The 63,536-nt window shown below is 42.9% G+C and overlaps 1 protein-coding gene across 1 annotated transcript; it reads right to left on the bottom strand.

Moving 5' to 3' along the window:
* Positions 1–4,002: 4,002 nt before the first annotated feature.
* On the bottom strand, positions 4,003–48,161 carry MEP1B (meprin A subunit beta). The gene is made up of 15 exons (XM_056138277.1): positions 48,102–48,161; positions 45,203–45,221; positions 44,109–44,153; positions 43,979–44,022; positions 37,257–37,335; positions 26,839–26,956; positions 25,192–25,370; positions 21,573–21,791; positions 20,436–20,588; positions 17,763–17,978; positions 14,963–15,406; positions 13,343–13,519; positions 7,923–8,052; positions 7,010–7,178; positions 4,003–4,101 (listed from the first exon to the last, which is right to left on the bottom strand). Exons 1-15 carry the CDS (start codon positions 48,159–48,161, stop codon positions 4,087–4,089), a joined length of 2,067 nt encoding a protein of 688 aa, XP_055994252.1. The 3' UTR covers positions 4,003–4,086.
* Positions 48,162–63,536: the final 15,375 nt, after the last annotated feature.

Below are 63,536 nucleotides of genomic sequence, written 5' to 3'. Positions count from 1 at the left end.
GAGAATATGCAACTTTTTTTTTTTTTTTGCTTTTTTGGGTCACACCTGGCAATACACAGGGATTACTCCTGGCTCAGCACTCAGGAATTACCCCTGGCGGTGCTCAGGGGACCATATGGGTTGCTGGAAATCGAACCCGGGTTGGCTGTGTGCAAGGCAAATGCTCTACCTGCTGTACTATTGCTCCAGCCCCAAGAGAATATGCAATTTTAATTAAAAAAGTAAATCACCCAAAGTTCTTTATCATATGGTTTCGTTAAAATAAGTGATTAAATTATAGAACCAGAGAGCAAATTTATTGTTGCTAAGAGCTAAGGAAAAGAACAAAAAGAAAATTAATATGGCTATATGAAGGCTACCTGAGGAATTCTCATGGTGATGAAAGTACTTTCTGAATTTTCTAAGGGCTGAGAATGGAACCAAATTTACACACTTGGGGGGCATGTACTCTGCCACTGAGTTTAATCTCCATTTCCTTTTCTGCATTTTGACTTTTATAGTGTCAAAATCGTGTTTGCAAAATTGTATTTTATATTTGCAAGATGCTAGCACTGTTGCAATGGGTGTGGAAGGATGACACACCAGGAAAACTAGAAAATAAAATTGGTCCTTTAAAATCTCACCCACCAGAGGGGTAGCCAGGAAGATAGGCAATAGGAGGTGTGGGACCGGGAGAGAGCAGGAGATGAAAGGGAGGCCCCAGTCGCGTCAGGCTCTCTCTGCCCCCACACCTCTGCCCAGACAGATGGCAGGACCACAGAGATCTCTCCCCACACACATACAACCATGGCCAGAGAATAGAGAAAGCTGAGGGGACAGGGAGCCCCTGGGGTCCAGTCCTAGAGAGGCCCAGCGAAGGACAAAGGAGTGGCAAGCACCAGCAAAGCAACACAGGTTCCAAGGTTCCAGCTGCAGATTTCATGCACTGCATGCCCTGGACAGAGATGAAGCAGGGTCAAAACCAGGCCACAGCACCCTGGAGGTGAGCAGAGGGCGAGGGATAGAACCAGGATATTGTAATCTGGATCAGATATCAAGGGACCGATGAGTCACTTTATACACGGGTAAAAGGACAATCCTTTTGGACACGGGGAAGTGGCCCAAACCCGTGTAATTAAACCGCACCATGAACTTTAACTTCTTCTGTTTTTGTTTTTGGGTCACACCCAGCATTGTTCAGCAGTTATTCCTGGCTCTGCACTCAGAAATTACTCTTGGAAGTGCTTGGGGGACCATATGGGACACCAGGGATGGAACCAGAGTCAACTGGTGTGCAAGGTAAGCACCTTACCCACTGTGCTATCTTTCTGGTCCCTGAACTTTAACTTCTTAAGCATTCAAGTTTTGTATGCGAATCTTTCAGACAAGACTCAAGAACCCACTAACTCAGAAACAGACCTATTTCTGTGTCAACAAGACTCTCTTGGCCCTCAAATAAAGACATTTAAAAAACTCTGACAGTTGCTTTTGGTAAAGACAATATAGTGCTTTTAGAAAAGCCTAAATTTCCACCTTTCCCCCCTTGGCGACGGTGGCATGGTGGCTGCCATGTTTCAGAGCCTAGTGGACAGCCAGGTATGAGACTGCAGTGATGAGGCACTCGGGACCTCAAGGGATGGGGGGTAGAACCTGCCCTTCTCCCTGCCCTGACAAGGCCCCTAAGTTGCCACCCATGAATGCCTCCTCCCGCTCCTGAACGACCATGATCCCAGAGGCACACAAACCAATCTCAGAACCCAGTGGCTTTTGGCAGTAATCCCTCCAGTCTTATTACTAAAATATCAGAAATAAAAATCACGTGGCTGCGATAGTGGCCATGCAGCATCATATGCTCTTCATAATCAGCAATAGAAAAAAAATTATCTAATGATGTCTTTTTATCAGTTCTGATTGTTGGGGAAAATTCCAAATAATAATGGTGGGTCTTTTGTTGTAATGTTGAATGTGATCAACATAGAGAGAGAGAGTAAAGTGAAAATCTGCCACACAGGCAGGGGGAGGGGTGGGAGGGAGGTACACTGGGGTTCTTGGTGGTGGAAAATGTGAACTGGTGAAGGGATGGGTGTTTGATCATTGTATGAGTGACCGAGACTTAAACTGAAAGGCTTTGTGACTGTTCTCATGGTGATTCAGAAAATAAAAATTTTAAGAAAGTTTCCGTTCATTTCATCACCCCATTTTCTGATGGGGTTGGATGTTTTCTTCTTATGGAATTCAACCAGTGCTTTGTATAGCCTTGATATCTACCCCTTATCAGATGGGTATTGGGTGAGTGTCCTTTCCCATTCTGTAGATTGTCTTTGTATTCTGGTCACTGTATCTTTTGAGGTGCAGAAGATTCTTAATTTAAGATAGTCCCATTTGTTTATCTCTTTTTCCACTTTGTTGGTCAGTGGAGTGTCATCTTTGAAGATACCATTAGCCTCAATATCATGGAGAGTTTTGCTGATCTTGTCTTCAATGTACCTTACGGATTTTGGCCTGATGTTGAGAAGAAATCTGAATGGCTAAAAGGGACAAGAGAAAATGCTCTACAGCACTAATCATCAGGGATATGCATATCAAAACAACAATGAGATATCATCTCACACCACAGAGACTGGCCCACATCCAAAAGAACAAAAGCAACTGGTGTTGGCACTGATGTGGCAAGAAAGGGACTCTCCTTCACTGCTGGTGGTAATGCCGACTGGTTCAGCCCTTTTGGAAAACAGTATGGACGATTCTCAAAAAATTAGAAATTGAGCTTTCATTTGACGCAGCAATACCACTCCTGGGAATATATCCCGGAGAGACAAAAATGTATAATCGAAATGACTTCTGCACTTCTATGGTCATTGCTGCACTATTCACAATAGCCAAAATCTGGAAAAAACCTGAGAGCCTGAGAACAGATGACTGGTTAAAGAAACTTTGGTACATCTACACAATAGAGTACTATGCAGCTGTTAGAAAAGATGAAGTCATGAAATTTCCATATAAGTGGTACTACATGGAAAGTATCATGTTAAGTGAAATGAGTCTGAAAGAGAGGGATAGACATAGAAAGATTGCATTCACCTGGGGAATATAAAGTAACAAAATAGAAGACTAACACCCAAGAATAGTCAAGATAAGTACCAGGAGGTTCACTCCACGGCTTGAAGACCAGCCACACATGCTAGGGAAAAGGCAGCTCAGATAGAGAAGGGGAGCACCAAGTAAGGGGAGTTGGAAGGACCCTCCCAGGTTGGAAGATGCATACTGAAAGTAGACTATAGACCAAACATGATTGTCACTCAATGCCTCTTTTACAAATTAAGCACCCAAAAGGAGAGAGAGAACAAAAGGGAATGTCCTGCCACAAAGGAGGTATGGGGGGGGGGGGGCAGGGGGGGGGGAGGGATACTGGGATTAGTGGTGGTGGAGAATGGGCACTGGTAGAGGGATGGGTACTCGATCATTGTATAACTGAAACCCAAGCACAAAAATGTGTAAGTCTACAACTGTACCTCATGGTGTTTCACTAATAAAAATTTTTTTAAAAAATTAACCATGCATCTATATGTACAATAAATAAATAATTTTTTTAAAAAAGAAAAGCCTAAATTACTTTCTTTTCCTTCAAAACAGAAACCTCTGGAGTTCAGCAGGGTGGAGTAGGGTGGGCACCTGCTCTGCATGTGGAAGGCCTGGGTGGATCCCTGGCATAGCCCAGGCTTAGCCCCTGAGCATCACCAGGCATCCCCCCTCCACCACCTGCAATTTGTTCACTTGTTTTTCACTTTCCTTGACGCACTGCTTCAATTCTGCTCGTGATATGGTTTCATGTGGAAAGCATCTCAACCCTCACCTGCGCGACCCCCTCCCTCCACCAACATCTCAGGGTTCCACCCTCAACCTAAACACCAGATACACAAGAACAAAAACACAAACATCTCGCCAATTAGGCTTTTGCCAAAATACTAATTTATAATCATTTGTATTACTAACAGAGAAGTTATTTATAGGAGAGCAAGGTGTCTGTCATTCATTTCAGGTAAAAATCCATGATGAAAAAAGCTTTTCAAGTTTCATTGCTGGACTTATTGTTGAGTTAACATCACTTCAAAAAGACTCCTCCTAAAAGGAGAAAGAACAATTGATGATTTCACTTCTAAATGTAAAGGCAGTCATTCAAATGAATCACAATGCAAAGATCAGATTCTGAAGTGAGGGGCCCTAAGCGATCTGTCTCTAGGCGTCTGGCTGGCTGTTGGCCACAACCCTGGCCTCCAGGGAGACACACGAGCTGTGGTGCTCACATTGGTCAGACGTTAAAGCATTACGGTAAGCATATGCTTCAGCCTCAGAGAGGTCATTTTGATTGACTCTCTAAGCAGACCGAAAGGTTCTCTTGTCAGTGAATTAACTATAGAAATACAAGGGCTTAAGGGAATAAGTAAATGGACTCCTTGCTTATGAGAATGTGCTTAAATGACCCAGGAACTGAAGAGTTGTGTTGTAACATAATGAGGTGTGTGCGTGTGTGTATGTGTATGTGTATGTGTGTGTCTGTGTATGACTTTTTACTTTATACCCCTACTAAGACCTTAATACACTGATTTTCTTCCTTTCCTCATTTTGCTTTTGTGCCTTAGGAACACATTCGTGGTGCTCAGGGATGAATCCTGGCTCTGTGCTCTAGGCTATTCCCGATGATGTTCCAGGAACCATACATAGAGTGCTGGGATCAAGCCCAGGCTTCCTTCCTGTGAAGCACGTGACCTTTGAGCCATCTCACTGGCCACATTTCTCTTCTTATTGACTAATCATCTATTTTTCTCTTTTCTCTTTGCTTTTTGTTTGTTTGTGGTCTCCCTAGCAGTCTCCAGGGGCCCAGGGGCCACTCCTAGCGATACTCAGCCTGTCTCTGTGGGCTGGACAATTCCTGCCTGGGCTGTTGATACTATGCTGGGGGCCACCAGGACCATCCCCAGTATCCCCTGTGGTTATGGGGGTGGATGGCCAAAGCCTGCCAGGGATCAAACATCTGAGCATCGTCAGGTGTGGCCCCATCTGCTCCAATCATAGCCCTGTTTCTTCCAAATGTAATGCTCTTGCTTTGACTATTTAAAGCTTTTCCCATTCCAGAGACATTCCAAGCAAGTATATATTCTTCTTATCTTCACTCATGATTTCCAAAGACTATTTTGAGCATAATCTCCCCTTCTAAGGCTTCGTGCCATTCTGTCAGTGATAGGTGCTGGAACTCTGCAGAGGCCGAGCCTGGCCTGCACTGAAGGCTCTCAGGCAGGGCCCCTACAGAGAGCTGCCTCGCCCAGCTTCTGACACCCCCGAAAGGAACCAGTTAAATAGCCATTGGTGTGGGGGACAAAGCCCAGGGGAGCTCCGGAGCTCCTGGCCGGTGGGCTGAGGCAGCAGTTATAGCCATACTCCTGTTCACTCTTCCTCTGCCCTGTCCAACTCCCCCAGCCCCAGGGAAACGCTAGTGTTCCTCAGAGCTTGTCCTGGTGATCATGGAGCCTGCAGGGAACCCAGTTGAGGCAGGTAGGCTCAAGAGCCTCTTGCAGATTTAGTGACCTTCTGAGACAAGATGCTAGATATATTGCTAGGATCTTGCATTAGTATTGCACAGGAAGCCAGAATTAGTTGGAATCTTCTTGAGTGGTTTTATTTTATTGGGGGAGGGGTGATCACACCCAGAGGTGCTCAGGGCCATTTCCCAGCTCCAGGCCCTGGGGATGGCTCCCAGCAGGGTATGGCCAGAAATCAGTCCCAGGGCCTACATACAAAACACATGCTTCAGCTTGCTGACTCTCTTGACATGGAACCATTCTTAATAGGAAATCCTCAAACTTAGCCCGTATCCTCTTCCTATGAGCCTGAGTTCAATCACCACCAAAATTTTTCTTTTTTCTTTTTGGGTCACACCTGGCGATGCTCAGAGGTTACTCCTGGCTTTGCACTCAGAAATCACTCCTGGAAGAGCTCAGGGGACCATATGGGATGCTGGGAATAGAACCCGGGTTGGCTGCGTGCAAGGCAAATGCCTTACCCGCTGTGCTATCACTCCAACCCCCACCAAAATATTTTTAAAATAAAAATTCATGAGCCAGGGAGATGACCCCAAGGGCTGAAGCACATGCTTTGCCCGGGGGAGGTTGATGGTTTTTTCCCCAAATTGCATGGTTACCTCAGAACTGCAGGAAATGACTCCTGAATATTGAGACCCCAAGCACCACTCGGTGTGGACCCCAATAAATAAATTAAATAATTAGAATTTAAAAAAAATATTGCAGGTCACCTCTTTACCAGGAAAATTATCTCTTATAGGTGATAGCTGTGTTTTTTTCTGGAGAAATTCACTCCAGAATAACAAGCATAGTCATATAGTTTTGCACACAAATACAAAAGTAAAATTCTCCTCACCCCCACCACAAAGAAGACTTCATTTTTAAGAATCATTGATTCACAATCAAGGTAACAGGAGTTCATAACCTCAAATATGTTTTCTTCTGAATAAAGAGTGAAGAGAAGGCCAAAAAAATGCATATGAAAAATGTTCTAGGTCAAGGATCCAAATTCTGGGACCACATAATCCCATGAACTGCACTGCACCGTAGCACTGTCCTCCTGTTGTTTATAAATTTGCTCGATCCGAACGGGACCAGTAACATCTCCATTGTGAGACTTGTTGTTACTGGGTTTGGCATATCGAATATGTCATGGGTAGCTTGCCAGGCTTTGCCGTACAGGCGAGATACTCTCGGTAGCTTGCCAGGCTCTCCGAGAGGGACAGAGTAATCGAACCAGGGTCAGCAGATTGGCCGCGTGCAAGGCAAACGCCCTACCTGCTGTGCGATATATCGCTCCAGCCCCATGAACACCAAACGAAAAAAGAGCTTCTAATTCCTCTTCATATGATGTTATCCGTGGGACTTTGATAACCAAATACCAGACTCAACTTACATTTTCCGTTTTTATACCCTTATCTTCTGTGCCTGAGTGGTATTTTTGTGGTATATACCTTTTTGTGGTATTTCCTCTTGGTGCAATAGACGCTGACAATGGTGATAATCAGCATGACGGCAAACACAGTGACAGTGGAGGAAACGGTAATGACAATGTTGTCATGAGTTGAACCCCTCTTTTCACACCTTTCTCCCATGTACCACCAGTCATTCCCCGCCGGGCACCTGCAGTCAGAACACAGTTCAGAAATTGGAGTGTGGTATTTGGGGATGCAGGTCACCATTCAGATCATTGACCTAGGATACTATTTCTCCTGCTCAGTGAAGAGGGAGGAAATTAGAGTACACCAGCAAGTAGGCAGAGTCCATGGATAACAGCAGAGGAGTCACCCCCAATCTGCTACTCAAAACATCAAATCCAGGGTGAGGAAGGAAGGTGATAATGTTGCACCCAGAACCCCTGCCCTCCAATTTCCAGCTATCTGCCTTCATCATTTCTTCTTAGAATTTAAGTATAAGGTCAGTCACACTTAACTACACTAAACAGTTGTGGACACTTCATAAGATGATATTTGTGAGAATTGTTTCAGGCAATCAGAGTATCGTGTACTATTCTTTCAGAAATAATGTCAAAGTTCCAAATGGATAGAGAAAAATACATATCCTGTGGATGGTTTTCTTTTCTTTTTTTGGGGGGGGTCACACCTAGCAATGCACAGGGGTTACTCCTGACTCTGCACTCAGGAATTATTCCTTGCAGTGCTCAGGGTGGGAGTCAAATCCGGGTCAGCTGAGTGCAAGGCAAAAGCCCTACCTGCTGTGCTATCACTTCAGCCCCTTGTGGATGCTTTTTGAGGTGAGAATCAACAGGTCCCATTCACATGAGACATTAGTATTTAATTCTACATTGCTGGAATGGTAGCATTTCTAACCAAAGAAGGGAAAGATCTCACCTGAACTGTCCCTTACCTGCATACAGCTTTGTTATCCTGGATAGTACAGACACCATCATTCTGACACCCAAAGTTTTCACAGAGGATATTATCAGGGGTTGGTTTTGGGTTTGGCTGGGGGCTTGTAGAATTGAGGAAGGATATGTCTACAAAAGGAAAAAGAGAGCACATATAAAAACAGTTTTATTTCTTTGTTTTGTTTTGTTTTGTTTTGTTTTGTTTTGTTTTGTTTTGTTTGTAGCCACACCTGCTGATGCTCAGGGGTTACTCCTAGCTCTGCACTCAGGAATTACTTCTGGCAGTGCTCAGAGGACCATATGGGATATCAGAATCAGACCTGGATCCGCCAATGCTAGGCAAGAATCTTACAAGCCGTGCTATTGCTCTGGCCCCCAGTTTTACTTTTAACCAACATTTTATCTGTAGCACTGTAGCACTGTTCTCCCGTTGTTCATCGATTTCCTGGAGCAGGCACCAGTAGTAACGTCTCCATTGTGAGACTTGTTACTGTGTTTGGCATATCGAGTATGTCACGGTTAGCTTACCAGGCTTTGCCCCGCGGGCACGATGCTCTCCGTAGCTTCTCGGGCTCTCCGAGAGGGGCGGAGAAATCGAACCGGGGTCAGTCCTGTCGGTTGCGTGCAAGGCAAGCGCCCTACCCGCTGTGCTTTCGTAAATTTTTAAATTTTTGTTTGTTTTGGGGCCATACCTCGTGGTATTCAAGACTCACTCCTGGCTCTGTGTTCAGGGATCACTCCTGGAGGATTCAGAGGACCATCTGGGATGCTGTAGATTGAACCCAGGTCAGCTGCATGCAAGGCAAGTGCCTTACCAGCTGTTCTATCTTATAGATGCTCAAGTTTCACATTTCTGAGAGATTCAGATAAGGACTAGACAAGGAGAATAGTACCGAAATGGGAGGCAACATAGGACATGCCCTGGGGCCATGGTGTCTTTTCAGTAGAGAAAGTTGTGATGTTTGGTATAAGATGCTGGGTAGCCTGACAATAATGCTCTATTCTTTGCAATGCTTTATTTGGCTTCTGGTTCAACAGAATTGAAGAACATGTGAGTTTTTTCTCTGCTAAATAAAATGTTTTTCTGCTTGACAAGAATTGTTCCTGTGTGGTCAGAGCTATAGTACAGCAGGTAAGGTATTTGCCTTGCATTCAGAAAACCCAGGTTCAGTCCTCAGCATTCCATATGGTTCCCTGAGTACTGCCAGGATTCCTGAGTGCAGAGCCAGGAGTAAGCCCGAGCATGGACGAGTGGGGCCCCAAAACAAACAGACAAAGTTCCTCAATAATTTTGCCAAGAAGTATCACCTTGATTTACTCTAATTGACATTGATCTAAAAAAATTGATTTGTTTTTGTTTTTCGTTTTGTGGCTATACCTGGCAGTGCTCAGGGATTACTCCTGGCTCTGTGCTCAGGGATCACTCATAGTAGTGCATAGAGAACTGACTGGGAATTGAACTGGGGTCAGCTGTAAGCAAAGCAAGCACTTTAGCCTCTGTACTATCTCTCTGGATTATAGGTTTTTAACCATACCACTGGTTTTTTTGTTTGTTTGTTGGGTCACACCTGGCGATGCACAGGTGTTACTCCTGGCTCTGCACTCAGGAATTATCCCTGGCGGTGCTCAGGGGACCATATGGAATGCTGGAAATTGAACCTGGGTTGGCCGTGTGCAAGGCAAACACCCTACCCGCTGTGCTATTACTCCAGCCCCAACCATACTACTTTTTAAATCATAAGCAAAAGTCTGGCTAGAGAGCTAACTCAACGAATTGAGGATATGCTTTGCATGCAGGATACCCAGTTTCCATCCCCAGCTTTCATGGTTTCCTGAGCCCCAAGCCCGGAGTAACCACTGAGTGCCATCGGATGTGACCCCAAAACCAAAAGAGGAAAAAAATGTGATTTATTTACTGAGAAGTGAGTCTTTAATAGTCAGAATGTAAACTGTGACTTAAATGCCCTAAGTACCTCCAAGAGTGGCCCCTGAATACAGAGCCAGGAGGAGCCTTGAAAACTGCCAGACATGACCCCAAACCCAAGAAGAAAATAAATATAAACAGAGTAAAATCCTAGCACATCAGATATTAAAGTCACTAATATTACTGGAAAATGTTTTATTGTATACCATGGTCAAAAATTTTTTTAAACAATATATTAATGTCATTACTGATAAGATGGTGAACTCACGGCTGCCTCTCCCGGAAGGGAGTATAAAATGAGACTCCCATAGCCATGGCACAGGAGTTGGCACCAGGCTGCTTTCACTCGGGGTGTCCCAGAGGAGATCGGGTGAGAGTCCTCCCTGCCCCAAGGGACCCAGCCCCGGCAGCCAACCTCCACTACCCAACTGCCACCATGCTCCAGGCTGCTTTACAGACCACGCAACACATCTTAAGACACTTCCTACCCATTTTCCATAATTACCACACCATGTTTGATGGGGTTCAGATAGTAGGCAACAAATCAGTGAGAGAAATATTTTTGTATGCCTCGCAGAGAGCCCAGAAAGCTATCGAGAGTATCCCACCCACACAGCAGAGCCTACCAAGCTCCCCGTGGCGTTTTTGATATGCCAAAAACAGTAACTATAACAGGTCTCATTCTTCTGACCCTGAAAGAGCCTCCAACCATTGGGAAAGACGAGTAAGGAGAGGCTGCTACAATCTCAGGACTGGGACAAATAGAGACATTACTGGTGCCTGCTCGAGTAAATTGACAAACAACGGGATGACAGTGATACAGTGATACAGTGATACTGATAAGATATATGTGTGCACATATATAGTGCATATATGTGCCTTTTTACAAAATTGTAATTGAGTATTAGTAAATGGGGTAAAAAAAAACTTGTTTGTTTATTTGGTTGATTGGTTTTGCTCAAAGCTTGACTGGTAATGCTCAGGGGTTTCTCCTGGGTCTGCACTCAGGATCACTAGTGTGTATGTGTGTATGTTTATTTATTGATTCTTTGAAATTTGTTGTGTTTTTTTTTTAAAGAGAGAAGTATTTTATTTTTTTTCTTTTTGCGTCATACCTGGTGATACACAGGGGTTACTCCTGGCTTTGCACTCAGGAATTACTCCTGGTGGTGCTCGGGTGACCATATGGGATGCTGAGAATCAAACCTGGGTTGGCCACGTGCAAGGCAAACGCCCTACCTGCTGTACTATCACTCCAGCCCCCCTGAAATTTGTTTTTTATTGAATTGCCGTGAGATACAATGACAAAGCTTTCATGTTTGAGGTTCAGTCAAAGTTTCAGTCATACAATGATCCCTCCACCAGTATACATTTTCCACCACCAATGCCCCCAGTATCCCTCTCCCTCACCCATTGCACCCCTCCCCCTGCCTCTATGGCAGACAATTTCAGGAATCACTCTTGACCGTACTCAGGGGACCATGTAGGGTGTGCGGATTGAACTTGGGCTGGCTACGTGCAAGGCAAGGGCCTTTCTACTGTGTTATAAATCCAACCTAAGAAACATCTCTTAAGTTAGAGTGTGAAATGGAAACATTGTATTGTTTTAAAGATGCAAAAGCAAGAACACATAATATAAACTTACCCACATTTAACTAGCTTTATAGTGAATAACTTCTGTTTAAAAATATTTCAATAGAAAAATTATTTCTAAATCAATTTAAGGATTTTTTAAAAAGTTTTTAAAATAAACTTTAACCATAAATAAGAAAAAAGTTGTTCCTACCGATCCTGTTTTTGTTTCAATATCTGTATCCTCTAATGAACCTTTCTGGAAGAAGAAAAGGACAAAGATTTTCTTTAATATAACCTCTTTCTAAAGAAATCTGAAGGGAAGAAAAACTAATTTTCCAGAAACTATCCTATTGAGTAAGATAGATAGATCACCTCTATTAGAAAGTGACAGTGTAGAGAGACACACAAACGAATCTCGGAACTGAGAAACCTGCTGCAGAGATGCCTCTGGACTTTGCAATAGGCCACTGTCGCTGGGCTTCTCCAGACAAGGGCAGGTGCTGTCCCTCCACCTGCCTCCTAGGAATCCCAGTGGCCACCATTTTCCAGAACCAACGAGAAGGGGAGGAGCCTGTTCCACTCCTCCCACTCTGATGGGACAATGAGATGACATTCATGAACTGCCTCCGGCTACTTATTAAGCTCCTAAACGGCCATGATCAGAGACACACAAATGAATCTCTGAACTGAGCAGCTTGCTGCAGAGATCTCTCCAGACCCTGATTATTAACATTTTAAAATTCCAGGGGAGTATGGTGGCTCTTGTGGCCGCAGGACATCTTGTGCTATTCATAACAAGCAATACAAAACAAATTGTCTACCATGGTCTTTTTGGGCTGGAGCGATAGCACGGTGGGTAGGGCGTTTGCCTTGTACATGGCCCACCCGGGTTTGATTCCTCCATCACTCTCGGGATGGAGCCTAGTAAGCTACCAAGAGTATTCCGCCCACACGGCAGAGCCTGGCAAGCTCCCCATGACCTATTTGATAGGCCAAAAACAGTAACAGCAAGTCTCACAATGGAGACATTACTAGTGCCCACTCAAGCAAATTGATGAACAATAGGAGGACAGTGCTACAGTGCAGTGTGCTACAGTGCCTTTTCAGCAGGTTTGAGTGGTGGTGGGAAAATTCCAAATAATAATGCTGGGACTGGTGTCGAAATATTGAATGTAATCAAAGTAGAGAGAGTATTGTGGAAATTGCCACACAGGCAGGGCAGGGGTCGGGATGGTGGGGGGTACTACTCGGGATTTTGGTGGTAAAAGATGTACAGTGGTGAAGGGATGGGTATTTGATCATTGTATGACCGAAATTCACACATGAAAGCTTTGTAACTATCATGGTGATTAAATTTTTTAAAAAAGTGACAATGTAGTCCATTTCTAATTAATCTTGGGTACTTGTGTGATACTTATATTTATGAAATTCTGGAGTATAATATTAGTATAAAAATAAGAATTTATTTCTAAGTCTGCTTTTTTGGTCTAAAAAAATTTACTATTGCTTCATTCAGTGGCAATTAAATTCTTCATCTTAGAATCCTCACTTCTGGGGCTGGAGTGATAGCACAGTGGGTAGGGCATTTGCCTTGCACGTGGCAGACCCAGGTTTGAGTCCCAGCATCCCATATGGTCCTTCAAGCACTATCAGAAGTAATTCCTGAGTGCAGAGCCAGTAGTAATCCCCGTGCATTCCCAAGTGTGACCCAGAAAGAAAAAAACAATCCCCACTTCTTCCATTTAAATTATTTTCATATTTTCAATGACTCATACAAAAATTTTTTTGAAAATCACTCTTGCTCATTTCCTCCCATAACTTAAACCTAAAATGAAACCCAGAAGAACACAGTGAATAACCAGGGACAAGCAACTCAACATAGAAAAAGGACAACCTCTATAAACCATTTTATTGACCTACCTTCGGCTGTCAGTAGGAAATAAACATCATTTCCTTTGATATAATCTCTGCTTTTCAGTCTCTCAAAGGTTATAAAGGCAGAGGTTCCAAAGCCCCGACTCCTCTTAAAATGTGTTCCATTTGGGAAAACAGCATCTACTCCCACTTTGGAAGGTCTGTCCCAATAATAGTTATTACCTGAAAAAGCAATTTATATTAATGAAATGTGTTTAGCATCATCATAGCTTTTGGTGGTGAAAAAGAACAGATGAAGTGAAATACAGTTAGGATGGAGCTAACATAATTAAATGATGCTCTTGACCTGTGATGTATTCCCTGGCAAATCACTGGAGCTTGTTCATTTATTCTGCCCTGAAGTAAATGAGATTGTCTGGCATCAAGGACCATATTCTGGAATGAGTGGAGAGGTACCCCAACTTTTCAAGGAGGGATCACACCTATAAAACTGACCATCAGTAAAATTTCTCTACCCCCTAGACCCATTGTTTAGTGACCTTCAGAGTAACAGGCAGTCCTTTAAAAAAAACAAACTGACTCAATCGATATATTGCTAAGAGAGCTTTTAATATTAGCATCGAGCAATTTGTCTCATTGTGTTATTCACCTAACAGAGTCCTTCAGTAGAAGTCAGTGGAAAGCACAACTTACTGGAAAATGTGGTAACATAAATCATTCTCAACAGCTTTCAGAAAGAATAGCATTGTTTTGTTTTAAGTAAAGAAATTCTGAATGCCAGGTCTCTACAACCCTCTTTGTAATACTGCTCTTCTCTTATCAAATTAGGGTTTATTCTCTATGTTTCTCAATTCCATTTTTAATGCAGAATTTATATAGAGTATTCATAATCTCCTGTCACTGTCCAATGTTCACCTTTATTAGAATCTCAGGATGCAAAGAATAATTAAAATGAGAAATGAGTCTTCTCTAGGCTATTTCTTTTTCTAAAGACTAAGAAGGTGTGGCATGAAGTCACCATTACCAAGTACTTCAGAACTTAGTAAGCCATTCTTATACCCTTCCCAGCCTTCCAGAACACCTTCACAATTTCTTCCTTCTTTTCAAAAGCCACTCCCCAAAAAGAACCTAATTGACAACACCAGGGCAGCACAAATTAGGAACTCAGTACCTGAGGGGCTTCTTCAAACCAGGCCCCTCCACAAACTTCCTTTCTTGATCTTGATCTCCTAACAAACCTTCAGGGTTATTATTACTGCCCCAGTTTTGCTATTGAGGATACTGGGACTCCAAGAGATTACTTGCCCAAGGTAACACAGTCAACCTAACAGTTGACCTTGAGTTTGATCAGATGCCAGATGCATCAGACTCTGAAACAGAAACTCCCCATTACTACACTGACATTTCAGTTACAAGGCCAGCTCCTGTGCTTATGTGGGCAATACCATCTCCATATGCAGAGTCCCTGCTGATTTTCCTGAGACAGTTTCCTGCTGAGTGTCTGTCTACAATTGCTGAATCCTTCCAAACATCTTCCATTCCTCATATTTGTTTGGAGATTCAGAATTTCCTTAGAAACAGACTGTACAATTTCCCATCCCCAAGTCATTCATCCTTCCTAGAGCAGTGATGGAGTCTTAGCAATAAAGAAAATGAGCCACAAACCGTCCATCTTCAGGGGGTCTGTAGTTACACTCCGCAGGTTGGACATACGGCGGCGAATGTCAGGATTTTGATCCAAGAGTGTCATCGTGGTTTGTAGCCAAGGACATGGCCACTGTAATTGATCATCATTGTGGCCAGAGATCAAGTGGAAATATATTCCTGCATTAGTGGCATGGCTTAGATCCAAGCTAATCTGATAGGCATAACCGTTAGAAGAATAAAATGGAGGACTATATAGAGTTTCAGTTTTGTTGTCAAGGTAGTGTGTGAAATTCCTTATTTGCCAGATATGATGAGGGCACTGAGTCTCTGAAAGGTTGATGTCATCAATAGACAGGCCACCCTCTGATGGACTAGCACCACTGACCCCTTCGAACACCACTCTGAATTTATTGGCCACATTCAAAGATACGTGGTAAAGTTGCCAGGTCGTCATGGGAATATCTACAAAAAAGATATTAGAATCATTTCAAAGAAGCAAAGAATGTGTAGTTTGTGCACAAATGAACATTAGAAGTCTAGCTTTCGTGGATAAATGATCGCCCTAACTGAGACTTAGACCCGAAAGCTTTGTAACTGCTCTCATCGTGATTCAATAAATAAAATTATAAAAAATGAAAGAAAAATACTCAAATTTCCCGTGAAACCAGAGAGTGCTTACTTGAAGTACGTGGTAGTGGGGACTGAACCCGGGAACAGCCACTTGCAAGGCAAGGGCGTACCCACCATTCTATCACTCTGGCTGGAGCAGAGTGATAGCACAGCGGTAGGGCGTTTGCCTTGCACACAGCCAACATGGCTGACCTGAGTTCGATTCCTCCACCCCTCTCGGAGAGCCTGGCAAGCTACCGAGAGTATCTCGCCTGTACGGCAGAGCCTGGCAAGCTCCCCGTGACGTATTCGATATGCCAGACACAGTAACAACAAAGTCTCCAATGGAGACGTTACTGGGCCCACTCGAGCAAATCGATGATCAACGGGAGGGCCTTTACTGCATAGCACACGAAAAAAAAAATGATCGCCCTAGGCATACTGATTACTACAGATATTCTCATTCCTCCCACCCAGGCTCACTAAGGTATTTCTGGGGCAAAGACAACCTAATAATTGAAAGTTTACCTAATCTCTTCTCAGATAACTCATTCTTTCCCAAAGATAGGCAAACAAATAAGGATATGTAACTCATGAGTACTTACCTTACAAATGACAACCCATTCTGTGCTAATGGTCAAACAAGCCTGACATTCTATACTTGTTCCCAAGATTCCTGTGCTATTCAATGAAAGGCTTCTCTAATATACTTACAGCTTGTGGCCTGGCATGTAACTTAGTGTAGAGTGAATCTTCCCATGAAATCTGGGTTCAATCTCTTTCTCTCTGTGTCTCTCTCTGTCTTTCTCTGTCTCTGTCTCTCTCTCTCTCTGTCTCTCTTTTCTTATATATATGACTTCCTTCACGTGTTGAACCAACTGTTGTTAATCAGAAATTTATCCTAGAAAATCTATGCCTGAAGTTTTCTCCTTGGGTCACTTAAAAGTGGCTCAACATTTTATATATATATATATATATATATATATATATCAGGGACAAATGGAGACATTATTAATATATTACATTATTAATATATTACATATATAATATATTAGCATGCTACAGGGACAAATGGAGACATTACTGGCAAATCGATGAACAACAGGATAACAGTGATACAGTGGTATATACATGTATAAAATGAACCTCCTTGCAGATGTTCAAAAAGAAAAATGTCTGTGCTTCAGATTGTTCTCATTGTTAAACAAAAGGCAAATGTCATAAAGTGAATCAATTTTATACTCCATATTGCTCAACTTATTCATACCAAGATGTCAATATGTGGTATAAACCATAATAATCTGCCAGTCTCAGCTTCCCTTCCTCAGAATCCTCTTGAACATCTGTTTTAATAAAAACATCAGTAGGCCCAACTCACTAATGCATAATTAGGGTGAAGAATAGGTGCCCAATTGTGTTTTACTTTGTCTCCATTAAGGAAAGTCTCCAGAAGTCAACCCAAGTCCTAATAGTGTGAGAACATCCCTGGGGTTTGTAATTCAAGTGAGATATTAGAGTCTCCTTTCTGGTCTGATGGCTTATTTGGTACAATATAAACTGCAAATACTAAAGTATACATTTTATGAATGAAGACCATTTGAATAACATAAGAACCCCCAAACTAAGGTCAGGCCTAGTCCTCCCTGAGTCCCGTTCCTCCCTTATCAAATTCACAATTAAATTGCAATGGACCAGTAACTCTATTTGGTCCAATATAGTTTCCTTGGTAGTACAGTGAGTAGGGCATTTGCCTTGCATGCGGCCAACCCAATCAGCCCAGATTCGATTCCTCTGCCCCTCTCAGAGAGCCCGGCAAGCTACCAAGAGTATCTCGCCCACATGGGAAAGCCTGGCAAGCTACCCGTGACATATTCCATATGCCAAACACAGTAACTACAGGTCTCACAATGGAGACGTTACTGGGCCCGCTAGAGCAAATCGATGAACAATGGGAGGACAGTGCTACAGTGCTACAGTGCCCAAAACTGCAATGACAGAGATTCATCAATAATTTCTTAAGTGAGTGTTATGATATGTTACTGGCCAGAAAATGATCCTCACTTTAGCTTCCATACATGGTATAAAACAAGGAAGATCAAGCTCTAAGTTGAAATCATTGATGCCATACTCCCTGTTATATTATAAACTGTGGCATAAAAAGTTGACTGCCTCACCCTGAATTCAAACCATATGAGTGTTGAAATCGTACCTTTGATTTCTTTGACAAGACTTAGACTACCGTTCACATGGGCTGCAGTATACTCCCTGATGTAGATATTCAGTTGGTTGCTTGTACTTCCACTATTATACAAATAAAATTGCAAGCACTGAAATCCTCTTTTAGGGTACAGTGTTCTACTTTCCAGCATTGCTTTTCCCCCCACAGCCACGGAGCTGCTGTTGAAATGCATGAAGAAACCAGAACCTGTTAAGAAGACAAAAGCAGAATTGAGAGAAAGTTGATGCTGCATCTGTGAGTGGTGTCTTGTGAGCACTGGGGCTCCATTTAGTTTCCATTTTACTCAGGACACATTTCTTGATTATTTGCGGGGTGGGGTGAAAAGATGGAGAGGATGGAAGGGGCTTTCCAGTAGTCTTCAGGAAGCCTGGGGTTTCCTGGCACAACTTGGCAAACCAGGTAAGAGGCTCAATGTGCAAACACAAGGCTGCAGAGCTGTTTGGGTCCTGCAGTGCCAGGGATTATCAGGCCACCCCAGCGGTGCTTAGAGAGTCTCGAGCATTTAGTATGGTTCTAGGGGGCCAGGAGTTTATGAAAGAGACAACATTAGATCACCTCTCTCTTCTCTCCTCTCTCTTTCTCTCTTTCTCTCTCTCTCTCTCTCTCTCTCTCTCTCTCTCTCTCTCTTTCTGCTTGGATGATCACACTCAGTGGCACTCAGGGATAACTCTTGTTTTGATGCTCAGGGGCTACTACCAGGGGTGCTCAGAGGACCACATGGTGCCAGGGATAGAAGCTGTGTGTAAAGCACGTGTTTTGACCCCTTGACCTATCTCCCTGGCCCCTAGGTCACCTTTTCTTACACAGATGTTCATTTTCAAAAACTGACGAGAAGGGCAGGACAGTTACTCAAAAGGCTGGAGCTTTTGCTTCGGTAGAGGAGCTCTGGGCTCATCACTGGTGGCATAGGGTCTCCTGAGCACTACCAGGTGTGCACCACCACCACCACCACCACCCCCAGCGAAACAGAAAAAGGCAGAATTATTGCGTTCATGGGATAATTTCTCTCTGCCTTCTTCCAGTCCCCTCCACCTCCATCCTTTATGACCTTTGTGTGACCACTCACCACTGTCTAAAATCTACAGTTTATAAAAAAACTTGACTGGTTCTATCTGGCATAGAACATTGTATAATTATTTTTTAAATTTTTATCAGTGAAACACCATGAGGTACAGTTGTAAACTTACAAGATTTTGTGCTTGGATTTCAGTTATACAATGATCGAGTACCATTCCTCCAACAGTGCCCATTCTCCACCAACACTGATCCCAGTATCCCTCCCACCCCCTTTCCCCCCTCCCCCATTCCACCCTGCCTCTATGGCAGGGCATTCCCTTTTGTTCTCTCTCTCTCTCCTTTCGGGTGCTGTGGTTTGCAAAAGAGGCATTGAGTAGCAATCATGTTTGGTCTATAATCTACTTTCAGCATGTATCTCCCATCCTGGGAGGATCCTCCCAACACCCTTTATTTGGTACTCCCTTCTCTATCTGAGTTTCCTTTTCTCCTAGCATGTGCGGCTGGCCTCCAAGTCATGGAGCAAACCTTCTGGTATTTATCTCGGCTATTCTTGGGTGTTAGTCTCCTATTTTGTTGAACATTGCATAAATTTAAGGTATACAAAAATCTCTGAGTTTTTTCTGTTTTGTTTTGAGGCCATACCCAGCTAAGTTTAGGGCTTACTTACGGATCACTGCTGGTAGGACTCAGATGCCAGGTGCCAGGGATAAAATCTGGGTTGATCATTTGCAAGCAAGTGCCTTATCCACTGTACAATCTCTCTGGCCCTAAAAATTCTTTTAGGGTTTCGCACATGCAGGGCAAGTGCTGCTCCTCTAAACCACTTCCACAACTAAGGTTTAACTTGACATATTTATATTTGTAATATGATTGCAATTATCATCTCTACCACTCCAGGATATGCATATCTTTTTACCAATTGCAGTAATTTCTAGTCTCTTAGCGGTTATGATGATTATAATACAATATTGTTGCCTCTATTAACTATAGTGTGCATTAGCTCTCTTGGAATTATTTGCTGCTTGTTGCAAGTTAAATAACATCTGGGTTTCCCCACCCTATCTCCTTTTTAAAATAAGGGGAAAAAAGATCTCTTCATAGGATTCAACCCCTTACTCCATTTGCTGCAAGAAATGAGCAAATAATAAAAACGAAGAACCATTTAAAGCAAAACAAAAATACAATGCACAAGTCTCCTCATCTCAATAAAATTTTTTAAGTTATAATTTCTACCAGCAGTATTTTTACAACATGAACATATAATCACAGCCAACTGAAATTTTGGATCTGATTAATTCATAGCCACGTGCTATTCACTAGAAAGTCTCTGTTTCACAAGACTTGAGGAGACATCTCCAGTCCTCAGAGAAAAATAGTCCTGCCAGAGGCATCACCTTCTCCCGCTGGGAGCTTTGTGCGCTCAGTTCAGAATGAGAGAATGAAAATCAAAACTCAGAGTTAAAAAGCAAAGACATAACCCATCTCCTGAGAAAGCACAGAACCTTTCCCTTAGAAGCAACTTACTGGGTAACTGTGAACAATTCTGATAGAAATTAGAAATAAAATCCCAGTCTTTTGTAACCAAAAAATTGGATCCACCATGTATAAAATCTAGATTCCTGTTACCTTTGCACTTGCCCATGTTGGAATAATCGCTCTCTGGCCCGGAGGCAACCTGTGAAACACGCTTCCAGTCAGCATTATCATCTGAACTTTGAATCATACCACACACGTTCTCCAGTTCAAAATCGCATGAATCCATAAAGCTCAAGGAAGAGGCTACAAAATCACACACATGCAAAAAAAAAGATTTACATTTATGACAGAGGACATGATAACCCAAGTAATAAAATTTAATTTATTACACAAGTATTCATGAGAAGTAACAGTAACTAGCTAGCTCTGGACTGAGGGTTCAAAGACCTCCTGGCATCAGCAGAACCAAGAGATGCTCAGTCCTGTAGATCTCTGTTGACTGCCTGAGCCTTGTTTTCCTCATTATCTAAATAGTAGAAATCCAAGTCTTCACTCTCCTTTTCAGATTAATCCCCAAACCAGATGACCTGATTTTAGTTATGCAACCACTGTACAGGATATCTTGACTGGAAAGAGTTGTCAAATTGGTCTCCATGTGAATTAGGAACAACTTCAAAACGATGTATGGGACTCAGTTTTATATCTGAAGACAGAATCTGGGAGATGAAAATTATTGCTAACAAATTGTAGGTTGGGATCTGTGTGTGCTTTACCGGTTTGTTGTTTTCTTGGTATCAAATTGAAATCAGGACAAAGCCCAATATTTAAGAAAGGCAATTGTCCTTGCTTCAACACCTACACACAAAGTCAGTCAGCCCTCATTTCACCCCAAAAGTCTAACTTCATGTTTTGGTTTGCAGATAAGATTGAGTGTGCCACAGGGAACCAGCACACAAGGGGATTTGATTATTCATTCTAGCACTCACTGGTCTGAAAACCACCCAAACCACCCTCTCTAAAACTTGCGTTTCCCTGTTCTCTTTCTATATGAAAACCTCTTAAACTGTGAAATCAAGATGGTTGCTTGTTGCCAATAAAACTCTTCCTCAACATGTCTCATATTTGATTGGCCCCCAAGCCAGATGGCAGGAAAACTGAATCTTCATGGTCACAATTTTCTATAACTTCAGAAAACTCAGTGCAATGTTCAGCAAAAAGGCATAGAACATAATTTTTTTTCTCTCATGGCAGAGAAAATTAAATTTTGTCAAGGAACCTGTTACATACAGCAGTTATACAGTCGATTCAACTTCAAGAGATCAGAGTCGCTAAAATCCATTCGCTGTCCAATCACATCCATGAAGTCTGAGATTCTTGTTACAATTGTTGGTTCTGATCCATTTTGGAATGCAGTTTTACTGTAGTGCATTACCGAAGTATAATCATAGGGAACATTCAGGAAGTCTGAAGTTTTGTCATCATAGGTGTTAAAGTTGCTCTCTTTGCCTAATTGAAAAAAATTTAGATTCCTTAATTACTTGATGTTCACAAAATAAAGCATGTCTAACTCCAAATAATATTAACTTAAAAACAAAACTGTAATAATCATAGACAAACCTGTGTTGTAATTGATCTATGGTATTTCAAGAACATTTTATATATTACTATCTTAGAATTTAACATTCAAGCTAAGAAGTATGTTATCAGGACTCACGCTGAACAGATATGAGGTGCCATTGCTTTTGAGTTAGATACCATCAATTGACCTAAGGCTTTTAGAATTGCTGATGTAAGTAGGGGGCTGGACCATATCCATGTGGGATTTTGGGTTTGGTCTCCAGCCTTGCAGAACTGGGATCAGCTACATGGAGGCAAGTCTCAACCCCTCTACACCCACAAATGTTTAATTATACATTATTTTAATTTAAAGGTTTTTTAAATATTGTTGAAACAGAGCCATTGACAGGTAACTATGGGAGGGTGGGAACATTGGCAGCAGATGGAGGCAAAGTAAGAGAAGTTTGGGAAGAATAGTGGAATGAATTGTGAATGATAAGGTAAACTGGAATCATTAGGAAGGATTGGCAGTTGGGTTTCATGACTACTGGAATATGTGTAGATGGGTTTTTTTGTTGTTTTGTTTTTGTTTTTGTTGTTTTGCATTTTGGGTCACACTCAGCAATGCTCAGGGGTTACTCCTAGCTCCCTCTGCACTCAGGAATTACTCCTGCTTGGGGGACCAAATGGGATGCTGGGGTCAACTGCATGCAAGGCAAACAACCTACCTGCTATACTATTGCTCCAGCCCCGGTAGATGTATTTTAAATGAATACACTTAGAGAACATAATTTGTCAACTAAAGTCATATCTATTATTGAGCAACTGATTTGCAATTTGAAACTGCATGAAACTGTGCACAAATAAAGGAATAAAGGTGGATCTACTTTTCAAAGCATGAAACTTCTACCCTCTTTTCCCTCACCCGCCCCCCCCCCCAAAAAAGACTTTTTTGAAATCTTTAAGAGTGAAGCATTGATTAACTCTGAACACTTTCCTGGCTTTAAAAATCTTGGCTCTAAATGTCTATAGCTACACTTTACCTTCGCCAGACACTCAGAGCATCAGACATTGTGAGGACTGGGACTGGGGATAAAGACCAAGAGCGTGATGCTTTCATGTTAAGAATGTGATGTCAGGAGATGCCGTACTGAGCAATCCTTATAGTGTCTCACAGAATAGCAATGCCACTGCCTACTCCAGATCCTATGGTTCAGTTTTGGTTTTTCACAGAATTAGGGATGGAATCCAGGACCTAGCATATACAAGACATGAACTCTACTGCTCAGCTTTACCTCCAACCCCTCACCCATATTCTAGGAGGTCTGGAAAGAAGTGTGTGTGTGTGTGTGTGTGTGTGTGTGTGTGTGTGTGTGTGTAGGGAGGTGGGGGGAGGGGTGGGTATAGAATTAGGAAAACATGAACTCTAGTCATGAACGGTCATAAGCCTGTCTCTTATGGAATACAAAGTCACAAAAAGCTTGGGCTACTAAATACTGAAGTATTTCTCAGTAGGCATTCCATGAACTCATCCTCATACTGCAAAGTCCCAAATATCCCACAAAAAGTAAAAAACCATAATATGAACACCTTAGGAAAAGGTTCTTTTCTTGAACATTTGCAACTCATATGTTAATCTTATGAATGGCAGTGCCCCCAACCCAGGGGCTCAGACAAAGTGCGTGCTCTACCTTGAAGCACATCCCTGATCCTAGAAGATTATTCTTTTAGCCTTGGGTTTTCTAAACAACTTAAACCACAGACCCCTTTGGTTGACATTCTGTAGGATACACTGCAGATGACACCTTGTAGGGCAGTCTTCCATAAAATATTTACAAAATTCTAGTTTCTGAGAAGCAATAAAGGGGTTGAGATCTTGCATGCAGTTTACCTCACTTCGCTCCTCAATACCTGCCAATGTCTGCCAAGCACCACCAGAAATGGCCCCTAAGAATAGAACCAGGAGTAAGATCTCATACTCCTGCATGTGGCCCAAACCTCGAAGAGAGAGAGAGAGAGAGAGAGAGAGAGAGAGAGAGAAATACTAGCTTCTCTGATCACATTAAGCTCAAAATTCCTGGGGTTTTGGAATTCTAACACCTCCACACCTTCAGGCATTGAACCTATAATGAGTTAGAGCTAAATGAGGTAAGACTTCAAAACATCACTGGTTTCCCATTGGTAACAGTCATCTTTGAAGGCAGGAGATGAAAATGGAACATACTTAAAAATTCAGTCTTGGAGGGGTCAGAGAGATAGTACAGTGAGTAGGGTTTGCCTTGCATGCTGGCATGATGCCAGCTCCTCATATGGTCCCCCAAGCCTTGCCAGGAGAGATCCCTAAGTGCAGACGCTGGATGTGACTCCCCCCCCCCAATTCAGTCTTAGAAAACACAAAATTATGCAATTTGCCACACCATAGATGGAACTAAAGGAAATCATGAAGATTTATGGCAGTCGGAAGGAAAAGGATGGATATAATACTTAATGCTTTAATAACCCCATACAGAATGTTCTGTCTTCATATGTGGAATTTAAAGATACATCTAGGAGCAACAAAGAGCCACAAGGAACAGAATTGGAGTGAACTGGTCCACAGAACTGAGTTAGGGGGGTTGTGTGGGTGTTCCACGAATGATCCCAAAGAGGCCTCTGGGGCCTTTGGTGGAAGAACAAGAGTACTCTGGTGCTGGGTGTAGTGCTGGAACAGTGTACATGTAGAATCATCGTTACCAGTATTGTACATCACAATACCTTAATAAAGATTTAAATAAAAAAAATTAGTCTTAGGCCAGGGAGATGGTTTAAACAGCTAAAGCAAATGCTTTGCACATGGGAGACCTGTGTTTGATCCCTGGCATGGCATGGTCCCCGAGAACTACCAGGAGCAACTCCTCAGCACTAAACTGGAAGTAGTCTCCTGAGCACTGCCAAATGTGACCCCAAAACAAACAAATAAAAAGAAAAAAATCTAACATTTAAATTTTAAAAAGTTTTTTTAAAAAAAAAAAAACAGGGACTAGAGCGATAGTACAGCGGGTAGGGCATTTGCCTTGCACGTGGCCAACCCGGGTTCAATTCCCAGCATCCCATATGGGTCCCCCAAGCACTGCCAGGAGTAATTCCTGAGTGCCAAGCCAGGAGCAACCCCTGTGCATCACCAGGTATGACCCCCCCCCAAAAAAATAAGTAAATAAATTAATTAAATTAAAAATAAATAAATAAAATTTAAAAGGATAAAATGTAGCTCTGCGTTATGCGTGTATGATATCCTGCATGTATGATGTCCTAGCTGGCCTCTATCCCCAGCATTGCAAAACAGGCAAGCAAGCAAACAAGAGAAAGGTACCTTCTTGAATTCTGTCCCAAACTATCTCAACGTAATCGTCCCGATCAGAACGTGATTGCTCGTGCCAGAATCCCAGCGCGTGGAGGAACTCATGTTGGATCGTTCCTATTCTGTCGCAGTTAGTGCCGATGGAGAGTTCTTGCCTCCCAGATTTCCTGTTTCCCACTTTAGACCAGCACCTAACCAGGGAGTTTATAGAAGGGAGAAAACGGATTAACATGGTGTAGATTGAAGCTTTAAGGCAATATCCCCAATTCCAAATTGACTTAGGCATTCTACACATCTCTGGACACTATACATTTATCTTCTAAGCTTGGTGAGGAGTGAGATCCTGACAAGAGATTGACTTTGACGACAGGACATAAAAGCAAGTCATCCCCTCATCAGGCTACACCAGATTTTTCCTGAAATTTTCAATGTTTTTCAGGTCCTCTGGGTAGGTTATTCACCTTTAGGAGTTTTTATTTCTATGTGTTATTGGGTCACACACAAAGGTTCTCAAGCGCTGCTCCTGGCTGACAGATTGCTCCTGAAAGTGCTCAGGGAAGCACGTGGTGCTGGGGATCAGGCCCCAGGCTCTTGTATGCAAAGCCTGTACTGCAGCCCGCTGGGCCATTTTCCTAGCCATGAGGAACAATTTTCTAGGTATAACCAGATGGAATTGCTGACTTCCAAGAAAATAAGACTTTCACCTCCTTAACTCAAGTAGTAAGAGTTTCTGGGTTAGCATAAATGTAAATACACATATATTCTCACACATCTGCTTTACTGAAGAGAGAAGTAAGGGCTATGTGAACTACTGATGGTAAAGAAACTGATGAAGCGCACGGTACCGCAGGGTCCATGACACAGAGTTCAGCCAACTTGTCCTAATATCAGTAGGCTGCTTACATGGAAATGTTATTTTTATGGCTAGAGTACTTTAAACAGCCCTTATTTCTTTCTTAAGTAAACCAGATGTGTGAGTATGCATGTGTATTTATATTTATTTTAACCTCGCAACCCTTACTACTCAAGTCAAAGAGATGACAGTCTTATTTTCTTATTTCTCTATTTATGGCAGGAGAAACTAGATTCAGCTGTTTTATCATTCTAAGTTTTGCTTAGTAGTCATGTACATGGGCTGGAGCAATAGCACAGCGGGTAGGGCGTTTGCCTTGCATGAGGCCAACCAGGGTTCGATTCCCCCTTCGGAGAGCCCAGCAAGTTACCGAGAGTATCCTGCCTGCATGGCAGAGCCTGGCAAGTTCCCTGTGGTGTATTCGATATGCCAAAAAACAGTAACAAGTCTTACAATGGAGACATTACTGGTGCCTGCTCGAGTAAATTGATGAACAATGGGAGGACAGTGCTACAGTGCAAGTTTTGCTTTGTTTTTGGTTTAGTTTGGGGCCCACTGAAGGCAGCTGCTGGGAGGCGAGGCTGGTCTGAACTCGGAGCTATGGGTTTGCTCCAGCATGTAAAGCATGTGCTCCAGCCCTGTGAGCCCTCTCCCAGGTCTGAGCCACCTCATATTTCACTCTCCAGCAAACTGTAAAGAAGCTGCACCCCACACTCAAGGTCAGGGCGTAGGGCGACACTGTGATCTAATGTCCTAAATACCACACTTCTCATCAGGATTCTAAGAAGACAAACTCTTCTACTCACCCACTGCCCTTGAACACTGATATGTAATTAGCTTCTCCAGTCCAAGGCTTGAAATCAATGCAGGTTTTTAGGCGATAACGTTCAAATGCTTGGAGGATAAGTCCCTTAGCATTCATTTCTGAAGATAGAAAACAAACAAAAATAGACTTAAAATGGTCACCATTGCATCTGCAATTGTCTGTTCATTGCAGCACTCTTTACAATAGCCAGAATCTGGAAAAAACCTGAGTGCCCGAGAACAGATGACTGGTTAAAGAAACTTTGGTACATTTACACAATGGAGTACTATGTAGCTGTTAGAAAAGACGAAGTCACAAAATTTACATACAAGTGGTACTACATGGAAAGTATTATGTTAAGCGAAATGATTCAGAAAGAAAGGGATAGACATAGAAAGATTGCATTCATGTGGGGAACATAAAGTAACAAAATAGGAAACTAACACCCAAGAATGGCCGAGATTAGTACCAGGAATTTTACTCCATGACTTGGAGGCCAACCACACATGCTAGGGAAAAAGGGAGCTCAGATAAAGAGGGGAACACCAAATAAAGGTGTTGGGAGGATCCTTCCAGGATGGGAGAAGCATGCTGAAAGTAGACTATAGACCAAACATGATTGCCACCCAATGTTTCTTTTGCAAACCACAACACCCAAAAGGAGAGAGAGAACAGATGGGAATGCCCTGCCACAGAGACATGGTGGGATGGGGGGGATGGGGGGTGGGAGGGATACTGGGATCCGTGGGGGTGGGAAATGGGCACTGGTGGAGGGATGGGTGTTTGATCATTGTATAATTGAAACCCAAGCACAAAAATGTGTAAGTCTGCAACTGTACCTCATGATGTCTCACTATTAAAAATTTTTATAATAAAAAAAAAAATGGTCACCATTGAACAAGTCACCATGAAAACAAGCCATACAATACACTGCTTATCATGAATTAGACCCTTCCTGAATGTTTAGTGTTTTGTTTTTTCACAAAATTTAGTATTCCCCCAAGCACAAAAATTTGTAAGTCTATAACTGTACCTCGTGGTGTTTCACTAATTAAAAAATAAATAAATAAAAATTTTTTAAAAATTTAGTATTCAGTAACAATTAAGTATCACAGTAAATATATGGGTTTTCAGATTTTTAAAATTTTATCTCATCTTTCTTTCTTTCTTTCTTTCTTTTTTTTTTTCAGCTTTCTGAGTCACACCCAGCAATGCACAGGGGTTACTCCTGGTTTTACACTCAGGAATTACTCCTGGCGGTGCTCAGGGGACCATATGGGATGCTGGGGGTTGAACCTGGGTCAGCCTCGTGCAAGGCAAACACACTACCTGCTGTACTATCGCTCCAGTCCTTCCGTATTTATTTCTGTAGAGTCATTAAAGGAGCATTACTAAATAGCAAAAAGTGGTGGGGGCAGGTATTTCCTTACCTCGGAGAATGTGTTCATGGAATCAAAGGTAGTCACAATGAACAAGCCACCATACAATGTGTATTTAAACTGTCACTGTGACTCTTGTCACCTGAGGTCTTTACAATGGAAGGTTCATGAATAGGCTGAAATAATGGATCAGTCAGCTACAGTGATCTCTGTATCTAGATCTGTAAATGCAAAGTGCACTTTCTGGTGTGGACTAAAGAAAACAGAAGAGTTCTGCATTCTACTGGAAATGTCTCCGGCCACCACCACCTGCATGTCAGAGCTACCTCAGAAACTGGGGTCAGAAAAAAACATCATTTTTTTTGCTGAGGAGAGAAACAAAGAAGCAAGCAGAATGCCCACATTTTCAAACTCCATATATAGTTTATAAGATGCACCCTAATATCTATGGGGGTATTTTCTGGGATAAGAAATTCAAATCTGGTGTTCAAGAGATGGTACAAAGACTACTGCACTTGCCTTCCAGCAGTCAATTCTATTTCAATCCCCAGCACTGCACATAGTCCCCCAAAGCACTTCCAGAGGTGACACTGAGCACAGAGCCCAGGATTAACCTCTGAACTCTGCTGGGAGTGGCATAAACACATCGCCCCTCCAAAAAAGAAAAAGTTCAAATCACCTCTGTTCCTTTCACCTTTTCGTACACACATGGCTCTGAGCGAATTTTGTGAGGTGAAGGTATAGCTTTGAAGTCATGAATAACACTTCTTTATTAACTCAGAATGTTAGAATCCAATCTTCTTTAGTTAGCTGAATGCATTAGAAATTCACTAGATATTTCTTTTCTTTGTTAAAGAACAATTATGAATTCTGTCTGTGATGCAATTTACTATATAAACTGAGACCTAAGAGGGACTTGGGGTGGATAGTCAGGGAACGCTGATGGTCTCCCAAAGCTAGGACCTCACTTTGGATATGAATAACCTCTTTAATAAATTTCTCTTTTATTGATCTTTGAATTTGCAGGGATTATTTCACAGCAGGGATTATTTCAGACAATGCATAGGGTGCTCATAAGATTCCCAAATGAATTCAGGACTCAAATTCGGGTTAAGAATCATTGCTTTAGGTAGGACATTTGCCTTTCATGCAGCCAATCCGGGTTCGATTCCCAGCATCCCATATGGTCCCCCGAGCATGGCTAGGAGTAATTCCTGAGTGCATGAACCAGGAATAACCCCTGTGCAATGCTGGGTGTGACCCGAAAAGCAAAAAAAAAGAAAAGAAAAAGAATCATTGCTTTGGGGCCAGAAAGATAGTACAGCATATAGGGCGTTTGCTTGCATGGGCTTACCCAGGTTCTATCCCCAGCACCCCATATGGTCTCCTACGCTTCCCAGGAGGGATCCCAGAGAACAGAGGCAGTAGCAGGAGCAAGACCCAAGAACTGCTGCATGTGGCCCCCAAACAAAACAAAACAAAACAAAACAAGAATCATTGCTTTGGGATGAAATACAGTGCTAAGAGTTTGGGTAGATATAGAACTCAGAGAAGGCCAAGTTAACAAGAAAGTTAACAAGACACTGGGGGAAAATGCTGGAGGAAAGGGAACACTAAGTACATGTGCAAAGAGGGTTCGCTCTGGAGTGGAAAGTTCTAGAGTCGTTGCCAGAGAGCAAGCTTGAGGACACCGCCCAAACAAAGCTCTCCCCTGTCCCCCCCCCACACACACACACTTACTTCTACTGTGTAATTGTCAACTTCATTCACAGTTGTGATTTTTGCATTATGATCAGTGAAATGAAGAAATAAACTCAACTTAGCAGGAATTAGAGAATTAGAAGAGAAAGTAGTGTAAGGAGTCAAGTCAAAGGCACACTTCTCTAATACTGTTTTGCTCCCTTCCCCATGACAGGACTGTACACAGATCCTAAGGGAGATCACTCAGGACACAATGCTAGGTGAAAGTCAAGAGCAAGATTCATACAGGCAATGCACTCTCCTTCCTGAATCTTTTAGAATGCAGTTTCTCAACTGGGAGACACAAGGCCTTTTGTGGGTCTCTAGGATATTCCAAGAGGATCACAGGTGAAATCTCGTAAGTGGGAGGCCTGGAGGTGCCACAGCACAGGACTAGGGGGGCAAGCTGTAGGCTGGGAGATGACAGGAAAGAAACAAGGTCAAATGGGGCCAAGTTAGAAAAGGCTGAGGCAGTGTACTAGAGGCGCTGTGGGCTCATCCCGTTATAAAACCACATTCACAGCCTCTATTTATTGAAATAAGTTAGAAAATGGCACTGAAAGAAGGAAAAAATTATATAGTAATTTCACCCATTAACATTGCTATTAATATTACTATATAATATTAATATTATATTCCATTGATGTTTGTATGTATTAATCTATTATATTAATATTACTGTATATACTAATAATATATATAGTAATTTCACCCATTATCTTTATGTATCACGGCAGAGCCTGGCAAACTACCTGTGGTGTATTCAATATGCCAAAAACAGTAACAACATCTCACAATGGAGACGTTACTGGTTCCTGCTCGAGCAAATTGATGAACAACGGGAGGACAGTGCTACCATGCAGTGCATCTTTATGGATATATAATATACATTTTAATAAAAAAAACAAAGTCACAGCTTATGTATTATTTATAAACTCTTTTTCCCCACTGACTGATATACAATTAAAATACATCTTTTTCTTTCTTTTTTATATTTGGGGGGGCACATCTGGGCAAGCTCAGGGGCCATACCTGGCTTGGTGCTTGGGGTTGCTCCTCGCATTTGGGGAATCATCTTGTGCTCCAGCCATTTGACCTACCTCCCAGGCCCCTTATTATTCATACTTTCATACTTAAAGTGTTATTCTTGTTAACTTAATGGCTACTGTCACTGTCACTGTCCTCCCGTTGTTCATCAATTTGCTCGAGTGGACCCAGTAACGTCTCCATCGTGAGACTTGTTGTTACTGTGTTTGGCATATTGAATACATCACAGGGAGCTTGCCAGGCTTTGTCGTGCGGGCGAGATACTCTTGGTAGCTTGTGGGGCTCTCCAAAAGGGGCAGAGAAATCAAACTTGGGTCAGCCATGTTGGCCGCATGCAAGGTAAATGCCCTACCACTGTGCTATCGCTCCAGCCCCTTACTGACTACATTATACAGTTATTATATATCTTTGTATATATATACCATATTTCACTAATCTTCACAGAGTCATACCAATATTTTGTAAGAGTAGAGTGTGATCATTATGTAAAGCTTTTTGTCTGTTTTTGTTGTTGTTGTTGTTGTTGTTTGGGTTTTAGTTTGGGAGCCACACCTGGCCGCACTCAGGCTTATTCCTGGGTTCGTGCTTAGGGGTCACTGGCAGTGCCTGTGAGAACATATGTGGTACCATTGGTGGAAACCAAATTGGCCATGTGCAAGGCAAGCACTCTTTCACTACCTTGCAGCAGGGGGAACAAATTCCACAGAAACAAAAAATCTAAGTGAAATAATAAAATACAATAAATAAAATGACAATTACCACCACATAACTGTTTTAGAATAGCGTATCGCAGAAGCATACTAGCCTAAGCTTTCCATCAAAGCTTAGTGAGAAAAGTTTCTATCTGCACTGAAGTTTACAATTTTGCTTGTTTGAGGTCATACTAGTTTATAGCATTCTGAATGTCAGATGCATAACATCTAGAGTCAGAGAGGTAGCTTAGTGGGCTGAGTGTTTGCGTGTTTGCATTACATGGCGGAGGCCAGGTTTGATCCGGGCACCTTATGGCCCCCCAGGCCATGGTCACAGGAGCAACCCCCAAGCCCCTGAGCACTGCTAGGTGTGACCCCCCCCCCGCCCGTCCTCCCAAAAAAGTCAACATCTATATACACTACACTATAATCACCAACTAATTCTGGTTTACATCTTTATTTAGAGAATCAAATAAGCAAACCTAAGTAAGAGCATTATAAAAGGCACAGCCCTCTGCCGAGATAAGAGCTACTTTGACCTAATGCCTTTTACTACCAAGGGCATATCACAGATGCACAAAGTCTCCACCCTCTTGGCGGTGATCTCAGCCCCCTAATTCTGAAGGCTAAGGCAAATCCTGGAACAGCCTGTGTGTCAATCAAGCAGCTGTTCAGGATTAATACCCCCTTTTAGCCTCTTTAGGTCTAAGCACCTTGACTTTTCTTTCTGTCCTTCCTCTTTCCTTTCATCCTGTACTTCTTACCTCTTCTTCCACCCCACACCAAATTTCTGGCTTTCGGGAGGGAATTGAGATTGTTCACTGGGAGCTACAAATGGCTGGCTACTCCTTTCAGAGTTGCAGACACTATGAGAGGTTTCTGCTAAAAGACTAAAGCCCTGGGGCTGGAGTGATAGCACAGCCAGTAAGGCGGTTGCCTTGCACACGACCGACCCCCAACCCAGGTTCAATCCCCAGTATCCCATATGGTTCCCCGAGCTCTGCAGAGTAATTCCTGAGTGCAGAGCTAGGAGTATCCCCTGTGCATTGCTGGGTGTGACCCAAAAAGCAAAAATATAAAATAAAATAAGATAAAAATAAAATAAAATAATAAAAGACTAAAGCCTTGCTGGACCTCTTTTATATGTTCACCCATCAGAATTTTAGCAAGAATAAGTTGGACTTTCCTGACATGCCCACCAAGAAGCTTTAATTGGTATTTTTGCATTGGTGGTGGAGAATGTGCACTGGTGGAGGGTTGGGTGTTTGATCATTGTGTGATTATAACCCAAACATGAAAGGTTGTAACTATCTCACGGTGATTCATTAAAATTTAAAAATAAATAAATTTTTTTTTTAAAAAAAAAGACGCCCTCATTCCCTAAAATGTGAGGAAACACTCTTCGCACTTTCAGCACTGCTTCAATATTAAACAGGACATACATTACCTAAACAAGGTAGAAAACAAGCTGGGGGCTGGAGAGATAGTACAGTGGGTAAGGCACTTGCTTTGCATGCAGTTGACCTGGCACCACATACAGTCACCCAAGCCCTACCAGGAGTGATTCCTGAGCACAGAGTTAGAAGTAAGCCCTGAGCACCATCAGGTATATCCCCAAAACTAAATCCAATAAAAATAAATTTAAAAATAAGAAAAAAAGAATCAGTCAAAAGAGCTAGTACAGGGATAAAGGGATTACCTTGCCTCTCATTAACCAAGTTCAAATCTCCACCATCAGCATCATATCTGTTTCCCTGAGCACCGCTGGGGGTTACTCTTGAACACAGAGCCAGGAAATCTCCCTGTTCACTGCCCAGCATAGTGCAAAGTTAAAAAAATAAAATAAAAAACAGGGGCCAGAGAGATAGTACAGAGATTAAGTCGCCTGCCTTACGTGTGGCTGACCCCAAGAATGGAACTAGAGTCACTCCTGAGCACCACCAGGTCTAGATCCAAAACCCAAAGTACTGCAGTACTTTCCCCTCCACCCTCACCCACCTCCCAAAAGAATCAAAACTGAGAACTAAAAAATATTTAAATGCTTGAAGTCTAATTAGATAACTCTATAGCATGAGCCAATACAACAATGCTACACACACACACACACACACACACACACAAACACACCACATACACACAAAACAGAATATAAATATTTAAACACTGGAGGTGGCTCAAAGGACTGGTGCATGTCCCCTCCATGCAGGGGACCTAGGGTTAATCTCTGTGCCAAATGGTACCACCAGGAACTGGAAGTGGTACCTGAGCACCGCAGAGCATGGTCCTCTCCAAAACACAAACAAAAATCTCTAAACACTACAGTAATGACTATTTAAAAATGTGTGTAGTTTGGGTTTTTTTCTTTGGGGGGGTACACCCAGCAACGCTCAGGGGTTACTCCTGGATCTGCACTAAGGAATTACCCCTGGCTATGCTTGGGGGACAGTATGGGATGTCTGGGATCAAACCAGAGTCAGCTGCATACAAGGAAGACACCCTACCACTGTACTATTCCTCCAGTCCCAAAATGTGTGTAGTTTAAATGGTAAGATCAGGCTGAATTTTTTTCTTGTTTCAATTCATATATATGTAAAGGTAAAGGTAAAGGCCCTCCCGTTGATCATCGATTTGCTCGAGCGGGCCCAGTAACGTCTCCATTGGAGACTTTGTTGTTACTGTGTCTGGCATATCGAATACTCTCGGTAGCTTGCCGGGCTCTCCGAGAGGGGCGGAGGAATCGAACTCAGGTCGGCCATGTTGGCTGTGTGCAAGGCAAACGCCCTACCCGCTGTGCTTTCGCTCCAGTATGTATGTATATATGTAATTTATTTCTGGAAATATTTATCTATTGTTTGTAATATGCCAGAGATTGTACTGTGCCTTAGATTTATAGGATGAAAAGTAGCTACTGTCTTCAGGCATCCACTATGCTGCTTTAAAGTGTTATTTTAAAATGGAACTTAAAACTCATGAGGATGAGATAGTTTTGAGTCAAATGCATTGCAAGAATAGCCCAAGAGAGAGTCAAACACAACTTCAATGAGCCTTTTGTTTGTTTTGAGGTGAGTATTCATGGTTGTGGTTTGGTTTCTTTTGTGTATGTGTGGTGGGGGCGGGGGGGGGGAGGGGTGGCAGGTGAGGATGGTTCTAGTTTTGTTCTGTTTTGTTGGTTTTCAGCACTGAGGACTTAGCTTGATGTAGTCTAAAAACACAAACAGAGGGCGGGAGCAAGAGTACCCCAGGTAGAGTGTTTGCCTTGCGTGTGGCAGAAGAGGCTTTGATCCTTAGCACCACTTATGGTCCACTGAGCACTACCATGAGTGCTCTCTGAGTGCAGTTGGGAGTAAGCCCTGGGTATTGCCAGGTGTGGCTCCAAAACAGAACAGAACCAAAAACAGAAAACAAAAAAATGTGCACATGCCACAAGCAGGAAGTGTAATCCCTAGTGAGCACATGCTGTGAGCCCTACTAGTATGTGCCACACCAAGATCATGAGCCTTAGCACGCACGGGGCAAGCACCATGGCTAACGGAGTGTATGGCCCCGTGAGCACTGCAGCCAGGCATGCGTGCAATACCAGTCTTTATGACATCAGTCCGGAAGGGAATCTGGGAGAGTAGGAGGACCGGAGGTGACACAGGGGCATGGGTGGGGTGTTTGGGCACTTTGGTGATACTGAGGTGACTGTATACAGCAATACCATAAATGTCAACGTTGTAAACACGTAAATATAGAAATAAATAATTTTTTTTTTTTTTTGCTTTTTGGGTCACACCTGGCGATGCTCAGGTGTTACTCCTGGCTCATGCACTCAGAAATTACTCCTGGCAGTTCTCGGGGGATCATATGGGATGCTGGGAACTGAACCCAGGTTAGCTCCGTGCAAGGCAAACGCCCTACCCACTCTGCTATCACTCTAGCCCCAGTAATAATAAATTTTTTAAATGAAGGGAAGGGGAGGAAAGAAGCTAATAAACTAAATAAACAATTAAGCTATTCACTGACAGTACTTGACAGTTCCACCACCATCAATGCAGCATATTTCAAATTCTGTACCCCCAAATTGAACTACCACTGTGCCTCTCTGTCCCTCCAGATCCTCCAGATTCAAGCCTTGTTTTCTGATTGTGTTATGGCCATTACCACCATCCAGTTTCCTCAGACTGAATTCTGGGCACCAACACTTTTTTACCCACCTTTGCCTCTTTGTCTCTTCTTTGTCCCATAATTAGTACATCTCCTCCACTGCAACTAGTGACATCAAGCCCTCCTGCACAATGACACTTCTGGTAGGTCCCCTTTACACTGAGCTCCCATATGTCACAGCCTTCCCCATTGGAAAGACTCCAGCTCTCTGTCCAGTCTGTCCTATCTGCTCTCATTCCCAATTTTCCTCGATCCCAGGGCAAACTCCAGCTGGCAAATTCCCAGGCCTTTCCACTTCCCCAGGGAACCCATCTCCTGTTCTCAGAGGCTGTGCTAACCCATGGTGCCTTTCTGTGGATTTTTTTTTTAAATTGACATTGAATTAAACACCCCTCCAATGTGTTGCTATAGCTACTAATGCTGTTCATGCCATTATATTGTCATTTGGTTTTGATTTATACAAATACCAACTGAAATTGATGAATTTTAAAGAAAGGTTTCCTTAACATTTTAAGGAAAGGATCTTTAAGTAAAAGAAGAGAGAGAGGAGGGAGGAATGAAGGAATGATGAAAGGAGGGAGGGAGAGAGACACAGAGAAAGAGACAGACACAGTGAGGTGAGAAAGAGAAGGAAAGAAGGAAGGAAAGAAAGAAGGAAGGAAGGAAGGAAGGAAGGAAGGAAGGAAGGAAGGAAGGAAGGAAGGGAGGGAAGAAGGAAGGAAGGAAGGAAGGAAGGAAGGAAGGAAGGAAGGAAGGAAGGAAGGGAAGAAGGAAGGAAGGAAGGAAGGAAGGAAGGAAGGAAGGAAGGAAGGAAGGAAGGAAGGGAAGAAGGAAGGAAGGAAGGGAGGGAGGGAGGGAAATAGGGAGGGAGGGAAACAGGGAGGGAGGGAGGGAAACAGGGAGAAAGAAAGGAAGGAGGAAGGAAGGAAGGAAGGAAGGAAGGAAGGAAGGAAGGTTGGTTTTTTCCTTAATCTTTATGTTTCAAGCATAGAACAGGCACTACATGAATGTTGGTTGAATTAATCCATTCATTTGTCAAAACTCAACAAATACTTAAAAAGAATCTCTAAGTTTTTCTCATCATGCTACTAATTTTTTAAACGAACATCCATAACCAGACAAATCAATAAATATCATACAGGTCTACTCTTGAAAATACTATAATCAAGGGTCTAAGGCACTTAGGTGCCTTGCACAATTGCCTTGCACATGGTCAACCCAGGTTCAATACCCCATCACTCCATATGGTCCCCGGAACACAGCCAGGAGTGATTCCTGAGTGCAGACAGGAGTAAGCCCTGAGCACTGCCAGATATGAACCTTTCCCACTGCCAAAGAAAAAAAGAAAAAATTGCTGTAACCCCAGTGTATTAGAAACAAACATCAGTTATGGAAGCTCTGAAGTATATACTAACCCAAGCTATCTTCTAGAACATAGGGAATGGTATGCGGCCATCTATATTTATCTCCAATGATGGAATTTCTATCTTGTTTCTGTTGAAAAAAAATGAAAGAAATAATTAAATGTACCAGATAACTAAATGAATTATGAAACTATGAATAGTTAATATCGAAATAAATTATGGTAGGGTTAGGGGCTGGAGAGATAGCACAGCGGTAGGGCGTTTGCCTTGCACGCAGCCAACATGGCCGACCCGAGTTCGATTCCTCCGCCCCTCTCGGAGAGCCCGGCAAGCTGCCGAGAGTATCTCGCCCGCACGGCAGAGCCTGGCAAGCTCCCCGTGACGTATTCGATATGCCAGACACAGTAACAACAAAGTCTCCAATGGAGACGTTACTGGGCCCGCTCGAGAAAATCGATGATCAACGGGAGGGCCTTATTTTAGGGTTAGAGATATAGTACCTGAGGTAAGGCATGCTGGTTGATTTGCATGCTGGTTAAACTCCAGGCACCGCATATGATCCCATGAGCTAAGGGGTCACTTATCCCACCAGGGGTCACTCCTTAGCACTGAGCACAGCTGTGTGCAAGGAAGGAAGGAAGGAAGGAAGGAAGGAAGGAAGGAAGGAAGGAAGGAAGGAAGGAATTTAAATCTTTCCAGGCAGCTTAAACAAACTACATGTGCATATGTATCCTGCTTTTTAATCATATTACGACAATTTCTAGAACGAAATCATTACTGCCTGCTGTTAAAAGAAAGTGATAGCAAAATGTCTATCATCTTGATTTCAAAATATTAGAAAATTAGCACATGCACTAGATGAAAGGTGTAAAACTCTTTTCAAGAACTTGAGATGTTTATAATAGAAATCAAATACCATTTTATTTGTATATTCAAACTGTGAGCAGGATGAATACTTCTGGAGAATAACATAAGAACAGAACAATTCATAATAAAGTACCAAGGTCTTTACTTTTATGGTGCTAATATCTTGTGGAAAAGCAAACATTTCACAAGCACCCAAGTTTAAACAAGATAAACTTAACTGTAGTAGAGAAAATGAAGAGGGAGGTGTGGACAAAAGCAAAAGGAAGGGGAGTCCCATTTGATACAGTGACTAATAGGGCTGGAGCAATAGCACAGCGGGTAGGGCATTTGCCTTGCACACGGCCGACCTGGCCAACTCCAGTTCGATTCCTTCGCCCCTCTCAGAAAGTGCGGCAACCTACTGAGAGTATCTCACCTGCATGGCAAAGCCTGGCAAGCTACCCATGATGTATTCAATATGCCAAACACAGTAAAAACAAGTCTCACAATGGAGACATTACTGGGCCCGCTCAAGCAAATCAATGAACAATGGGAGGACAGTGCTACAGTGCTACAGACTAATAGACTAATAGACTAAATAAGCTCTTAACAAGGATGGATTTGCAATGAAAGAACAATATAAGAAAGGGCCAGACTTTCCTATACCAAACAGTGAGAGAGAAGAAAGCAACATGAAAAAAACAATCCCGTTCACAATTGTGCCCCAGAAAATCAAGTACCTAGGAAGCAGCTTAACTAAGGAAGTAAAAGACCTGTACAAAGAAAACTACAAAACGCTACTTCAGGAAATAAAAGAGGACAGGAGGAAATGGAAAGATATCCCCTGCTCATGGATCAGGAGACTTAACATTGTCAAAATGGCAATACTACCGAAAGCATTATATAAATTCAATGCAATCCCTATAAAGATACCCATGACATTCTTCAAAGAAATGGAGCAAACACTCCTGAAATTTATATGGAACAATAAGCCCCCACGAATAGCTAAAGCAATTCTTGGGAAAAAGAAAATGGGAGGAATCAACCTCCCGAACTTCAAACTGTTCTACAAAGCAGTAATAATTAAAACAGCATGGTACTGGAACAAAGGCAGAACTACAGGCCAATGGAACAGGGTTGAATACACTGACATCTCCCCTCAATCATATGATCTTCTAATCTTTGATAAAGGTGCAAGTAATGTGAAGTGGAGTAAGGAAAGCCTCTTTAACAAATTGTGCTGGCATCACTGGATGGCTACATGCAAAAAAATGGGCTCAGAACTCTGCCTAACATCATGTACAAAAGTAAGATCAAAATGGATTAAAGACCTCAACATCAGACCAGAAACCATAAGGTACATTGAAGACAAAGTTGGCAAAACCCTCCATAACATTGAAGCTAATGGTATCTTCAAAGATGCCATGCCACTGGCCGAGCAAGTGAAAACAGAGATAGATAAATGGGACTATTTTAACCTAAGAAGCTTCTGCACCTCCAAAGAAACAGTGACCAAAATATAAAGACAGCCTACAGAATGGGAAAGGATATTCGCCGAATACACATCTGACAAGGGGTTGATATCCAGGATATACAAAATACTGGTTAAACTCCACAAGAAGAAAACACCCAACCCCATCCAAAAATGGGGCAATGAAATGAAAAGAAACTTTCTCAAAGAAGAAATTCGAATGGCAAAAAAGCACATGAGAAAATGCTCTACATCATTAATCATCAGGGAGATGCAGATCAAAACCACAATGAGATACCATCTCACACCTCAGAGACTGGCCCACATTCAAAAGAACAAAAGCAACCAATGCTGGCGTGGATGTGGCGAGAAAGGGACACTCCTTCACTGTTGGTGGGAATGCCGACTGGCTCAGCCCTTCTGGAAAACAGTATGGACGATTCTCAAAAAATTAGAAATTGAGCTCCCATTTGACCCAGCAATACCACTCCTGGGAATATATCCCAGAGAGGCAAAAATGTATAGTCGAAGTGACATCTGCACTTCTATGGTCATTGCTGCACTATTCACAATAGCCAAAATCTGGAAAATTCTGAGAGCCCGAGAACAGATGACTGGTTAAAGAAACTTTGGTACATCTACACAATGGAGTACTATGTAGCTATTAGAAAGGATGAGGTCATGAAATTTACATACAAGTGGTACAACATGGAAAGTATCATGATAAGCGAAATGAGTCAGAAAGAGAGGGATAGACATAGAAAGATTGCATTCATCTGGGGGATATAAATTAACAAAATATGAGATTAATACCCAAGAATAGCTGAGATCAGCACCAGGAGGATTACTCCATAGCTTAGTGGCCAGCCGGGCATTCTAGAGAAAAGGGCAGCTCAGATACAGAAGGGAGCACCAAATAAAGGGTGTTTGGAGGATCCTCCCAGGAGGGGAGATGCATGTCGAAAATAGACTATGGACTGAACATGTTTGCCACTCAATGCCTCTTTTGCAGACCACAACACCCAAAAGGAGAGAGAGAACACAGGGGATTGCCCTGCCACAGAGGCAGGGGGGGATGGGGGAATGGGGGTGGGGGGGATATTATCCATGGTGGTGGAAAATGGGCACTGGTGGAGGGATGGGTATCTGATCATTGTATAATCAAAACCCAAGCACAAAAATTGTAAAACTACAACTGTACCTCATGGTGTTTCACTAATAATATATATATATATATATATATATATATATATATAAAAGAAAGGGCCAGAGCAGAAAGCGCCCAAGGGAGGTTATTTAATCAGGGCCCTGGGGTCTTCAAGGGCTCTGTATGTTCAGAGAGCAAACCATGGCTACAGAGCAGCTCCAGTCTGCAAAGCTCTCCCCTGAGCTAGTTCCCTGTGCCTCAAATATGTTTTGATGTCAGTAGCCTAAGGAGTAATGGGAGGAGAAAGAGAAGAGAGGGGAGGGGAGGGGAGAGGAAGATGGAGAAGGGAGTAAGAAGAGAAGGGAGACAGTGGAAATTAAATTATTCAAAGACTTGAAGGCTGTAGATAACTTGAATACTATTATATATACAATAGGAAGCTGTTAAGGCTGTTCAATCAGGAAATGAAATGACATTATTGCCTATTTAATAGATCACTTTAGGGCCAGAGAGATAGTTCCAGGAGCTGAGCACATGCATGGAATACTGGAGGCCTAGTGTCAATCACTGCACCACACGGTCCCCCCGACTCTGCAGGGAGCAATCCAGAGTCAGAGCTGTGCTGTGGAGGATGGGAACAGGGATTAGGATTTTGCTTCTATTTCAACATTTGAAACAGACAAATTGGGTCAGAAGTGGGATTGGCTGAGGCATATACTGGGGTTAGAAATGATGGTGTCGCGCATAGAGTCAATGGTCAGATGGGGGAGAAGAGGAAGAGGTGAATTTGTGTCTTACTCAGTAGAGTGGGGTGTGGGATTAGTGATGATTCATCCTAAGAGGGAAAAACAGGGAGAAATAGTTTGCGTGGAAATCAGAGTTGGGTTTGACATCTTATCGATATTTAAATGAAGTGGAAAAAAGGCACTTGGACAGACCAGAAAGGATTAAAGTGGATACTTAAGCTTATCACCATAGATATGGCATTAAAATCTCTAGGGCAGGTGAGATTAAAAAAGAAGAAGAAGAAGAAGAAATTGGAGTAGAGGGGCAGGGGGAAGCAGGCCCAGGAATTGGCGGATATAGCTCAAAAAGCTAGGGAATCTGCTTGGGATACACAAGGCCCTGAGTTTGATCCTCACCGCGTGGGAAACATCAAATACTGCCCTATATGGCCCCAGTGGCTCCTAGCACTGATGAGCCCAAGGAGCACATCATCAGGCCCAGCAGTGCAAAGTCTGCCACACATTTAGTCAAGTATCTCTGGGAGTGACCAAAGAGCCCTTAGTGCAAGCTTGGGGACCCCCCGCTCCCACCCCACCACCAAAAAATAAGCAAACTTTGGACTAAACCTTAAACCCTATATCCCTGTTTCTTGAAGTATGGGATTATGAGGGATGTAAATTGCATGGAAACAATCATGAATATGGCAACCAAGTCTTCTATGCTCTATAAACTCCATGTAACTATGTCCATCAGTGTGCGTAAGAGAGAAGAAACACCACTTAAGTAGGACATTTCAGGGAACCTCTCTGGACAATAATATTCCTAGTTGAGATCAAAGTAGTAATCACAAATTCTCTTTCTGGGGCCAGAGCAATAGTACAATGGGTAGAGTGCTTGCCTTGCATGTAGGTGACTCAGGTTGGATCCCCAACATCCCACATGATCCCCCAAGCACTTCCAGGAGTAATTCCTGGGTGCAGAGCCAGAAGTAAGACCTAAGTGTCACTGGGTATGTGACCCATAAATGAAAACAACAAAACAAAAATTATTTTTCTTATGGATAAAAGCCTGATCCGTTGAAGATATTTGCAAATTCAGCTTAATTTTGCTTCTACTAGATCAGATAGATTTCATTCAAAAATTAACATACTGACCTAACTGAACCTCATCAAGCTGTCAAGTCCTCCCAGGAAGATCAATCTCTGGACTCAGAACTTTGCAGCCTTCTCAGAATGAGGGCGGGAAGATTCCCTTCCTGCTGGAAGACCACCAGCCTCCACCCACACTTGACACCCTCCAGCGTAGAAACAGGCCAGCTCCACAACTGAACCTCATCAAGCTACCAAGCCACCAAATCACCTCACCTCCACAGCTCCTGTAGTGTGGCATATTCAGCCCTGTGACACCTCCAAATTTCACAGTACTGACATCCCAGTAAGAGAAGAGCAAATTTGTTGGGAAAGTTGCACAGAAGCCCACCTAGCTCTTTGGGCAAAAACAGTTACACAGAAGGCCCAACTAGCACCAGCCAGCTCAGTAAACCTCAACCTCAGGCAATGAGTCTAGTAACACCATTGTGAGAAATAACAATTATCACAAATTGACTTCTATTAATCTGTCACTGTCACTGTCCTCTCATTGTTCATCGATTTGCTCAAGCGGGCCCAGTAACTTTGTGAGACTTGTTGTTACTGTTTGGCATATCGAATATGTCACGGGTAGTTTGCCAGGCTTTGCCGTGCTGGTGAGATATTCTTGGTAGATGTTCAGGCTCTCTGAAAGGGACAGAGGAATCGAAGGCGGAGGAATCAAACTCTTGTCAGTCTGGTTGGCTGCATGCAAGGCAAACACCCTACCTGTTATGCTATCGCTCCAGTCCTCTATTAATCTATTTTTGATAATTCCATTTGTCATTTTTGTTATAACAAGCAATTGTGCCTGCTAAGGGGGCAGACATAAGGCTATGTGAGAACTGGAGACATTGGTGAAGGGAAGGTCACGTTGGTGGTGGGATTGTTACTGGAACACTGAATGCCTGAAACAAGTGTATTATGGGTGCTGGAGTGATAGCACAGTGGATAAGATGTTTGCCTTGCATGCAACAGACCAGAGTTCAATTCCCAGCATCCCATATGGTCCCCTGAGCACCGCCGGGAGTGATTCCTGAGTGCAAAGCTAGGAGTAACCCCTGAGCATTGCCAGGTGTGACCCAAAAAGGAGGGAAAAAAAACAAAATGAAGCAACTGTATTATGAATAACTTTGCAAATCACAAATTTTTAATTAAAAAAATAAAATTAAAATGTCATACTACTCGAAAAATGAAAACCAACTACCTGAATAAGATTGATAAGATTGATAAATATGAGTGACAATATGACTTTAGTCACATGGAAATCTGAATAATGATGATGAAGACACTATTATCTGACTCAGAGTGCAATGTATCCACTGAACTGTCACCATGGCTCTATATTTCAAGCAATAGTTGGTTCATAGCAAAGTTCATGCTTACGAATCATTTTTAGACACTGTATTCTAGCTTGTAGTGATTAACAGAATGTTCTTTCATTGTTTTAACTTACCTCATCAAGTTTGATGTCTCCCTCAAAAAGATCCAGTCCCAATTCTAAGAGGGAAGGTAAAATTTTCATTAGCAACATGGATTCAAACACCCCATTTAATAAAAGCTGTGAAAAAATAAAATCCACAAACCTTCATTGATATCAAATATGTCCTTGTCAATTCCAGCATCCACATCTTTGAATAAAGTAACAGAAAAACATAGTGAATGTTATGCTTATGAAAGAATATTTTAACCAATTGCAGAATTAAAAGTAAATCCATTTCTCTAGTCTCAGTTCAAAGTGATTATAAAGTGGGCCTGAAACAATAGGATAACAGGCGGAGTGTTTGCTTTGTGCAAAGCTGACCCAGGTTCAATCCCGGGCACCCCATTATGACCCCCTAAGCCTTCCAGGAATGATCGCCAAAGCAGTGCCAGGAGGAAACCCTGAGTAGCACTTGGGTTAGCCAAAAACAAACAAAAAGGTGATTATGAAGCTTTCTGATTCAACTTGTTGATCAATTGATTGATTGATTGATTGAGAATCTCTTATGAGCTAAATTTGGAGCTAGGAAAATTTTGCCTTTTTACTCTTACCCTATTCTTGTCCCTTGATTGCCAAACGATTTCAGATAAGAAATTGATAATTTTTTATATTAAGTTTAATTTGGAAGACTAACATAGATGACTAATACACAGAAATTATATATTTAAATTGGCCAAATCCAATCTCCCTATATATCTATATTTTTGGTGATCAGCTTATCTTGGAACTTTCAAACAAAATACTAATTGGAATATGGATTATTCTTTTAAGTTGCAACAGACTAGAGAATATGGCCAAAATCCAAGTGTACTACTGAATAGATTATCTGATTTGACATAAAAATAGGAAAATAATTATAATAGCACAATTCTATGTAATATCTATGCATCGATTACAATGTTCAACTTTCCTATAATAGCAAGATTTTATGTAATATCTATGCATCGATTACTGTGTTTGACTTTCCTATACCGCCATCTATTTTTCTGTTGGGTAAGTGAAACCACAGAACAAGAGCACTAAATTTTTCCTCAAAAAATCCAAAGAAGTCAGTGTTTGTTTAAATGCTGATCAAACTTCAAAGAAATTATGCATAGTGCTTGGCAATAAATTGTCCTAAATTTTTTGGTTCTGTTTTCTATTATCCAAATAACGACCTTTAGCTGTAACTGCCAGCAAAATTCAAAATAAACTCACCAAAATTTTCTGAAGTTGACTGAGAAACAAACATAAAAGATATATATTAGTATCTTATGATATAAATTATATATTAGTATCTTTATGATATAATGGTTTTCTTTATTTATTAATATTTAGCCATTTTTCTGTTGCTTTCATCATATTCAGAATTATTTTAGCATATATCCAAGACTTCTATGCTTGAGTTTAAAATAACTTTTTGACCAAAGGGTTTTCTCATTTTATATAATAATGAAACTGGCTGGTATATAAAAATAAAAGTGCAAGACACACAAAAATAAGTGCCCAGATTGAAATATGACTGTATTTCAATGGGGAAAATGAAATTAATTAGAGAAGTATCTTAGTAATACTAGAAAGAAAAACCGCAAGTGACCATTTGACAGCAAATCTGAGTAATAGTCCAGATTCTACCAACACATAGCAAAGGTGAAACAGAAGACTCTGACTTTCAAATAAATATTTGCTTTAAATGTAATTTTCTAAAGGATTCATGGAGCAAAATTTTGTCAGGATGGTTATTTGAGGTTATAGCAGTGCTTGGAGGCTACTCCTGGTTCTCTACTCAGGAGTGACCCCTCAGTGGTCATGGGACCATATGTGATGCTAGGGAGTAGAACAAGGGTTGCCCGAATGAAATATATCTCTCTGGCCCCTTAGAGCAATAATTTGAAAACAAAATTATTAAGACCAGAGAACTCAGTAGGAGCACTTGTTTTGCATACAGCAGGCCAAGATTCAATCTCTGGCAGGAGGTGACTCCTGTGCATGGAGCTGGGGGCAATCCTTGAGCACCACTGGTGGTGACTTCAAAATTGAAATAAGTAAATAAATATTTCTTTACAATATTGAGATGCTATTATAATTCACAAAAATCCTTTCAAAAGAACTGTATTCAAGAACTCATCAATCATAACTTAGTTTGTAGTTTTTTAATTTTCTTTGTGGTGCCAGGAATCAATTAAATCCAGAGCCTCGCCACCCCACCCAATCATAGTTTCTTATTCCTCCCAAGTTACTGCCTTCAAAAACAAAACAAACGTTTAAGGGAGGGGAAATAATCGACTATACACTATAATTTCCTTTTTTGGGGAGGGTCATACCCAGAGATGCTCAGGGGTTGCTTCTGGCTCTGCACTCAGGAATTACTCCTGGCAGTGCTTAGGGGACCACAGGGGATGCCAGGGATAGAACCCAGGTCAGCCGCATGCAAGGCAAATGCCTTACCTGCTGTACTATTGCTCCAGCCCCATAAGTTCCTTTTTTAAAAAACTAAAAATAGAAGCTTCACAGGTAACCAAATGAAATCCAGACTGTGCTCAATGGGGAAAATGAAGTAAATTAGAGAAGTGTCTTAGTATAACTAGAACAAAAAACTACAGTTCACTCTTTGACAGTAAATCTGGGTAAGAGTCTAGATTCTACGCAACTCATAGCAAGTTCAATTTACCTCCTAATTTTCAGACTATCTGAAAAATATGGCCAGTGTCTGCCTTGCATGAATATTCTGAGGATAATATTATCAGGAGGAAAGAACTTTGTAGTTATATTAAAGTTTCATGAAAGTATAAGGCATAATTATACTTAAATATGACTTATATACTTAAATAATAATATTATTTGGAATCTTTGGCCAGCAGTAAGAATGAATGAATGATTCACTTTTTTTATACTAATGAGTAGTGGACTGTCTCACATCTTAGCTACACATAGGCACACACTCACAGACAAATGTCAAGCACCAGTTGAAAACAGCTATCAAGTACTGGCTCAAATTTTTAATATCTTAACTGATATCTCTTAGTATTATGAGATGAATGATACCACTGTAGATCATCCTGTCCATAGAATATGTGCTCAATACTCCTTATTACTGTTCTTATAAAAGCCAACTATAGATTTATTCCCAGACATTTGAAACTTATTAAACCTTGAGTTGCTTACTGTATACACTCCCTGTCACTGTGAAAGATGAATCAAAACTAATAAAGAAACAAAAAAAAAAATCCCACGCATGCTAAAAAACTTTCTAAGCATTTGCTGTACTAGTGACATTCATCATTCACTTCTTTAGTTCCTCTAACAACAGCCTTCTTTTCATTCAGCAGTAAACGAATGGCATTATTTCACGTTTCCCATTTAATCAAAAGAAAATTTGGAGTAGTAGGTGCCGCACTCCTGAGAAGTAGAATCTCTGAATCCCTGCTCCCCACCACTCCCACTGCACCCCAATAAGCCTGCTCCCTATTTTTAAAAAGTGAAGGTAGGGGCTGGAGCAATAGTATAGCAGGTAGAGTGCTTGTCTTGCATGCAGCCCACCTGGGTTCGATCCCTGGCATCCCACATTGTCCCCTGAGCACTACCAGGAATGATTCCTGAGTGCAGAGCAGGAGTAACCCCTGAGCATCGCTGGTTTTGACCCAAAAAGCCAAAAAAGGGGGGGGGATGAAGGGGGAAAAAAGAAGACTTGTTACATAACAATAAAACTGAAATAAAATAAATTTTATATCAACAGATCTGAAACTTCAGTTGACTTCTCATTTCTTACACCCTGCTCACCCCCACCTTCCCCCTAAAATATGTTCTTAGAGTATTATGTTGCAACATCTGAAAATCTTAAAAGGAACAAACAGTCTGCTCTTTAAGGAACAGTCAGCATCAGTGCCGGAGAGATACTACAGGAAGTAAAGTGTTTTCCTTGTATGCAGTAGTTCTATACCTGTAACCACCTATACTCCACAGAGCACCACCAAGAATCATTCCTGATCACACAGCCAGGAGCAAACATTGAGCATGGCTGAGTGTGCCCTCTCCCTGCTAAATAAATAAATAAATAAAAAGAAGTGTATCAACTGCCCCCAATTGTCCAATTATTTTCCATTTATTATTTTCTTACCAAGCCAGAAGCCACTAGAGTAGCAAAGAGCAGAAGGAAAGGCAGACCCCGCAAATCCATGCTGTCACAACCAGTTGGGAGTTGCAAACTAAGAAATACAGGTGATCATTTGCTTTTTAAAAGGCAAACATCATAACATATAGCCTTTGATCTCAGTGATCAATCTTGCATGAAAGCTTTCTGTGATATCTCCAGTCAAGGAGTTAAAGTCCAGGGGCCAGAGCAATAATACAGCAGGTAAGGCCTTTGCCTTGCACATAGTTGATCTGGCTTGGATTCCCGGCATCTGATATGGTCCCCTGATCACCTCCTGATTCTACCAACAATTCCTGAGTGCTGAGCCAGGTGTGGCCCAAAGAACAAACAAACAAAAAACAATATTAATGATGAAGAGTTAAAGTCCAGTAGCCAGGGCCCAGGGAGACAGCTCAAAGGGACCATTAAATCCTCTGCATGCAGAAACCTCAAGTTCAATCCACCAGTCCCCAAACACTCCTGGGTATGTCCTCTCCACCAAAAAGCAAAGAAACAAAAGGCAATAATAAAAATTTTTAATTCCCATCTTTCAAAGAGAAACATTTTTTATGCTGGCTACCATCTAAACCCGACAATATTTCCAGTTACCTCCTCTGATTTTTATTGATCATTTTATAGAAAATTATTGAGTTACAAAATCAATTAATGAATCGGAAGTATGAGTTTTAGGACATGGATCGTGATCTCCCTTTAACAAAAAAGATATTCCAGAGACTGCAAACAGCAAGCAAGGTTTATTGTAAGACTGGCTAGCTAGGGTCAAGCCACCTACACAGACACGCAGTTCAGATAGGTGAGGCAAGACCCCAAACTTCTTCAAAGGGAATCTTATATAGGCCTTCACTGGCCATTACAGCAAACCCCACGCATTTCATAGCCAATAGATTTGTAACAACATATACTTTCTTAACCAATCCATTTAAAAGTACATCACTCCTTAGCCTGTATATTCAAAGATCAGCATTTACGTACATAGGCATTGTGGCTAGTGGGCATCTGGTAACTCAGACATTTGGTTATTTTTTATGTTTACCTGGCTCCCTTTGATTCTCAGCTCATGGCTCCTGCATTCTGGTGGAGGCAGATAAGGGAAAAGTTCCTAACAGAGGTAACAGATAAGGAAGGCCACACAAATGGTTTCCAAATTTACATCCCAGCAAGGAAGAGTCAGCAAATGGTTTCAGAATTTACATCCCAATAAGGAAGGGCTTAGGAATGGTTTCACTCTAAAACTCTACTAGGGAGGGAGCAGGAAAAGGAGAGTTACTAATTAGTAGAGTTTTAACTCTGTAATCTGGGGTCCCAAGGGACCTTACATGAGTGGATATGTAATATTCAAAAAGGAAGAAAATAGCAGCATATTTTATTTCTGAAAATTTCCATCAAATGCCCACACGGTAGAGTCTGGCAAACTCCCCGTGGCGTACCCAATATGCCAAATACCAGTAACAATGATGGGTCTCATTCTCCTAACTCTGAAAGAGCCTTGAATATGGCTTTTTAAAAAAAAAATCTCAGGGCTAGGACAAAGGAGACGTTACTGGGGCCTGCTCGAGGCAATTGACGAACAACAGGATGGTCATGATCGTGATCCCATCAAACAAACACAAGTAAGAGCTGAGTAAAAAGGCTAAGAATGAGATGGCACAAAGACTGAATAGCAGGTCTTGCATGCGTCAGTTCAAGTTCAATCCACAGCATCAGTGATTGCAGCCCCCATGAACCCAAGGACCATGAAGGTGGAAACAGGGGCAAAGATGGGGGGGGGGGGCAGGAGGCGAGCAAAACAGGCTGAGCATATGCTTTGCATTCTAAAGGCCAGCATCTTTCCCCAGCAACCCCTGTTCCCACAGCACTTCCAGGAGGGTCTAATCAGCTAGGAGCAGCCCCTGAATACTACAGGGTGTGGTCCCCAAACAAAACAACCAAACCAACAATAACCACTGGTTCTCTCATTAACTAATGTTCCCAGCTCTCTATTTTCTCTCACTCTCTGTCTTGTATGACTTCTCTTCATAGACAACTGTCTCTTTATTTGGAGGGGGAGGAGGGTGGAGGTGGGGGTAACACCCAGTAATGTTCAAGGGTCACTCCTGGCAATAGTACAGCGGGCAGGATATTTGCCTTGTGCCAGCCAACCCGGATTCAGGAATCACTCCTGACCATGTAAGATGTCAGGGATTGAACCCAGGTCGGCCGCTTGCAAATCAAAGGCCCTATTGCTCCAGCCCCAACAACTGGCTCTTTCAGTTTCTAGTTTCACTCAATTTATTATTGAAATATTCATTCCCCCCTCAATATTTCCTTTCAGCATGAAGAGTGGTCTCTGTTCCCATTGAATACTAGGGTAAAGGATATTAAGGACTTGTGGGAAATCCCAGAAGGCAGTTTGGGTGTTGTTCAATGTGGTTCTGGGATCACTCCCCGTGGTACATAGAGAACCATATAGTGCCTGTATCAACCCCAGACCTCCCACATGGCATGTAAAGCATATCCAATAGTTACCTCCTGGGGCTCCCAGCCCATTGTTTATATTATATTCCCAAAGCATTTGAACAGGTACTCAGGTACTCCATGAGCACCAACGAGTCATTCCCACCCTCCAAAGATGAAAGTTCAAGAAAAAGTTAGAAGTAGGTGTGTAAACACAAAAAGACAGCAGCAGACTATCTCTCCCTCCCACGTTCAGTAGTCTCAGGCCATTTCCCCCACTCCAGGGAGGTCGATGGCAATGAGCAGGCGAAGGAAGGAAACGAGGGCCAGGCTGGTTGGTCTTAGTTGAAGTTTATTCCAATCCTCTCTCCATTCACTCCTGTCTCTCCTCTACCTACCCCAGCCCACTCTTACAGTCTCATTATATCCCATAATAGAAATTTATGTCATGGAGGACCCAGGTTCTCTGAGACCTGTGACCCCCAGGTTCTCTCAGGCTCTTAGAGAGCCCTGAAAATCTCCTTATATGGATTATGGTACCTCTAAAGGGCACAATGCAGTGATGTCATTAAAAGGAATTACAGAAAGAACATTGAGGCAACAAAAACGTACATTGTAATTCTGGCCTCTGGAAAGAATATACAAAACCAAAACTGAAACTTTTCTTGGGCTACAAGCACTTGGATTTACGTTCCAAAAACTAGTCTGGCTAGATCCTGGAATCTATATCCCAAAGATCAGGCCTGTCTAGCACCTGAGATCTGCATGTCAAAGACCATCCAGGTTTCTGTGAGATAAGGAAAACTGCCTCACCACACATTCTAGGGAAAAGGGAGCTCAGATAGAGAAAGGAGCACCAAATAAAGGGTGTTGGGAGGATCCTCCCAGGGTGGGAGAAGCATGCTGAAAGTAGACTATAGACCAAACATGATTGTCACTCAATGCCTCTTTTGCAAACCACAGCACCCAAAAGGAGAGAGAAAACAAAAGGGAGTGCCCTGCCACAGAGGCAGGATGGGGTGGGGGGATGGGGGTGGGAGGGATATTGGGACCCATGGTGGTGGAGAATGGGCACTGGTGGAGGGATGGGTGTTTGATCATTGTATAATTGAAACCCAAGCACAAAAATGTGTAAATCTAAACAACTGTACCTCATGGTGTTTCACTAATAAAATTTTTTTTAAATTAAAAAAAAAAATAAGAAAACCGCCTCTTACAATATATTTAAATTATTTACTGAAGGCAGTTTGAAAGGGGAAAATGTTCAGCCTCATCCAAACTAGTCAGAACACACGAGAAATCTCGTCCATTTTCATGGGTCCCTATGTTCCTGCCTGTAGTGCGGTGCAGTCTACATGGGCTCACTCTGACAGCTCAGTCCAGTCCCAACAGGTTGGGGTAACAATTACACATAAATGTGGTCACAATCAATATGGAGAGTTCTTTCTCTCAGGGAAAGCCGCTTCTAGGACAGATTCTCATCTAGCAGATCGACCAATCCTAGAACAGAGAATTCCCCTGGGTGTGTTTCTCCTCTCCTTGTCCAACAAACATATGAGCCTACATAATATAAATCATTTTGTATAAAGTAAAAAATACTTTAAGCTTATAGAATTGCTCTCCTAGGGCCATCTCCATCTCAGACTACAGTGCTCAGGCCAGATAGTCTTTCCCATCTCTAGCAGGGTCCTAGTCTCATCGTTACTTTTGGATCATGACAGCATTTGTCTATGATCAAACTCCTAACTTATAGTTAAGAATCATCGCACTTTGGCCTGGCCCATCTCGATGCCAGGGTAGCACATAACTTACCCTCTTGCCCTGGTTCCATCTAGTCCCTCGTCAGGACCCTGCCTTTGGGGTGCTAAGAAGTGAGGGCAACTGAGGCTTAAGTTGAGTATGCAGATACCCGGGAATGAATAATATTCATTTATTTTTCATTTCATCATCCTTTTATTCATCGATTGCCTCGAGCAGGCCCCAGTAACATCTCTTTCATCCTAGCCCTGAGATTATATTCAAGGCTCTTTAGGAGAATGAGACCCATCATTGTTACTGGTATTTGGTATATTTGGTATGCCACGGGGAGTTTGCCAGACTCTGCCCTGTGGGCAGGCTACATTCGATAGCCTGCAAGTTTGTCCAAAGTACGAATGAGATCATAAGATGTCATAAAAAGATGTTCTGATAAGATGTCGCGTGGCCAATGTGCAGCTGCGCGGTTCTGGGAGCTGGATTTTATAGTCTCTGAGTCTTGGCTGTTGATGGGATTACACGGTGCCAGGGGGCCAGGTGGTGGGTGTGATCCCCGCCTACTGGAATTTGGAGGATCTGGGGGAGGATGCTTGACTCCAATCCGAGTAGGCTTGGAGATCTCGGCCCCAGAACCCGCGTGGCTTTGTCCCTCTGCCAGTACCTTCATGTGTGCGGAGAGTGGTCTCAGCATGGTGGTGGCTGGTCCTGGAGGTCTTCGACTGCCGGAGCCCTGGTCGGGGCGGGGAGGAAAGCTCAACCCGCTCCCCTCCAAGGGGCCCCGGCGAGGAACAGACAGGCGCGGGGGCAGAAGACTGCACTGTTCTCGTCCGGAAGCTGGATTTTATAGTCTCTGAGCAAGGATGACACGCAAATAATATTCAAAGCCAATTAAATTCTAAGTTACTAAGCATAATATTAACTGTCTTCCTGTATCTATATAAAAAGGACATTGCATTAAAGTAAACTATTCAAAAGACATAAGGGGAGGAGAAAGGCAATATTAACTTACAATACAAGTTCAGTGTCCTAGAAGGATCTGACCTTACAAATTAACAGATTCTGATTAAGGAAAAAGCTGATTAACTGCTTGGAGAAGTGGTTACAGATAAACAGAGGAATGGAAGTGGCTCGGGAGCACTGTGATGGGTGTAATCTGGTAAACCTAAGCTCCTTGTGGTAAGGGAGAAAGGACAAATCAATTGTTATCCTATAGTAGGGAGATATGGTCAATTCCCCACGTGCTCTTTGGAGTTCCCCACCCCAGGAGTTTGTGGAATCCAAAGCAAAAGAGGGTAAAGACGAAAGCATGTCTTAGCACAGGAGTCCAACTCCTGTGAGGACAAAAAGGGGCACAGAATTATCAGAGAAAATCTTACACTTAAAGGGCCCTGAGAAGATGAAGAAAGCTCCTACAGTGACTAGTTTGGGCCCGAGTCTCCTGCACACAGAACATGTGATCCAGTCAACTACTGAGTTCTCTCTCTCTCTCTCTCTCTCTCTCTCTCTTTCTCTCTCTCTCTCTCTCTCTGTTGTACCAAGGTTTTCGAGTCATGGCGTGAACAACACATTCAGAGAGACAGTAATGCAAGTGCAAAGGAGTTTTATTCCAGTTAACTGGGGTCAACTATCTCACCCACAAAGTGGTCTCTTGATAGCGACCCCGACCTCCAAGTGCAAGCAGTTTATATAGGTTCCAAGGTTGAGCAAGTACTATGATCACTTGATCACTTGATCTCTTGACTTCCCGTTAATCATCGATTTGCTCGAGCGGGTGCCAGTAACGTCTCCATTCTTCCCTGTCACACGTGCTAGTGTAGCCCAATGGCATCTGTTCGTTCTAAGAACACAAAGAGCCTCAAACCGATCGTTCAGGGTCTTGACAAAGAAATCTGACCATCGTGTAGGTGGGCAACCACGCGGTCTTTTGACGCCCATGGAATCCAGTCGGTAACCGCTCGAGTCCAGTGGTCATCTCCAAATCTCATTACGTGTCCAGCCCATCTGATTTTCGACACCTTGGCAAACAAAACAGCATCCCTGAGTCTTGACCATTAACAGAGGTCGGAACTCCTGATTCTTTCTCTCATTTGAGTGATACGTGATTCTCCAAGCATAGCTCTTTCGATTCCTCTTGGGAGACCCGAATAGCATTCTCATCTTGTTTGTGTAGGGCCCAGGTCTCTGAAGCATATATTAATGCAGGAAGAATGGTGGAATGGAAGAGATGTGCCTGGAGCCGGAGGTTCTTCATCCTCTTAGTTATTTCTTCGATGCTCTTGAAGGCATTCCAAGCCGCTCTCTTCCTTCTGCGCAACTCAGGTGCCAGGTCTTTCATCATGTTGACTTCTCGACCTAGGTGCACATAACTGTTGCATTCAGAGATGGTTGTTCCATTGAGAGCGAATGGAACATCAGAAACAAGACTGTTTCTCATAAACATTGTCTTCGTGAGATTCAGCTGAAGTCTGACCTTTCCACACTCATGGTTGAAGTCGGCCAGCATTTGTGCTGCTTGGCTAATGTTTTGTGTTATTAGAAGGATGTCATCAGCAAGGCAGAGGTGGTGTAGTTGACGACCATCTATCTTCACTCCATTCCTTCCCATTCCAGTTGTTGCATGACGTTCTCGAGGGTGGGACTGAAGAGTTTCGATGAAACTGTATCACCTTGCCGAATGCCTCTCTTGATATCAATGATCACTTCTTTGTAGAATGGTGAGATCCTGGTAGTGAATCCATAATATAGCTCACGGAGGATCCTGATGTATTGAGAATGAATGCCCTGATTTTCTAGGGCTTTGATGACCGCTTCTGTCTCAACAGAATCAAAGGCCTTCTTTAAATCAATGAACATTAGACAGAGTAGCATCTTGAACTCCCAAGAAACCTCCATGAGCTTGGTTATAGTGTGTATATGGTCAATCGTGCTGAATCCTTTGCGGAACCTGGCTTGCTCGTATGGTTGTCCTTATCTAGTATTCTGCCAATCCTATTCAGAATGACTTGAGTGAACAGCTTGTAGATGACAGACAATAGGCTGATTGGGCAATAGTTGCCAATGTCGTGGATGTCTCCTTTCTTGTATAGTAGTATAGTCCTGCTCATTTTCCATGGGGACAAAACCTTGCATTCAGACAGGTAGCATGTGAAGAACCGAGCCAGTGTATTGATGAGTACTGATGGCAGGTTCTTCAGGTGTTCAGGTCTGACCTTGTTGGGGCTGGGTGCTGTTTGTTTCTTTACCAATAAAATGGCATGCCGGATTTCGGAAGGGAGAACAATGGGAACGACATATCCATCCTGAGGAATTTGGTATGTGGGCAGGTGGGCGTGGCTATCAAAGAGATTTGAGTAGAAGTCATGGATAATCTTCTCCATTGGCCTTCTGGAAGATGTGATAGATCCATCAGGACGTCGGAGGGCAGTCATCTTGGACTTGTAATTGGTGTAGAACAGGCAGGCGTTACAAATGCTTTTTTCGACTTCTGTCGCATCTACCAGCACTGCTGCTCTTCTCTCTTTGAGGTCTTCCTTGATCGCATCTCTGCACTGCTTTGCGAGCTTGGACATTCGCTTGCGGTTGCCTGAGGCATGCACCAAACCACCTTGGTAAATAAGCTCAAGAGTTTTTGAAGACAGGCTTTTTTTTGGCTATCTCTTGGCGTTCCTCGCACAATCGTGGAGGTGCTGAACCAGTCGATCGTATTCCTCATCAATGTTGTCAATGATGGCACTATGATAGCAGTGATCAAGCAATAGTCATCAGCTATTAATCAACATTTGATCACAGTTAGTCAGTTTCTGGTTGTTCCAAAAAGTGGACATAGTGACTCCTCATGAGCAGTTATATGATCTATCAGTTCCTTATCAGAAATTGCAAGTTCAATTTCTGGGAAACAGAAATTTAGGCCTAGTCAAAACTTAACGTTAGCTGTGGCCTGTCATGGCTGCAGTCTGGCTCTCGGTCTGGCTTTCGGGTACCTAACATCTCTTTCTGTCTCTCTCTCTGTCTGTCTCTCTGTCTCTCTCTGTCTCTCTATCTCTCTGCCTGTGTCTCTGTCCATCTGTCTGTCTCTCTCTCTTGTCTCTCTCTGTCTCTCTCTGTCTCCCTCTCTCTGTCTCTCTCTCAAGATCTTGTTTTCTGTTTGTTTGCCTGACTCTTCAGGATCACCTGTTCACTGGTCTCACTAGACATGGTGATTGTTACCACATAGTATCACTAACTTGACTGTCACTCAGAGTCATGGTTCAAGACAAAATATTGTGTATTACAGTCTATGGATAGCACAAAAACAAATCAGTCACATGCTTAGTACTAAGAAAATAGCAAAGAACCAGAAACAACCTTTCCAATTTTAAAAAGCTAATTGACTTGAAGCAGTAAGGGAAATTTTCACTCCTGTGCAAGATGATTATATTTCAGATCTCTTTTCAGATTTTATGTAGGGAACGCTTAAGCTAGGAATTAGCCCACAAAGAAACAGTGGAGGTGGGTTGCTGCAGCATGAAGAGATAGATAAACAGCTTCCTCTCGTGATACCAAAGGCTCATCAGATCGTTCATAAAGTTTAGCAACCCTAATCCAGTTCAGCTGACTCTGTTCCATGAGTAACTCCCCACAAGCTAGAACAGGTCTAGAAGGAACATGCCCTGACACTGTAAGAGAAGGAGGGACAACAGAGGCTGCTCCCAGATGATACCTGTCTGTGTCCTTCATAAGACTCTCCAAAAGGACTGACTCCCTCACACTCAAATGCCTTTTATCCTCAGACCTGCAAATCACTGTCACTGTCACTGTCCTCCCATTGTTCATTGATTTGCTTGAGAGGGTCCAGTAATGTCTCCATCATGAGACTTTGTTGTTACTGTGTTTGGCATATTGAATACGTCATGGGTAGCTTGTCAGGCTTTGCCGTGCAGGTGAGATACTCTCGGTAGCTTGCCGGGCTCCCCGAGAGGGGCAGAGGAATCAAACTCGGGTCGGCCAAGTTGGATGCATGCAAGGCAAATGCCCTACCTGCTGTGCTATTGCTCCAGCCCTAGGCCTGCAAATACCTTGCAGAAATTAATCATTCCCTCTGTGCTTTGATTGCTGATGGATGGTACTCATTACCCATGTTTATAATCCCTTATTTCTACCTCTGCCTCTCCAAGTAACTAACTAGAAACCAGTCTCATTGGAGACAAGAAAGCCAGTCCTTGGTACTCGACAGATTCATGGAGGAGTGGAGCCCATGACCAGTATGCCAAGATCCTGTGTCTGCTCCCAGACACTGCAGCTTTCCTGCCAGCATCCAGCATCACTAGGTTCAAACTCGGGCCCCTGTCATGAGATCAATTACGGTCAAGAGTGGTTCTTTTTTTAGTTGTGAAGATTGTTCAAAAACCTGGAGTACATGCCTTGCATTCACCAGGTCCTGAGTTTGATCCCCAGCACTCCCTATGCCCCTTGAATGAATGGATGCTAGCTGGCAATCCCCACTGCTGGGTCCGTGTGGCACAGCACTGCTGGTCCCTAGCATTGGATGTGTCACCAGGAACAGTCCCTGGGTCTGGGAGCGTGATAGGAGAGCTTCTTCTCCTCCCTCCCTACAAAATCAATGAACAGGCAACTATTGGATAAACAGAAGGATTCTTTCTTGACCATATTCATGCACCTACGGAGAACCACAGCTAGGCTCTGGGCTAGAGCACCTGCTTAGGCAGTGTTCACGGGGCCAATGACAACAACTTGGTTTTTCTATCACTCGAGGGAAGAGGTATTTGCCAAGTGACAAGGTCAAGCAGTGATACTCTTGTACATGGTCTTTATCTAGAGTTAAGAAACCAACTGGAAAAGGAAGATTGTTCCAGGAAGATTGGAGAAGAAGGCAGAGAACCTGATTAAGACAAGTTTTCCTGTCACCAAAAGTGCCTGATAGAGTAAAAGTGAGGGGAGAGGCTGGAGAGATAGTATGGCAGATAATACTGCACGTGACCTGCCTGGGTTCAGTTTCTAGCATGCCATTCAGTCCCTGGAGCACTGCCAAGTGCAGAATCAGGAGCAAGTTTGAGTGTGGCTGGGTGTGGTCCTAATACAAAACAAAGCAAAAAAAAAAAAAAACCAAGAGTGAGAGGAGAGTGTCACCACTGTGCTGTGCACTTAGTTCTGAGCCCAGAGTTTGCAGCCAGAGCTTCCAGCTGCCCCTCAAGCTGCAAGAGGAATGGCTGATTCTTCACACACACCATGGGACTCACAACGCTCCACTACTCTGTGTGACTCTCCACTCCAGCTTCGACAGGTGCTGCTGTGGGCTCAGGAGTTGCTAGGGTTCAGGTGCTAGATTGCTGTGTATGGTCTGAAGAACAAGATGTACTTGGAAATCAGTAAGATGTGACTCACTGTGGTTTGAAAGAATAAAACTGGAGTCGTGTCATAACTGATGTTGTATTGATGGTTATTGTGGGTTTCTCCTGGTGGTACTCAGGGAACCCTGGGGTGATGGGGATTGAATCCAGGTCTCCAGCATGCAAAGCTAGAACAGTAGCCCTTTAAACTACTTTCCTGGTTTCTACGAGTTAAAATTTAAGCTCCTGGTCAGTGTTTTCAAGGAGCTTCTTACTCAGATGTTGATGTCATTGTTGTTGTTATCTTTTAATACCTCTTGCATTTATTGATATTCAGGGCAAAAGACCTTTTCATTGTGGGGCAGAAACTTCATGACAGCAAGGACAGATTTGGGACTGCAGGATAGATATCAAAGGCTTTTGATAAGAAGAAGGCGATTAATCTGCTAAGGGCTAGCAGTCAGGCCTGAACCCAGAACCAGAAACCCAGGGAACATCTGCAAATTCACCATCTGGGGCACCGGCAGCTACCACCCCTGTGATTCAGGATCCCTGCTCAAGTGTCTCCCCTTGGCCTGGAGAAATAAATGACTCTCCTGAGCCCCATCCCTGCACTGAGGGTCAAGGGTTCACCTGGCGATTTCCTGTTGAGGGTTCAGAGGCTTCGTCCCAACGTCCACCACCACCCAGACACACACAGCCACAGTCATTGCTTCAGACAAGCAGACAGAAGAACAGGCTGCTGCTCCATCTATGTCTAGAGGAAAAAGAGAATAAGGATAATGGAAATAAGGATCTCACAGCTTGGCCCCCAAATCAGCCTTGAATTGAGAAATCATTCGCTTTGCTTTAACTTATCTAAATCTCTGAAGATGGCTGTATCATCAATAGCACTTTGCACTAACAAAGGTATTTCTCAGAATGACTTGATGAACGAGGGAGAATTTAGAAGGGAGATGACAGCCTTCCTACCTTTATTTTGGATTTGGAATTCACTTGGAATTCCTTCTAAGCTCCAAAACTCATCTTTTTCCTCCCTGGGCACACAACGACAGCCATCATGAGAGAGGGAGCGTGGGGCCAGGGTTACACTGGAGATGAACAAAGTGGCATTTTCCATCACGGTGGGAATTTGCTTTCCTAGATTTCTTAGCAGGTCTCCCCCAAGAGTGGTACTGGACAATCAAGGACATAAAGAAACTTGTTTTCCACTTAACACCCACCATCTCCAGTGTACGAATTCCAACCCTGCCAAAGGGTCTATGGGCACTTGAGTTAAAGTAGCTCCCATTAGAGTGATTGTTTCAGCCCTAAATCTCAGAGCTTCCTCCTCTTTTTGGGGGGGGGGGGGGGAGGCAGCATCTGTCGAGATCACGGACTCGAGGGCCCAGCAAATATGAGTCTGGCTTGGCCCTGCGAAGCCAAGGAGAGACCGAATCTCCTGACCATCCTCCAGTTCTGCCTCTGTTGCGGGAGGCTAACCCCATCCCTGGAGGATGGCTCTACGGGTGCAGCTACAAGGTCACCCTGCCTTCCTGTCCGTGAAGGCCTGGCAATAGCTGGTTGGATCCTCTGTGGTGTGGTCAGGCAGATGATCTGCCAGGAGCCAGTGGAGGGGGAGTGGTCTGGGTGGCCAGGACTCCCTGACACTCTTCACCAGGCTGCCCTGGAGTTCTGGTGTCAGTTGTCTCTTCTGACAGCCACCTCATGTTAAATGCTGGCCATGTGACAGGCTGCAGACACAGCACAGTGCGCAGGACGCTTAGCTTGCATGTGATTGACTCGGGTTCAATCCCTAGCACCCTATATGGTCCCCAAGTCCAGCCAGGAAGGATCCCTGAGCACAGAACTAGGACTAAGTCCTGAGCACTGCCAAGTGTGTCCCCAAAGCCAAAATAAATATAAATAAAAATAGAATCAGAGAGAGAGAGAGCACAGGAGGTAAGGCACTTGCCTTGCATGCAACCAGCACCACATATGGTTCCCCAAGTGGTGTCTAGGGTCATTCCTGAGCCCAGAGCTAAGAATAGCCCCTAACCACTGCCGAGTGTGACCACAAAAAACAAAACAAAAAACAAAGCAGAAAAAGTTTTCTGAAAGTATTCATAACTATAGCACAATTTCTACCTAAGTTCCATTTTAGGAAGAGAGAGAAACTTGGGGGAGATTATTTTGGAGCTCCTCTGAGAATAAATGTCTAAAAATAGAGAGCTTTTTGCAAAGAACTGAGAGGAGGAAGTGTGTATTCATGGCTATGGAGGAAGAAAGTGGTGTGACTTATTTTTCTTGATATTAGATACTAAACGTCTATTTCAAATGTGTAAGAGAGAGAGAGATAGTCCAGTGGGTAAGGTGCCAGGTTCTTCCCATCTGTGGCTGGTATCTCCCGCTGCATTGCCAAGGACACTTCAGCTCACCCCGCCCTCCTCCCCGTCTCCAGAACACACTATCCTGGGTCTGTTTCCAAGTTCTCTGCTCCAAGAGCACTTCCCCTCCCATTACTGTCTACTTCAACTTACCTTCCAAAGTCCAGGTCAGCCCCCTCGAGCAAAGCTCCTTCAGTATCAACGCCCAAAAGTAGAGACAGTGTATGGGGGAAATTGTCTGCCATAGAGGCAGGGGGAAGGTTGGAAAGTAGTGAGGGGAGAAGGGTGTCCTGGGGACGTTGATGGTGGATAATATGCACTGTTGGCTGAAACTGAAATTTGAAAGCTTTGTAAGTGTATCTCACAGTGATTCACTAAAAAAAAAAAAAGTTGGGGGAGTCTCTCTAGCTTTCGAGAGTGACTGTCTTTGCTCTTTATGGTGAAATGTGTTTGCACAGACATGCCATCTTCTCATCCTAAGTTCCTTGAAGACAGAATAGTCCAGTACCCTTTACCCTTGGGACATGGTTCCTAGTCAGAGTGATTTTATTGGACTGTAGTTTTGGTTTGTTACTTAACAAAAGCTCTTTTTTAAAGCAGTCTAGAAATGGCATGCTATACAAATAGCATTTTCTCTGTGTTCCTTTAGTCACTCCCCACATTCTCAAGGTTCCATGCTTAATTTCTAAAGTAGGGTGAGGGGCATGAGTAGGGTTATGGGGTTTTTTCTTTTTTTTTTTTTATAATTTATTTCTTTATTGAATCACTGTGGGAAAAGTTACAAATCTTTCAGGTTTAGGTCTCAGTCATGCAAATATCAAACACCTTTCCCTTTACCAATACTTATTTTTTACCATGAAGAACCCCAATAAAACCCCACCCCCACCCCTCCCAATGCCTGCGAGGCAGATGAATTCTAGTTGACACTCTATCTGCTTTGGTTAGATTCATTGTTTGAATAAAAGATGCACCACTATTATTTAGAGTTTACCCCCTCCCCCCAAATCAGACATGCTGAGAAAGCATAGTGAAGTGATTCGCTTTCTACAGCTGGGTTCAAGAATTAAATGTTGGTTTTGGATTTCCGCTATTTTGCTAATTAACCCTGGAAGTATTTCTACTGAGAGTCAGATAATTAAGAGATTGGTTTCTGTGCTCTGGAGTCGTGGCCGTGCTGGAGAGCCGCTCGTGGGGGCAACTGGCGGCCTCGGTAGGGCGTGAAGGATGGACTGGAACGCCCCCCTTCGGTTATGGGATTTTTTCAATTTCATTTTGGGGGTCACAGCAGTGCTCAGGGCCTATTCAGGTCCAGGGCTCAGGGTACACTCGCAGCAGTGCTCAGAGGATCATGCAGTGCTGGGGATCAAATAAACAAAGCATTTCAAGTCTTTGAGCTTCTCCCTAGCCCCAGTGGTTAGTTTGGGAACATTTTTTGGAAGGTGGGGGGTGGATTAGATTTGTAATCATTCCTTATTAAGCACCTAACCTGGAGGACACACTAAACATTCAAGTAGAATATCTGCCCTCCTAAATTTTTCCTTCTCACAATGACCTTCATGTAACTTCTTCAAGATTGCAACTATATTATAGTATTTAAATCATTCCAAGAGTTTCTGGATGTGATGACACCAGATAGATCCAAACTGCAAGGACCAAAGAGGCCCCTTTGCTCTGAGGACAGGGAGTGGACAGACATCTTATGCTCCCTTGGTCACTGGTTTTAGTTCCTCTGTGATCCTCTGGACTAAAACCCTCTAGATCATTTCTCAGTGGGGTCCTATGCCCCTCTGAGGTTGTCAGGATGTTCCAAGGGACTACAGGTGAAAATTGTATAAATGGGGGAGTCTCATCAACTTAAGGAGTCCAGAGCCAGGCAGTTTGGACAATCCCTGTAACACCAACTGCGCAAAGGCATGTAGGTGGTCATCTCTCCATCCTACCTGTGGCATGCGTTCCTTTATTTTACTCTCCGAGGCCTCCTCTTTCACTTGCTTTCATATTTCCTAAATAACACAACTTGCCTTCCCTCTCTGTCTTCTTTGGAAATCCTGGCTTGGCCCCGTCTCTTGAGATTGACTTGTTTTAGGGTCCTGAGCTCCAGGCACCTCTACACGGCTGTCCTCCATAGCAAGTCCACGTCTTCCTTCTCCTGGGAAGCTGCATCCTTTCAGTACAGCAAACACATGGCCAGTGCCTACTACAGGGGGAACACAATGGCTAACAGGGGGCTTTCTGATTTGCGTGTTTTTACAGTGCATAAAATAGCTAATAATAATACCTGTGATAATATATGTATATATAATAATACCTGTGATAATATATACATATCACGACGAATCACAACCATCCTGTTATTCGTCGATTGCCTCGAGCAGGCCCCAGTAATGTCTCCTTCATCCTAGCCCTGAGATTATATTCAAGGCTCTTTAGGAGAATGAGACCCATAATTGTTATTGGTATTTGGCATATTGGGTACACCACAGGGAGTTTTCCAGACTCTGCCGTGTGGGCAGGCTACA

Source organism: Sorex fumeus, unplaced genomic scaffold (assembly GCF_029834395.1).
Source record: "Sorex fumeus unplaced genomic scaffold, SorFum_2.1 ptg000128l, whole genome shotgun sequence".
In the NCBI taxonomy this organism is placed as follows: domain Eukaryota; kingdom Metazoa; phylum Chordata; class Mammalia; order Eulipotyphla; family Soricidae; genus Sorex; species Sorex fumeus.
This window is presented reverse-complemented; position numbering and strand designations above follow the sequence as displayed.

Excerpts from the sequence above, each read along its gene's own strand:
- MEP1B (XM_056138277.1), bottom strand. The coding sequence starts at position 48,161 with ATGGATTTGCGGGGTCTGCCTTTCCTTCTGCTCTTTGCTACTCTAGTG. Across the intron at positions 25,371-26,838 it reads TCAGTGTTCAAGGGCAGTGG|GTGCTGGTCTAAAGTGGGAA; the intron begins GTGAGTAGAAGA and ends CTCCCTGGTTAG. Across the intron at positions 8,053-13,342 it reads TTTCCTACTGACAGCCGAAG|ACATATCCTTCCTCAATTCT; the intron begins GTAGGTCAATAA and ends TTCCTTTTGTAG.